Here is a 72,089-nt window from a genome sequence, read left to right as displayed (position 1 = left end):
TATCCAGAAAAGGCGATTTATGTTCAGTTTTAAAATGCATCACCGTTAACGCTAAAGGACTGGTAAAATGACTCGATGTTTGTCATTTTTAAAATAAACACTAAAACAAGGCCCTTAACATATATAATGTTTGAATATAAATTGAATGCATATAAATACAAAGTGGGAGTGGCTGGCTGGCTGGCTGGCTGGCTGGCTGGCTGGCTGGCTGGCTGGCTGGCTGGCTGGCTGGCTGGCTGCCTGCCTGCCTGCCTGCCTGCCTGCCTGCCTGCCTGCCTGCCTGCCTGCCTGGCTGCCTGGCTGCCTGCCTGCCTGCCTGCCTGCCTGCCTGCCTGCCTGCCTGCCTGCCTGCCTGCCTGCCTGCCTGCCTGCCTGCCTGCCTGTCTGGCTGCCTGGCTGCCTGGCTGCCTGCCTGCCTGCCTGCCTGCCTTGCCTTGCCTTGCCTTGCCTTGCCTTGCCTTGCCTTGCCTTGCCTTGCCTTGCCTTGCCCTGCCCTGCCTTGGCTGCAGCTGGCTGGCTGGCTGGCTGGCTGGCTGGCCGTAAATCAACTCTTAACAACACCACACCACACCACACCATCACTCATCACCCATCACCCACCACCGGCCCCAGTCTCCCAGCCTCTCTTATATACCCGAGCAGGCCCTTTAAATTATTTGAATTGTTGCACTTCGGCCAATGGCAGGCACGATCGCTGCTGCTCAAACATATTCTGGTTCACAAGTATTAATATATATATATATATATATATATATATATATATATATATATATATATATATATATATATATATATATATATATATATATATATATTCATGAAACACATTAAAACCTTGATCATTTATTCATTCATTACGTCTAGTGAAGAATTGCTTTTGTTCATTTGTATGATTAAAAATGGATAGAATATGAATTCCTCGCTTAAAGTAAAATATAAAATATATATTGGATTTATATGATTGGTTAATATTCCAAGTGATGCTGAATATCCCCTATAATTTTGTTTTGTTTGTTTGTTATGTACACATTCCAAATGAAATCAATATAAATGTTATTATTAATGTTTGAAAGTTGATTGTCTACTTGAATCTCTCTATTAAAGTGTGTGTGGCTCCGGATGGAGCCTGGTTATGGTATTTGTCGCGGTGGGTGGCAGAAGTGCTTACTTCTTCTCTGTCTTCTTTGGCAAAAGAACTGCCTGAATGTTTGGAAGAACACCTCCCTGTGCAATGGTTACGCCAGACAGAAGTTTGTTGAGTTCTTCGTCGTTGCGGATGGCCAACTGCAAGTGACGTGGGATGATACGGGTCTTCTTGTTGTCACGTGCGGCGTTACCGGCGAGCTCGAGAACTTCGGCAGCGAGGTATTCCATGACGGCTGCCAGGTAGACAGGAGCGCCAGCACCGACGCGTTCGGCGTAGTTGCCCTTACGCAGCAGACGGTGAATTCTGCCCACGGGGAACTGAAGTCCGGCCCTGCTGGAGCGAGACTTTGACTTGCCCTTCACTTTGCCTCCCTTGCCGCGTCCTGACATTGCTGCTGCTGTTGTGGGTTTGTGGTGTTTTAATGCCGGCCCGCAGATCGAGCTTCGTGTTATATACCCCGCTCAGGATCAAGGGAGTCCGCCACTGACCAATCAGCGCGCTCCGCCACGCGACCCGCTCTGAGCTGAGTCGCGAGCGGGATATAAAAGGAAAGCTCGACTCGCGCAAAAGTTCATTATTGTATCGCAACGCCAGCCAGCACGAGCATCATCATGCCACCCAAGGCATCTGGAAAGGCTGCCAAGAAGGCCGGAAAGGCCCAGAAGGCCATTGCCAAGGGCGATAAGAAAAAGAAGCGCAGGAGGAAGGAGAGCTACAGCATCTACATCTACAAAGTGCTGAAGCAGGTCCACCCCGACACTGGTATCTCTTCCAAAGCCATGTCGATCATGAACTCGTTCGTGAACGACATCTTCGAGCGCATCGCCGCCGAGGCTTCTCGCCTGGCCCACTACAACAAGCGTTCCACCATTACCAGTCGGGAGATCCAGACGGCTGTAAGGCTCCTGTTGCCCGGAGAACTGGCCAAGCACGCCGTCTCTGAGGGCACTAAGGCCGTCACCAAGTACACCTCCTCCAAGTAAACGGCTTACTTACTGCCCTGTGGTGGTGGCTTGGCCTCAAACCAACAAACTCGGCTCCATTGGAGCCACACTTTAATTTCTAAAGAGATTGTGAGTGTTAGACACCAATACTATTATAACAAAAACCTCTGTCACTGAAAGCAAATAGCTATAAAATGAGAATATTTATGAAACTGTCTGTGTGTGTTTCTCTCTCTCAGTCTCTGTCTGTCTGTCTGTCTGTCTGTCTGTCTGTCTGTCTGTCTGTCTGTCTGTCTGTCTGTCTGTCTGTCTGTCTGTCTGTCTGTCTGTGTCTCTCTCTCTCTCTCTCTCTCTCTCTCTCTCTCTCTCTCTCTCTCTCTCTCTCTCTCTCTCTCTCTCTCTCTCTCTCTCTCTCTCTCTCTCTCTCTCAACACATATAAGCACTCGGTATCTTTTTTCTAGAGATTAGAGATTCATTGTTATGTTCCACATTAGGATTACTATGCAGGCCACCCTCTTAGGTTTGAAAATGTCAAGAAAACGGTTAATTTAAAATGTCATCTCCTAACTTAACAGATTAAGCCAGAGGACCGAAAACAGAATAAAACAGGACTGGACAGTATGTCACTTATACAAGCTGCTTTTATTTCTAGTACAGTATGACAATTTTTATTTTGGGGGGGTGGGGGGGGTGGGTGATCCTTGACAGTGCATAAGAGCGAAAAGCGACGGCGTTTTGTTTGTAAGAGAACAGGTTGTACTACAAATGACTTGATTTATTGATATCACGTGTATGTATGACACCTAAATTAGTGTATTTGTTTATTTATTTATTTATTTATTTATTATATGTGTAGATGAAGGTTAATTCATATGACTGATGCTAGGAATGTCTGAAATCTCCTTAGAAGGATATTTTGGCCCTGAGAAGGGCCGAGTTTGGTGTATACTAGGGTGGTCGATTTAGCTTATGCACGCTCTCCACGGATACGGCGAGCAAGCTGAATGTCCTTTGGCATGATGGTGACACGCTTGGCGTGGATGGCACAGAGGTTAGTGTCCTCGAAGAGACCGACCAGGTAAGCCTCGGATGCCTCCTGTAAAGCCATGACGGCAGACGACTGGAAGCGAAGATCGGTCTTGAAGTCCTGGGCAATCTCGCGCACCAGACGCTGGAAGGGAAGTTTCCTGATGAGCAACTCGGTGCTCTTCTGGTAACGACGGATCTCACGCAGGGCGACCGTTCCGGGCCTGTAACGGTGAGGCTTCTTCACACCCCCTGTGGCAGGAGCAGACTTGCGTGCTGCCTTGGTGGCCAGCTGCTTACGAGGAGCCTTGCCTCCCGTGGACTTGCGAGCAGTCTGCTTGGTGCGAGCCATGGTGAACAACTGTGGTTTGTGATGGCCGGCGCCGAAAAATTTTTGCTTATATACGCCGTCTCGAGGCGCTTGCTCGAGCGCCATTGGCTGCTCGACTCGCCTACGTCACCCCGTTGCCCCTCCCCTCCTTCCTCTGGCTGCAGCCAACAGGCGGCTCACCTCAATCACTATTATCGCTGATTTTGCTCTATTTTTTGGATTTGTGCAAAAGTCATTTCACAGGGACGTGAAACAGACGAGTAGGCAACTGCAGTTTTGAAAGCGTTGTGAGAAAGCCGTGTCTACTCGACCACAAGCGTAAAGTAAGGGCAGGCAGGAGTTGCAATGCTACTAGTACGTCCGCTTGATGGGATATAGTCGGGAAATCGTGCGGGCATTCGTCATCTTTTCATTGGCAACGGAAGCAGCAGCACGTCGCGCTCGCAGTGAGATCTAGGCGATACGCTGTTTGAGCGCCCCCGCACCTGCAACCACCTGCCTCTGCATTATTGCAGTTACATGGGACCACCGTTTTGAGGCATCTAACATCACAACCACCACAGTGATCCAACAGCATGGATTCAACAGCCAGAGATGCAGAGCGCTAGTAGCACCTGTTGCTAACTTGCAAGGTCAGGGCCGCTTGGTCGGCCCAGACGAGCATACTCTCGTGGTAACCCTACCTGGGGCCACATCCTTATCACAGCCATCTTCCATCCAAGGCAACACCCAGGCAAACTGGCACACACCTCTTTTTCAGGCAACGACGGCTCTTCCTCTCGGCGTGTTCACGGTTTATGTTACAGCTCTATCAGTGATATAACGTGCAAAGATACATTACCCTAGTGGGCCAACCCGTACTGCCACCCTGAATAAAACCAGGGACAGCTGGATGGCCTAACTTACGTAATGTGTATTGCCGTATATAGCACTCTTTCTCTCCTCTGCTAAACATTTCTTCCTCTTCAGGCCGGGACCTACCCCCTGTGCGGTGAAAGTGCAGTGGGGTATTCGTCCTTTCCTCCCAGGTGGGGCCACAGCACGTGCTTGCGCCCTGTGTCTCCCTGCCTGGCTTGTTTGCTATGCCGATCCACTGCTAGAACCTCGTGATAGTGCGAGTCAACTAGCAGTGGGGGTTGCCCTTGAGTAACACCTTCAGGACTCACGAATACTTTGTATTTGTGCCGAACCGGGTTCAATTAGCCTGCTAAGAACCCGGAATTACGCCTCTGACAACCGAGCTCCAACCCACAGCTCACGAGCCTAAGATCCACAGCTCCACGGAGATCGCAGCTACCCAGCTGAGTCAACCCACCACCACCTCCTCCACCAGACCACTACCTCACCTAAAATGCACTGCCTTCGCCTCCTCTATGCTCTTGATCCTCCCCTTGACCCTGACGGAATAGGACAGAAAATCTACATGATCACCCAGACTCCTTACACCTCCATCACCCCCATTGACAAAGGAATAAAGCTCTTTCTACCCTCTGAATCTGACCTCTATGCTTGCCTCACCCCCAAAGCCCGAACAGGACTACAGACACTTGGACTCACCCCTGCACTGACACTGGAACAGAAACATAATTGCACTGCTGTTGCCTTCAACGTAGACACCACCCTCCTCTCCACGATTACAACTTTAGACAAACAACGTACTGCCGACATCGGAAAAGCCAACAACATCATCATAGAAGATCTCTTCCACCCACCAAACACAAAGATCCTCAGAATCCGTTGCTCCTCCCCCACTGAAGCTGAATCCCTCCTCACACATGGCTTTAAAGCAGACCACATTTCCATCCCACATTATAACTTCAAGATGAGCACATACCAGTCCATTACACAATGCTTCAGGTGCTATGGATTCAACCATACCACCAGGCAATGCAAGGAAAAGGAACAAGCCTGCTCCTTATGCGCCAACAAAGGTCATTTCTGGAAAGATTGCACAGAAGGAACACGATGCTGTATAAACTGTGGTGAAAACCATCCTGCCACCCACCACAATTGCAAAATCAGGGTGCAACTCATCAAGGCAATGAGGAATAAGACCCAAAACACACTACCCCAATATCATGCCCAGACAGCACGCCAGCTTTATCCCCAAAACCTCACTAACCAGCTTCACCGCCCCAACACACTTCCCCAAAATGCTCAAACAATACCCATCAACCCTCAAGGTAGAGGTGCCCTGCTCCCCACCCCCCCAGGTTTCCCACCTCTCCAAACCCACACCACCAGCGGACACCATCTCGCAAACCACCATACTCAGGCCCCCCCTCCCCCCCCTCACCCAACAACAGACGACACCCCGAGAATAGTGGCAGCTATCATAATAGCACAGATATCAGCACAAGGAGACACGAGGAAGGCAATTTCCAACATCCAACAAATCCTACTAGCAAACAACCTCCCTCCAATAGTCATCCCTCCCAGCTTGGCGTCACAACCAGTACAACCCCTAACACCTCCCCCCATCACCCCACAAGGCACTTACACCACCACCACCCCTTATTACTCCCCAGACACCAAACCCAGTATCACCCCCACCCCTTATCACACTCCAGGCATCAAACCCAGTACCACTCTCACCCCTCACCACCTCCCAGACAAAAAACCCAGCACCACCCACACCCTCTTCCCCACCTTCTATCACACCCCAGGCAACAAACCCAGTACAACCCCCACCTCTCATCACCTCCCAGACAGAAAACCCAGCACCACCCCTACTCTCTTCCCCCCCCACCCCCCATCACCCCCCAGGCATCAAACCCAGTACCACCCCTACTCTCGCCCCCACCCCTCACCACCTCACAGACAACAAACCCAACACCACCCCCTCCCCCCATCACCCCCCAAACACCAAACACAGAACCATCTACACCCTCCCCTGACACCCAGGCCTCTAACTGCTTCTCACAGACCATGCTCCCCATGACAGCTACCCCTCTTCAGTCAAAAAGATCAAGTTCACCAAAACACAAAACAACTCTTCAAGTGAAAAGAACAAACTCACCTAAACAAAACAAAAAATTTCTGCATGCAAGACGAACAACCCCAATACACAAGAAAACCAACCCATCAATTAAAAAGAAATCAGATACCAAGAAACATGTAACCTCCCTCACCCTAGCCCACACGCCCAACACGTCAACTCACCTCACGCCCAACACGCTAGCCAACCTCACGCCCCTAACCCAATACCACACAGGTACAAAGCCCAAAATCCCACAAAATTTGCCCCAAAACGTGTCTTTCTCAGCCAAGAGGACTAACACCTCCCCAGACCACTCCCTCACCCCTACACCAAAACTTCCTAAATTCATACCAGACACCATGCAAAACGGACGCCATACATATCTCCTACCCAAATCTATAATTACCAAATCTGTCTACACAACGAATCAATCCACAAAGGAGAACCCCTCCGGTTCAAATGCCACAAACACTCCCCCAACAAGTCAATAAATATGAAAATCACACAATTTAACGTTAGAGCATATTACAACATCAGACACCTAATTGCTAACTTTGTGGAGAATGAAAGACCGGATGTGCTGCTACTAAACAGCACATGCGTGACGAACTCTCACAAAATTAGACATTTTGGCTTCACAACATACCAATCTCCTGATGAAGCTTACGAAGGGGTTGCTATTCTAATAAAGAACACCTATAAACATGACCTCCTCACTACCAACTGGCAACACAAACACTTCCTAGCAGTCCGCATTCACACTCAACACGGGCAGATGATCATTGGTACCACATACATTCGTCCAAACTTGGGTCTCCCCCTCCAGGACCTAAACACTCTCTTCAACCACACACACATACCAGTCTTCCTCCTAGCAGACCTAAATGCAAAACACCAAACATTCAACCATCGCCAACACAACATGCACGGTCAACAACTACACCAACTCCACCAAAACAAACACCTCACCTTCCTTGGCCCTGACTTCCAAACAACCTACACACACAATGGAACTGGGAGACCAGATCTAATCCTCACCAACAGAGCAGGCACCTCACCTACAACACTACATCACACCCGGACCCCTCACTGGCTCAGATCACATACCCATATCACTCACACTCTCCAGCAACCCCATACTCATCCCAGCCACCCCACAATATGACTATCAAAATGCAGACTGGGAAGCCTTCAAACAACACCTAACTGCCAGCACACAGCCCTACAACTTCCAAGACAAACCACACACAGACATAGATTCCCAAGTCCTCACCATCCAGAATAACATCATACAAGCAGCTGATGCTACCATTCCAAAAACAACCCACAAAACCTAGATACTCCTTTTTTCCTTCGATCAGAACAAAAAGGCTACTCTCCTGCTATCACAACAGATTCACCCACAACCTTCACAGATACAATCAAGTAAACACAGACCTCACTATACTCAAAAACCACATACTCAACAGCCTTGACCAAGACCATGCTAACAACTGGGAGAAACTCATACATAAAGCTGAAATACAAAGAAAAACAACTCCACAACAATTCTGGAACTTCATAAAGAGGATCAGAGGAAACTCCTCCTCTTCTGCCTTTACATACATCACTCACAACAATCAAAACTACACCGATCCCTCAGAAGTAATAGGCATATTCAAACAACACTGGCAGGACATCTTCAATCCCCACCCCCCACAACCAACAGCAATACAAAACATAAACAGAGTAGAAACATGGATACGACACAACCCTCATGCCATCACACACTACCCTACCATTGACCTCACGACACTAGACGACTTAGAAAGTGACCTCACAGAATCAATACTACCTGAAGAAGTTAAACTCATGCTCAAGAACACCAGACGTAAAGCCCCAGGAGCCTCTGGCATTGGCCAAGCTCTCCTCAAGCAACTTCCAGACCCCCTAATCTTTGCACTCACAGACGTCTACAACGCCTCACTAGCATCAGGATATTTCCCAAGCCCATTCAAAGAAGCCACAGCAATCCTCATTCCAAAACCCCAAAAATCCCCGACAGACCCTAAGAACTACAGACCGATCAGCTTACTAGAGACATTAGGAAAAGTATACGAAAAACTCATTAATCATAAACTCAGGAATCACCTAGAACACAAAAACATATTGACAGACAAACAATTTGGCTTCAGACAACACCGCTCAACACAAGACGCACTGAACATAATAACAAACTACCTCTCCATAAATAAACACCAAAGGGCCAAGACGGCCCTCATTGCAAAGGACGTCGAAAAAGCTTTTGACACCTGTATGGCACGACGGCCTACGTTACAAACTCTGCACTCTGTTTCAACTATCTGATAACATGCAGAGGCTACTTTGCAGCTTTCTAACAAATAGAAAGATGCAGATCAAGTTCCTCAGCAAGCTGTCAGGGTTATTTCAACCTAAATGCAGGTGTCCCTCAGGGCTCAGTTCTTTCACCAACCTTATACATACTCTATATAAACGACATCCCTGACCCAGTATACTGGACATCAATGACCCTTTGCTACGCTGACGACGTAACCCAACTGATCACAGACTATACGATTAACGCCCTCACACGGAAAGCACAACAAGAAATAGACAAAGTCACCCTCTGGGAACACGACTGGCGAATAAAAACAAACCCCAACAAGTCAAAAATAACATACTTTTTCTACAACAAACGACGTAACCCTGACCCAGTAAAACTCTACTCTCAATCACCAGATGCAACACAGATCCCAAGAGTCAACAAAACCACAGTACTTGGACTCACACTAGACTTTAACCTTCGCTTTCACACACACATAACACCCAAGAAAGCTATAGCCTCAAACGCCCTATCAAAACTCTACCCACTTAAACATGCCTCCCAAGCCACCAAGCTCTACTTATACAAAACACTTATTCTCCCACTCCTAACATATGCACCGATCCCACTCACACTTGCAGCACCAACAAATAGGAAGAAACTCCAGCGTACCCAGAACAGGGCTCTGAGATGGGTGTTCGATACCCATTGGCAGGACTTCACCACCAGTGAGGCCCTGCATGAGAGGGCGAACATCCCACCTCTGAACATAACCTGGGATACTATGGGGAAGAAACAGATTGACAGAATTCTCACCTATCATGACAACTACGACACGTTCCTCAGAAACGTCCTAAGCAGACCCAGACATACGCACAACCTCTTTAACCTGATCGACGATCCACCTCCTGCTCCGTCCTTTACATAACCCCTCTCCTATAATATCACTACTCAAATCACCAAACTTCCAACTATAACCTCCTAACTCTTCTCCCCCCTCTTTAGGGGGGGACCAACTAGCTCCCGTTTTCTGGTGCCTTGGGTGGGCCGCGATGCTGATTGACAGATCAAAGACCACATCTGGTGTGAGCCTCCAGGGCACACCCAGCTGAGGACTGCTGTCTCCGTGGGTGCTCAGAAAAGACGAGATGTTGTCACAGATCCGATTCCTTGCCTTCACTGCCTAGTCTGGTCATAACGATTTCAATGCCATGCAGCTGGGTCTAGCCCTGGCACTTTACCTCATACTGAAAACCCTTCCTCTCACCCCCACTAATTCTTCCCCTATCCCCACTTCCACGCTCACCCATTAGGGTATCTTGACCTATATTTAAATGAATGAATGAATGGCATTCGTCAATTCGATTCACACAACTACAACACCATGACTGGACGCGGCAAGGGAGGCAAGGGACTCGGAAAGGGTGGCGCCAAGCGTCATCGTAAGGTGCTACGTGACAACATCCAGGGCATCACCAAGCCCGCTATTCGTCGCTTAGCTCGTCGTGGCGGCGTCAAGCGTATTTCGGGTCTCATCTACGAAGAGACCCGTGGCGTCCTGAAGGTGTTCCTCGAGAACGTCATCCGTGATGCTGTAACCTACACGGAACACGCCAAGAGGAAGACCGTCACTGCCATGGACGTGGTGTACGCTCTGAAGCGCCAGGGTCGTACCCTCTACGGATTCGGCGGATAAGAGCTTGGCTAATCCATCGATTCCACCCACCACCACCTCAAAACGGGACCTAATTAGGTCCCTATACTTTTTTACTGAAGGGCTTAATAGACGATAACATAAATTGTTTTGATATCAGCTAGCACATTGGGTCTTATGAAATCTATTTTTTATCCTCGCATGCTTAAAGGGACTCTGATTGGGGGGGGGGGGGGGGGGGAAGGTTTGTTACGTTATATACTAGCAGAGCAGGATCATTGGTGGGGGGGGGGGGGGGTGTGAGGGGGAGAGAGAGAGAGAGAGATCTTTCCCAACTCTTCCTTTTTACATGAGTGAGCTACCCGTTTTATTCATTTTATCCTTCTCAGAGCTGTTTTGATAGTATCCAAATGATGGTAAATGAAAAGGGAGGACACGAATATCTACCCAGAATTCAGGACTGGCAATCGATATGCATGTTTGAGTGAGAATCTTTTTCTCTCTCAACTTAGGTATACGTTTATGTCGTACCTAAAAGCGAGAACCACACTATTGGGACAAGTATGCAAGGCCCAATTTTCCTAACAAGCACAGTTAATTTTGTTATTTTCGAACATTTCTTTCCAAATTGGTTTATCCAATTAACAGTATTATATTAAGATCATGAATTGCTGGGTTAGGTTAGGTTAGCTTAGCTTAGGTTAGGTTAGGTTAGCTTAGCTTAGCTTGGGTTAGCTTAGGTTAGGTTAGGTTAGCTTAGCTTGGGTTAGCATAGGTTAGGTTAGGTTTGATTACATTTCTATGTTAGATTTAACTCAAATTCAAAACAATTGCCAGTCATTCGGCTTGTTAGTCAACTTGCCTCTAATAGGGGCAATTTGTCTAACAAGACTATTTAGTTTTGTGTGTATATATATATATATATATATATATATATATATATATATATATATATATATATATATATATATATATATATATATATATATATTATTATTATTATAGCTTCAAGACTCTGAACCAATATAGAAGCATCAAGAGGAAGTGCTTGTGTTATGGGCCAATAGGCCTTCTGCAGTTACTTCCATTCTTATGTTTTTATTCCCATTGGTTCGTGTTTTATCTTGTGTAAATGTCAATCACCTTACCCAAAACTTTGGTACCATATCACCTCACCCATGTATATATATATATATATATATATATATATATATATATATATATATATATATATATATATATATATATATATATATATATATATATATATATATATATATATATATATATATATATATATATATATATATATATATATATATATATAATATAGATGTATATTATATATATATATATATATATATATATATATATATATATATATATATATATATATATATATATATATATATATATAATATACAGAGTAAATCTACCCCAAAAGTAATGATTTATTTGTCTACAAAACTAAACTCTTTTTTGGAATCATATGAGGCCCCTCCACTGAGGGGGGAGGCCTGGATGTTTATTGTCATGTGTATTCATGCTGCTTGCATGTCGTCGTTTATTTTGCCTTTGTTGTTTTTTTGACAGCTTTCTTTGCCTTGGGTGGTTTGGGAGATTTTGAAGCTCTCTTTATTTTGGGCTTTTTGTTCCCAACAACAAGCTGCTGCTGCTGCTGCTGCTTCTTTTTCAAGGCTGTAGGTGGTTTGTTGCTTGTGGCGGCTTTCTTGGGAGTTACCACGGCCTTCTTTGCTGCTGTAGATGGTTTCTTGGTTGTGGTGGCTTTCTTGGGAGTTAGAACGGCCCTCTTCTCTGCTACGGCCAGCTTGAATGATCCACTAGCTCCACTTCCCTTGGTCTGAACAAGAATGCCGTCAGCCACTGCTTTCTTGAGAAATCTTCGGATGTAAATGGCGATCTTGGCAGCCTCGACTTTGTTGTTGGCAACAACGTACTTCTTGATTGCTTGTAGAGACGAGCCCTTACGGTCTTTGAGTGCTGCGACCGCGGCTAGAACCATTTGACTAGTTTTCGGGTGAGCAACCTGGACGCGAGGTTTCCTGGTGGTGGCCACCACAGCAGCAGCAGCCGCAGCCTTCTTGGTAGGCTTTGCTTCTACCATGATGATGATGAACCAACCAAGGTGATGAGAGACGCTCAGACAGTCACGGGGGAATGATGCTGCCGCCGCTTGAGCCGAACCTATTTATGTGCCGGCACGGTACAGAAGCTGCAACCTGGCAACTCGTCCACCAATCACGACGGTTGGTTTTACGGCTCCGAAACCTGGATCCCATATCTTCTCTAAAATAGAAGCATTTGTTCATGTTCTTTGTAAAAGTATCATAAAGCAGGACAGATGAGACAAATATCATAAAAACTGAAGAGCAGATGAGCACACACATGTTTGTATTACAAAAGAAAATCCACAAATTCATTAGAAATTGGCAGGGCAGGCTGAGGAAGTAGGTAGATGTAAAATGTCTGTAAATGGCGAAAGAACATAAACCCAAGACTGAATAAACGATGTTAAATATCCATGCCAAGGAGACAAAAATATGTTAGGATACAATTACCATTAAGACACCACAAGCAGGTCCGTATCCTGCCGCGATGACTTAAAAGAGTTGGTTATTAGCCACAATGTGTAGGCAGTCTCATGCCAACGGCCATACCACGTTGAGAACACCGCTTCTCGTCCGATCAGCGAAGTTAAGCAACGTTGGGTTTGGTTAGTACTTGGATGGGTGACCGCCTGGGAACACCAAATGCTGTTGGCAATAATGTTTTTTGTTTTGTTTTGTTTTGTTTCGTTTGTTTTTGTTTGAATGGCTGGCTCCACGGGAAATTCACGGAGTTGTGTGGAATAAGGCCTGGTAAAATGAATTAATATGTATGTCATGTTTAAAACAAACTCGCTTAATATAGATATTGTGTGAGGCTTTATACAAAAACAAACAACCAAAACAAAACATGTTGTATATATATATATATATATAGCTTAATCCGGGTTTGAACTCGCAACTCCAAGAATACGCATCACTTATATACACTTTACCACTGGACCACTGCTGCAGGACACTAGCTTGATGCTGAGGTATCAATTTAATGACGTAAATGCCATTTCCACAAATAAATGATAATTAAAAAGTATTTGTATGTACAAATCTTTTCTGTTTAAAAGGCTACAATATCAGTTACTGATATAATTTGTGTTAATGTTTCTATACCCACAAGAAGGCATATTTTTGCTTATATGTAAAGGGTACGGAGAAGGAATCCACAGACCATCATTCCCCTCCCCTTCCCTCCCCCCCCCCCCCCCCCACCCCCAACTCCCACCTACTACCACCACCACCACCACCACCACCACCAATCACCACCAATCACCACCAATCACCACCACCAATCACCACCACCACATCTAACCGAAAACCCCCTAACACATCAACCCTCCCCCCAATCAACAGGCGAAATAATAACCCTCAAATGCCTGCCTGCCTGCCTGCCTGCAAGCCAATACTAACGGTCTTCTCAGAAAGAAAATCTCTTTGTATCTGTATTACTTGATGAAATGTATGATTCTAATAATGAAAATAAATTTTGATGTCGGTTGTATGAGCATAATGACCAATATGCACATGATATGAATGAATTAAATAGTGTAGTTTTAAGTAATTAGGTTGTAGACACATTAAGCGGATATGATATTTGACGCGTCCAGAACTGGTGATTTTTGGTTTAGTTTTAAATGCACCACCACCACCACCACCACCACCACCATTGCTTCCCCAGAGCCTAATTAAGGACCGGTAAAAGGAGTCAATATGTATGTCATCTATAAAACCAAAGAATGAATAAAAAAACACACACAAACCTACATAATAGTATTAGGAAGATTGTATGGCAAAAAAAAAAAAGTATTATTCCCATTGGGTCGTTTGAACTCGCGACTTCCAAAACACCAGCCACACACCTTACAACCCAGCCACCATAGAGTTGGTATAATTGTGCAACTTTAGTTATAAAAGTAAAGTTTTCTCACATTGTATTGATAACTTAAAGGATTTTTTTTTTTTTTTGCATGTACAAATCTTATTGTCTGTTCTATGAAAAGGCTTGATGTAAATTATGTATTTTTTGAATGATTGAATTGTAGGCACATTAAGCGGATTCGATATTTGATATATCCAGAAAAGGCGATTTATGTTCAGTTTTAAAATGCATCACCGTTAACGCTAAAGGACTGGTAAAATGACTCGATGTTTGTCATTTTTAAAATAAACACTAAAACAAGGCCCTTAACATATATAATGTTTGAATATAAATTGAATGCATATAAATACAAAGTGGGAGTGGCTGGCTGGCTGGCTGGCTGGCTGGCTGGCTGGCTGGCTGGCTGGCTGGCTGGCTGGCTGGCTGGCTGGCTGGCTGCCTGCCTGCCTGCCTGCCTGCCTGCCTGCCTGCCTGCCTGCCTGCCTGCCTGGCTGCCTGCCTGCCTGCCTGCCTGCCTGCCTGCCTGCCTGCCTGCCTGCCTGCCTGCCTGCCTGCCTGCCTGCCTGTCTGGCTGCCTGGCTGCCTGGCTGCCTGCCTGCCTGCCTGCCTGCCTTGCCTTGCCTTGCCTTGCCTTGCCTTGCCTTGCCTTGCCTTGCCTTGCCTTGCCTTGCCCTGCCCTGCCTTGGCTGCAGCTGGCTGGCTGGCTGGCTGGCTGGCTGGCCGTAAATCAACTCTTAACAACACCACACCACACCACACCATCACTCATCACCCATCACCCACCACCGGCCCCAGTCTCCCAGCCTCTCTTATATACCCGAGCAGGCCCTTTAAATTATTTGAATTGTTGCACTTCGGCCAATGGCAGGCACGATCGCTGCTGCTCAAACATATTCTGGTTCACAAGTATTAATATATATATATATATATATATATATATATATATATATATATATATATATATATATATATATATATATATATATATATATATATATATATATATATATATATATTCATGAAACACATTAAAACCTTGATCATTTATTCATTCATTACGTCTAGTGAAGAATTGCTTTTGTTCATTTGTATGATTAAAAATGGATAGAATATGAATTCCTCGCTTAAAGTAAAATATAAAATATATATTGGATTTATATGATTGGTTAATATTCCAAGTGATGCTGAATATCCCCTATAATTTTGTTTTGTTTGTTTGTTATGTACACATTCCAAATGAAATCAATATAAATGTTATTATTAATGTTTGAAAGTTGATTGTCTACTTGAATCTCTCTATTAAAGTGTGTGTGGCTCCGGATGGAGCCTGGTTATGGTATTTGTCGCGGTGGGTGGCAGAAGTGCTTACTTCTTCTCTGTCTTCTTTGGCAAAAGAACTGCCTGAATGTTTGGAAGAACACCTCCCTGTGCAATGGTTACGCCAGACAGAAGTTTGTTGAGTTCTTCGTCGTTGCGGATGGCCAACTGCAAGTGACGTGGGATGATACGGGTCTTCTTGTTGTCACGTGCGGCGTTACCGGCGAGCTCGAGAACTTCGGCAGCGAGGTATTCCATGACGGCTGCCAGGTAGACAGGAGCGCCAGCACCGACGCGTTCGGCGTAGTTGCCCTTACGCAGCAGACGGTGAATTCTGCCCACGGGGAACTGAAGTCCGGCCCTGCTGGAGCGAGACTTTGACTTGCCCTTCACTTTGCCTCCCTTGCCGCGTCCTGACATTGCTGCTGCTGTTGTGGGTTTGTGGTGTTTTAATGCCGGCCCGCAGATCGAGCTTCGTGTTATATACCCCGCTCAGGATCAAGGGAGTCCGCCACTGACCAATCAGCGCGCTCCGCCACGCGACCCGCTCTGAGCTGAGTCGCGAGCGGGATATAAAAGGAAAGCTCGACTCGCGCAAAAGTTCATTATTGTATCGCAACGCCAGCCAGCACGAGCATCATCATGCCACCCAAGGCATCTGGAAAGGCTGCCAAGAAGGCCGGAAAGGCCCAGAAGGCCATTGCCAAGGGCGATAAGAAAAAGAAGCGCAGGAGGAAGGAGAGCTACAGCATCTACATCTACAAAGTGCTGAAGCAGGTCCACCCCGACACTGGTATCTCTTCCAAAGCCATGTCGATCATGAACTCGTTCGTGAACGACATCTTCGAGCGCATCGCCGCCGAGGCTTCTCGCCTGGCCCACTACAACAAGCGTTCCACCATTACCAGTCGGGAGATCCAGACGGCTGTAAGGCTCCTGTTGCCCGGAGAACTGGCCAAGCACGCCGTCTCTGAGGGCACTAAGGCCGTCACCAAGTACACCTCCTCCAAGTAAACGGCTTACTTACTGCCCTGTGGTGGTGGCTTGGCCTCAAACCAACAAACTCGGCTCCATTGGAGCCACACTTTAATTTCTAAAGAGATTGTGAGTGTTAGACACCAATACTATTATAACAAAAACCTCTGTCACTGAAAGCAAATAGCTATAAAATGAGAATATTTATGAAACTGTCTGTGTGTGTTTCTCTCTCTCAGTCTCTGTCTGTCTGTCTGTCTGTCTGTCTGTCTGTCTGTCTGTCTGTCTGTCTGTCTTGTCTGTCTGTCTGTCTGTCTGTCTGTCTGTCTGTCTGTGTCTCTCTCTCTCTCTCTCTCTCTCTCTCTCTCTCTCTCTCTCTCTCTCTCTCTCTCTCTCTCTCTCTCTCTCTCTCTCTCTCTCTCTCTCTCTCTCTCTCTCTCAACACATATAAGCACTCGGTATCTTTTTTCTAGAGATTAGAGATTCATTGTTATGTTCCACATTAGGATTACTATGCAGGCCACCCTCTTAGGTTTGAAAATGTCAAGAAAACGGTTAATTTAAAATGTCATCTCCTAACTTAACAGATTAAGCCAGAGGACCGAAAACAGAATAAAACAGGACTGGACAGTATGTCACTTATACAAGCTGCTTTTATTTCTAGTACAGTATGACAATTTTTATTTTGGGGGGGTGGGGGGGGTGGGTGATCCTTGACAGTGCATAAGAGCGAAAAGCGACGGCGTTTTGTTTGTAAGAGAACAGGTTGTACTACAAATGACTTGATTTATTGATATCACGTGTATGTATGACACCTAAATTAGTGTATTTGTTTATTTATTTATTTATTTATTTATTATATGTGTAGATGAAGGTTAATTCATATGACTGATGCTAGGAATGTCTGAAATCTCCTTAGAAGGATATTTTGGCCCTGAGAAGGGCCGAGTTTGGTGTATACTAGGGTGGTCGATTTAGCTTATGCACGCTCTCCACGGATACGGCGAGCAAGCTGAATGTCCTTTGGCATGATGGTGACACGCTTGGCGTGGATGGCACAGAGGTTAGTGTCCTCGAAGAGACCGACCAGGTAAGCCTCGGATGCCTCCTGTAAAGCCATGACGGCAGACGACTGGAAGCGAAGATCGGTCTTGAAGTCCTGGGCAATCTCGCGCACCAGACGCTGGAAGGGAAGTTTCCTGATGAGCAACTCGGTGCTCTTCTGGTAACGACGGATCTCACGCAGGGCGACCGTTCCGGGCCTGTAACGGTGAGGCTTCTTCACACCCCCTGTGGCAGGAGCAGACTTGCGTGCTGCCTTGGTGGCCAGCTGCTTACGAGGAGCCTTGCCTCCCGTGGACTTGCGAGCAGTCTGCTTGGTGCGAGCCATGGTGAACAACTGTGGTTTGTGATGGCCGGCGCCGAAAAATTTTTGCTTATATACGCCGTCTCGAGGCGCTTGCTCGAGCGCCATTGGCTGCTCGACTCGCCTACGTCACCCCGTTGCCCCTCCCCTCCTTCCTCTGGCTGCAGCCAACAGGCGGCTCACCTCAATCACTATTATCGCTGATTTTGCTCTATTTTTTGGATTTGTGCAAAAGTCATTTCACAGGGACGTGAAACAGACGAGTAGGCAACTGCAGTTTTGAAAGCGTTGTGAGAAAGCCGTGTCTATTCGACCACAAGCGTAAAGTAAGGGCAGGCAGGAGTTGCAATGCTACTAGTACGTCCGCTTGATGGGATATAGTCGGGAAATCGTGCGGGCATTCGTCATTACGTCGTTGGCAACGGAAGCAGCAGCACGTCGCGCTCGCAGTGAGATCTAGGCGATACGCTGTTTGAGCGCCCCCGCACCTGCAACCACCTGCCTCTGCATTATTGCAGTTACATGGGACCACCGTTTTGAGGCATCTAACATCACAACCACCACAGTGATCCAACATGGATTCAACAGCCAGAGATGCAGAGCGCTAGTAGCACCTGTTGCTAACTTGCAAGGTCAGGGCCGCTTGGTCGGCCCAGACGAGCATACTCTCGTGGTAACCCTACCTGGGGCCACATCCTTATCACAGCCATCTTCCATCCAAGGCAACACCCAGGCAAACTGGCACACACCTCTTTTTCAGGCAACGACGGCTCTTCCTCTCGGCGTGTTCACGGTTTATGTTACAGCTCTATCAGTGATATAACGTGCAAAGATACATTACCCTAGTGGGCCAACCCGTACTGCCACCCTGAATAAAACCAGGGACAGCTGGATGGCCTAACTTACGTAATGTGTATTGCCGTATATAGCACTCTTTCTCTCCTCTGCTAAACATTTCTTCCTCTTCAGGCCGGGACCTACCCCCTGTGCGGTGAAAGTGCAGTGGGGTATTCGTCCTTTCCTCCCAGGTGGGGCCACAGCACGTGCTTGCGCCCTGTGTCTCCCTGCCTGGCTTGTTTGCTATGCCGATCCACTGCTAGAACCTCGTGATAGTGCGAGTCAACTAGCAGTGGGGGTTGCCCTTGAGTAACACCTTCAGGACTCACGAATACTTTGTATTTGTGCCGAACCGGGTTCAATTAGCCTGCTAAGAACCCGGAATTACGCCTCTGACAACCGAGCTCCAACCCACAGCTCACGAGCCTAAGATCCACAGCTCCACGGAGATCGCAGCTACCCAGCTGAGTCAACCCACCACCACCTCCTCCACCAGACCACTACCTCACCTAAAATGCACTGCCTTCGCCTCCTCTATGCTCTTGATCCTCCCCTTGACCCTGACGGAATAGGACAGAAAATCTACATGATCACCCAGACTCCTTACACCTCCATCACCCCCATTGACAAAGGAATAAAGCTCTTTCTACCCTCTGAATCTGACCTCTATGCTTGCCTCACCCCCAAAGCCCGAACAGGACTACAGACACTTGGACTCACCCCTGCACTGACACTGGAACAGAAACATAATTGCACTGCTGTTGCCTTCAACGTAGACACCACCCTCCTCTCCACGATTACAACTTTAGACAAACAACGTACTGCCGACATCGGAAAAGCCAACAACATCATCATAGAAGATCTCTTCCACCCACCAAACACAAAGATCCTCAGAATCCGTTGCTCCTCCCCCACTGAAGCTGAATCCCTCCTCACACATGGCTTTAAAGCAGACCACATTTCCATCCCACATTATAACTTCAAGATGAGCACATACCAGTCCATTACACAATGCTTCAGGTGCTATGGATTCAACCATACCACCAGGCAATGCAAGGAAAAGGAACAAGCCTGCTCCTTATGCGCCAACAAAGGTCATTTCTGGAAAGATTGCACAGAAGGAACACGATGCTGTATAAACTGTGGTGAAAACCATCCTGCCACCCACCACAATTGCAAAATCAGGGTGCAACTCATCAAGGCAATGAGGAATAAGACCCAAAACACACTACCCCAATATCATGCCCAGACAGCACGCCAGCTTTATCCCCAAAACCTCACTAACCAGCTTCACCGCCCCAACACACTTCCCCAAAATACTCAAACAATACCCATCAACCCTCAAGGTAGAGGTGCCCTGCTCCCCACCCCCCCAGGTTTCCCACCTCTCCAAACCCACACCACCAGCGGACACCATCTCGCAAACCACCATACTCAGGCCCCCCCTCCCCCCCCTCACCCACCAACAGACGACACCCCGAGAATAGTGGCAGCTATCATAATAGCACAGATATCAGCACAAGGAGACACGAGGAAGGCAATCTCCAACATCCAACAAATCCTACTAGCAAACAACTTCCCTCCAATAGTCATCCCTCCCAGCTTGGCGTCACAACCAGTACAACCCCTAACACCTCCCCCCATCACCCCACAAGCACTTACACCACCACCACCACCACCCCTTATTACTCCCCAGACACCAAACCCAGTATCACCCCCACCCCCTATCACACTCCAGGCATCAAACACAGTGCCACCCCTACCCCTCATCACCTCCCAGACAAAAAACCCAGCACCACCCCCACCCCCTTCCCCACCCCATATCACAACCCAGGCAACAAACCCAGTACAACCCCCACCTCTCATCACCTCCCAGACAAAAAACCCAGCACCCCCACTCTCTTCCCCACCCCCCACCACCCCCCAGGCATCAAACCCAGTACCACCCCTACACTCGCCCCCACCCCTCACCACCTCCCAGACAACAAACCCAACCACCTCCCAGACAACAAACCCAACACCACCCCCTCCCCCCATCACCCCCCAAACACCAAACCCAGAACCATCTACACCCTCCCCTGACACCCAGGCCTCTAACTGCTTCTCACAGACCATGCTCCCCATGACAGCTACCCCTCTTCAGTCAAAAAGATCAAGCTCACCAAAACACAAAACAACTCTTCAAGTGAAAAGAACAAACTCACCTAAACAAAACAAAAAATTTCTGCATGCAAGACGAACAACCCCAATACACAAGAAAACCAACCCATCAATAAAAAGGACATCAGATACCAAGAAACATGTAACCTCCCTCACCTTAGCCCACACGCCCAACACGTCAACTCACCTCACGCCCAACACGCTAGCCAACCTCACGCCCCTAACCCAATACCACACAGGTACAAAGCCCAAAATCCCACAAAATTTGCCCCAAAACGTGTCTTTCTCAGCCAAGAGGACTAACACCTCCCCAGACCACTCCCTCACCCCTACACCAAAACTTCCTAAATTCATACCAGAAACCATGCAAAACGGACGCCATACATATCTCCTACCCAAATCTATAATTACCAAATCTGTCTACACAACGAATCAATCCACAAAGGAGAACCCCTCCGGTTCAAATGCCACAAACACTCCCCCAACAAGTCAATAAATATGAAAATCACACAATTTAACGTTAGAGCATATTACAACATCAGACACCTAATTGCTAACTTTGTGGAGAATGAAAGACCGGATGTGCTGCTACTAAACAGCACATGCGTGACGAACTCTCACAAAATTAGACATTTTGGCTTCACAACATACCAATCTCCTGATGAAGCTTACGAAGGGGTTGCTATTCTAATAAAGAACACCTATAAACATGACCTCCTCACTACCAACTGGCAACACAAACACTTCCTAGCAGTCCGCATTCACACTCAACACGGGCAGATGATCATTGGTACCACATACATTCGTCCAAACTTGGGTCTCCCCCTCCAGGACCTAAACACTCTCTTCAACCACACACACATACCAGTCTTCCTCCTAGCAGACCTAAATGCAAAACACCAAACATTCAACCATCGCCAACACAACATGCACGGTCAACAACTACACCAACTCCACCAAAACAAACACCTCACCTTCCTTGGCCCTGACTTCCAAACAACCTACACACACAATGGAACTGGGAGACCAGATCTAATCCTCACCAACAGAGCAGGCACCCACCTACAACACTACATCACACCCGGACCCCTCACTGGCTCAGATCACATACCCATATCACTCACACTCTCCAGCAACCCCATACTCATCCCAGCCACCCCACAATATGACTATCAAAATGCAGACTGGGAAGCCTTCAAACAACACCTAACTGCCAGCACACAGCCCTACAACTTCCAAGACAAACCACACACAGACATAGATTCCCAAGTCCTCACCATCCAGAATAACATCATACAAGCAGCTGATGCTACCATTCCAAAAACAACCCACAAAACCAGATACTCCTTTTTTCCTTCGATCAGAACAAAAAGGCTACTCTCCTGCTATCACAACAGATTCACCCACAACCTTCACAGATACAATCAAGTAAACACAGACCTCACTATACTCAAAAACCACATACTCAACAGCCTTGACCAAGACCATGCTAACAACTGGGAGAAACTCATACATAAAGCTGAAATACAAAGAAAAACAACTCCACAACAATTCTGGAACTTCATAAAGAGGATCAGAGGAAACTCCTCCTCTTCTGCCTTTACATACATCACTCACAACAATCAAAACTACACCGATCCCTCAGAAGTAATAGGCATATTCAAACAACACTGGCAGGACATCTTCAATCCCCACCCCCCACAACCAACAGCAATACAAAACATAAACAGAGTAGAAACATGGATACGACACAACCCTCATGCCATCACACACTACCCTACCATTGACCTCACGACACTAGACGACTTAGAAAGTGACCTCACAGAATCAATACTACCTGAAGAAGTTAAACTCATGCTCAAGAACACCAGACGTAAAGCCCCAGGAGCCTCTGGCATTGGCCAAGCTCTCCTCAAGCAACTTCCAGACCCCCTAATCCTTGCACTCACAGACGTCTACAACGCCTCACTAGCATCAGGATATTTCCCAAGCCCATTCAAAGAAGCCACAGCAATCCTCATTCCAAAACCCCAAAAATCCCCGACAGACCCTAAGAACTACAGACCGATCAGCTTACTAGAGACATTAGGGAAAGTATACGAAAAACTCATTAATCATAAACTCAGGAATCACCTAGAACACAAAAACATATTGACAGACAAACAATTTGGCTTCAGACAACACCGCTCAACACAAGACGCACTGAACATAATAACAAACTACCTCTCCATAAATAAACACCAGAGGGCCAAGTCGGCCCTCATTGCAAAGGACGTCGAAAAGGCTTTTGACACTGTATGGCACGACGGCCTACGTTACAAACTCTGCACTCTGTTTCAACTATCTGACAACATGCAGAGGCTACTCTGCAGCTTTCTAACAAATAGAAAGATGCAGATCAAATTCCTCAGCAAGCTGTCAGGTTATTTCAACCTAAATGCAGGTGTCCCTCAGGGCTCAGTTCTTTCACCAACCTTATACATACTCTATATAAACGACATCCCTGACCCAATATACTGGACATCAATGACCCTTTGCTACGCTGACGACGTAACCCAACTGATCACAGACTATACGATTAACGCCCTCACACGGAAAGCACAACAAGAAATAGACAAAGTCACCTTATGGGAACACGACTGGCGAATAAAAACAAACCCCAACAAGTCAAAAATTACATACTTTTTCTACAACAAACGACGTAACCCTGACCCAGTAAAACTCTACTCTCAATCACCAGATGCAACCCAGATCCCAAGAGTCAACAAAACCACAGTACTTGGACTCACACTAGACTTCAACCTTCGCTTTCACACACACATAACACCCAAGAAAGCTATAGCCTCAAACGCTCTATCAAAACTCTTACCCACTCAAACATGCCTCCCAAGCCACCAAGCTCTATTTATACAAAACACTTATTCTCCCACTCCTAACATATGCACCGATCCCACTCACACTTGCAGCACCAACAAATAGGAAGAAACTCCAGCGTACCCAGAACAGGGCTCTGAGATGGGTGTTCAATACCCACTGGCAGGACTTCACCACCAGTGAGGCCCTGCATGAGTGGGCGAACATCCCACCTCTGAACATAACCTGGGATACTATGGGGAAGAAACAGATTGACAGAATTCTCACCTATCATGACAACTACGACACGTTCCTCAGAAACGTCCTAAGCAGACCCAGACATACGCACAACCTCTTTAACCTGATCGACGATCCACCTCCTGCTCCGTCCTTTACATAACCCCTCTCCTATAATATCACTACTCAAATAACCAAACTTCCAACTATAGCCTCCTAACTCTTCTCCCCCCTCTTTAGGGGGGGACCAACTAGCTCCCGTTTTCTGGTGCCTTGGGTGGGGCGCGATGCTGATTAGCAGATCTAAGACCACATCTGGAGTGAGCCCCCAGGGCACACCCAGCTGAGGGCTGCTGTCTCCGTGGGTGCTCAGAAAAGACGAAATGTTGTCACAGAGATCCGATTCCTTGCCTTCACTGCCTAGTCTGGTCATAACGATTTCAATGCCATGCAGCTGGGTCTAGCCCTGGCACTTTACCTCATACTGAAAACCCTTCCTCTCACCCCCACTAATTCTTCCCCTATCCCCACTTCCACGCTCACCCATCAGGGTATCTTGACCTATATTTAAATGAATGAATGAATGGCATTCGTCAATTCGATTCACACAACTACAACACCATGACTGGACGCGGCAAGGGAGGCAAGGGACTCGGAAAGGGTGGCGCCAAGCGTCATCGTAAGGTGCTACGTGACAACATCCAGGGCATCACCAAGCCCGCTATTCGTCGCTTAGCTCGTCGTGGCGGCGTCAAGCGTATTTCGGGTCTCATCTACGAAGAGACCCGTGGCGTCCTGAAGGTGTTCCTCGAGAACGTCATCCGTGATGCTGTAACCTACACGGAACACGCCAAGAGGAAGACCGTCACTGCCATGGACGTGGTGTACGCTCTGAAGCGCCAGGGTCGTACCCTCTACGGATTCGGCGGATAAGAGCTTGGCTAATCCATCGATTCCACCCACCACCACCTCAAAACGGGACCTAATTAGGTCCCTATACTTTTTTACTGAAGGGCTTAATAGACGATAACATAAATTGTTTTGATATCAGCTAGCACATTGGGTCTTATGAAATCTATTTTTTATCCTCGCATGCTTAAAGGGACTCTGATTGGGGGGGGGGGGGGGAAGGTTTGTTACGTTATATACTAGCAGAGCAGGATCATTGGTGGGGGGGGGGGGGGGTGTGAGGGGGAGAGAGAGAGAGAGAGATCTTTCCCAACTCTTCCTTTTTACATGAGTGAGCTACCCGTTTTATTCATTTTATCCTTCTCAGAGCTGTTTTGATAGTATCCAAATGATGGTAAATGAAAAGGGAGGACACGAATATCTACCCAGAATTCAGGACTGGCAATCGATATGCATGTTTGAGTGAGAATCTTTTTCTCTCTCAACTTAGGTATACGTTTATGTCGTACCTAAAAGCGAGAACCACACTATTGGGACAAGTATGCAAGGCCCAATTTTCCTAACAAGCACAGTTAATTTTGTTATTTTCGAACATTTCTTTCCAAATTGGTTTATCCAATTAACAGTATTATATTAAGATCATGAATTGCTGGGTTAGGTTAGGTTAGCTTAGCTTAGGTTAGGTTAGGTTAGCTTAGCTTAGCTTGGGTTAGCTTAGGTTAGGTTAGGTTAGCTTAGCTTGGGTTAGCATAGGTTAGGTTAGGTTTGATTACATTTCTATGTTAGATTTAACTCAAATTCAAAACAATTGCCAGTCATTCGGCTTGTTAGTCAACTTGCCTCTAATAGGGGCAATTTGTCTAACAAGACTATTTAGTTTTGTGTGTATATATATATATATATATATATATATATATATATATATATATATATATATATATATATATATATATATATATATATATTATTATTATTATAGCTTCAAGACTCTGAACCAATATAGAAGCATCAAGAGGAAGTGCTTGTGTTATGGGCCAATAGGCCTTCTGCAGTTACTTCCATTCTTATGTTTTTATTCCCATTGGTTCGTGTTTTATCTTGTGTAAATGTCAATCACCTTACCCAAAACTTTGGTACCATATCACCTCACCCATGTATATATATATATATATATATATATATATATATATATATATATATATATATATATATATATATGTATATTATATATATATATATAATATAGATGTATATTATATATATATATATATATATATATATATATATATATATATATATATATATATATATATATATATATATATATATATAATATAGATGTATATTATATATATATATATATATATATATATATATATATATATATATATATATATATATATATATATATATATATATATATAATATACAGAGTAAATCTACCCCAAAAGTAATGATTTATTTGTCTACAAAACTAAACTCTTTTTTGGAATCATATGAGGCCCCTCCACTGAGGGGGGAGGCCTGGATGTTTATTGTCATGTGTATTCATGCTGCTTGCATGTCGTCGTTTATTTTGCCTTTGTTGTTTTTTTGACAGCTTTCTTTGCCTTGGGTGGTTTGGGAGATTTTGAAGCTCTCTTTATTTTGGGCTTTTTGTTCCCAACAACAAGCTGCTGCTGCTGCTGCTGCTTCTTTTTCAAGGCTGTAGGTGGTTTGTTGCTTGTGGCGGCTTTCTTGGGAGTTACCACGGCCTTCTTTGCTGCTGTAGATGGTTTCTTGGTTGTGGTGGCTTTCTTGGGAGTTAGAACGGCCCTCTTCTCTGCTACGGCCAGCTTGAATGATCCACTAGCTCCACTTCCCTTGGTCTGAACAAGAATGCCGTCAGCCACTGCTTTCTTGAGAAATCTTCGGATGTAAATGGCGATCTTGGCAGCCTCGACTTTGTTGTTGGCAACAACGTACTTCTTGATTGCTTGTAGAGACGAGCCCTTACGGTCTTTGAGTGCTGCGACCGCGGCTAGAACCATTTGACTAGTTTTCGGGTGAGCAACCTGGACGCGAGGTTTCCTGGTGGTGGCCACCACAGCAGCAGCAGCCGCAGCCTTCTTGGTAGGCTTTGCTTCTACCATGATGATGATGAACCAACCAAGGTGATGAGAGACGCTCAGACAGTCACGGGGGAATGATGCTGCCGCCGCTTGAGCCGAACCTATTTATGTGCCGGCACGGTACAGAAGCTGCAACCTGGCAACTCGTCCACCAATCACGACGGTTGGTTTTACGGCTCCGAAACCTGGATCCCATATCTTCTCTAAAATAGAAGCATTTGTTCATGTTCTTTGTAAAAGTATCATAAAGCAGGACAGATGAGACAAATATCATAAAAACTGAAGAGCAGATGAGCACACACATGTTTGTATTACAAAAGAAAATCCACAAATTCATTAGAAATTGGCAGGGCAGGCTGAGGAAGTAGGTAGATGTAAAATGTCTGTAAATGGCGAAAGAACATAAACCCAAGACTGAATAAACGATGTTAAATATCCATGCCAAGGAGACAAAAATATGTTAGGATACAATTACCATTAAGACACCACAAGCAGGTCCGTATCCTGCCGCGATGACTTAAAAGAGTTGGTTATTAGCCACAATGTGTAGGCAGTCTCATGCCAACGGCCATACCACGTTGAGAACACCGCTTCTCGTCCGATCAGCGAAGTTAAGCAACGTTGGGTTTGGTTAGTACTTGGATGGGTGACCGCCTGGGAACACCAAATGCTGTTGGCAATAATGTTTTTTGTTTTGTTTTGTTTTGTTTCGTTTGTTTTTGTTTGAATGGCTGGCTCCACGGGAAATTCACGGAGTTGTGTGGAATAAGGCCTGGTAAAATGAATTAATATGTATGTCATGTTTAAAACAAACTCGCTTAATATAGATATTGTGTGAGGCTTTATACAAAAACAAACAACCAAAACAAAACATGTTGTATATATATATATATATATAGCTTAATCCGGGTTTGAACTCGCAACTCCAAGAATACGCATCACTTATATACACTTTACCACTGGACCACTGCTGCAGGACACTAGCTTGATGCTGAGGTATCAATTTAATGACGTAAATGCCATTTCCACAAATAAATGATAATTAAAAAGTATTTGTATGTACAAATCTTTTCTGTTTAAAAGGCTACAATATCAGTTACTGATATAATTTGTGTTAATGTTTCTATACCCACAAGAAGGCATATTTTTGCTTATATGTAAAGGGTACGGAGAAGGAATCCACAGACCATCATTCCCCTCCCCTTCCCTCCCCCCCCCCCCCCCCCCCCCCCCCACCCCCAACTCCCACCTACTACCACCACCACCACCACCACCACCACCAATCACCACCAATCACCACCAATCACCACCACCAATCACCACCACCACATCTAACCGAAAACCCCCTAACACATCAACCCTCCCCCCAATCAACAGGCGAAATAATAACCCTCAAATGCCTGCCTGCCTGCCTGCCTGCAAGCCAATACTAACGGTCTTCTCAGAAAGAAAATCTCTTTGTATCTGTATTACTTGATGAAATGTATGATTCTAATAATGAAAATAAATTTTGATGTCGGTTGTATGAGCATAATGACCAATATGCACATGATATGAATGAATTAAATAGTGTAGTTTTAAGTAATTAGGTTGTAGACACATTAAGCGGATATGATATTTGACGCGTCCAGAACTGGTGATTTTTGGTTTAGTTTTAAATGCACCACCACCACCACCACCACCACCACCATTGCTTCCCCAGAGCCTAATTAAGGACCGGTAAAAGGAGTCAATATGTATGTCATCTATAAAACCAAAGAATGAATAAAAAAACACACACAAACCTACATAATAGTATTAGGAAGATTGTATGGCAAAAAAAAAAAAGTATTATTCCCATTGGGTCGTTTGAACTCGCGACTTCCAAAACACCAGCCACACACCTTACAACCCAGCCACCATAGAGTTGGTATAATTGTGCAACTTTAGTTATAAAAGTAAAGTTTTCTCACATTGTATTGATAACTTAAAGGATTTTTTTTTTTTTTTGCATGTACAAATCTTATTGTCTGTTCTATGAAAAGGCTTGATGTAAATTATGTATTTTTTGAATGATTGAATTGTAGGCACATTAAGCGGATTCGATATTTGATATATCCAGAAAAGGCGATTTATGTTCAGTTTTAAAATGCATCACCGTTAACGCTAAAGGACTGGTAAAATGACTCGATGTTTGTCATTTTTAAAATAAACACTAAAACAAGGCCCTTAACATATATAATGTTTGAATATAAATTGAATGCATATAAATACAAAGTGGGAGTGGCTGGCTGGCTGGCTGGCTGGCTGGCTGGCTGGCTGGCTGGCTGGCTGGCTGGCTGGCTGGCTGGCTGGCTGGCTGGCTGGCTGCCTGCCTGCCTGCCTGCCTGCCTGCCTGCCTGCCTGCCTGCCTGCCTGCCTGGCTGCCTGGCTGCCTGCCTGCCTGCCTGCCTGCCTGCCTGCCTGCCTGCCTGCCTGCCTGCCTGCCTGCCTGCCTGCCTGCCTGCCTGTCTGGCTGCCTGGCTGCCTGGCTGCCTGCCTGCCTGCCTGCCTGCCTTGCCTTGCCTTGCCTTGCCTTGCCTTGCCTTGCCTTGCCTTGCCTTGCCTTGCCCTGCCCTGCCTTGGCTGCAGCTGGCTGGCTGGCTGGCTGGCTGGCTGGCCGTAAATCAACTCTTAACAACACCACACCACACCACACCATCACTCATCACCCATCACCCACCACCGGCCCCAGTCTCCCAGCCTCTCTTATATACCCGAGCAGGCCCTTTAAATTATTTGAATTGTTGCACTTCGGCCAATGGCAGGCACGATCGCTGCTGCTCAAACATATTCTGGTTCACAAGTATTAATATATATATATATATATATATATATATATATATATATATATATATATATATATATATATATATATATATATATATATATATATATATATATATATATATATATATATATATATATATATATATATATATATATATATATATATTCATGAAACACATTAAAACCTTGATCATTTATTCATTCATTACGTCTAGTGAAGAATTGCTTTTGTTCATTTGTATGATTAAAAATGGATAGAATATGAATTCCTCGCTTAAAGTAAAATATAAAATATATATTGGATTTATATGATTGGTTAATATTCCAAGTGATGCTGAATATCCCCTATAATTTTGTTTTGTTTGTTTGTTATGTACACATTCCAAATGAAATCAATATAAATGTTATTATTAATGTTTGAAAGTTGATTGTCTACTTGAATCTCTCTATTAAAGTGTGTGTGGCTCCGGATGGAGCCTGGTTATGGTATTTGTCGCGGTGGGTGGCAGAAGTGCTTACTTCTTCTCTGTCTTCTTTGGCAAAAGAACTGCCTGAATGTTTGGAAGAACACCTCCCTGTGCAATGGTTACGCCAGACAGAAGTTTGTTGAGTTCTTCGTCGTTGCGGATGGCCAACTGCAAGTGACGTGGGATGATACGGGTCTTCTTGTTGTCACGTGCGGCGTTACCGGCGAGCTCGAGAACTTCGGCAGCGAGGTATTCCATGACGGCTGCCAGGTAGACAGGAGCGCCAGCACCGACGCGTTCGGCGTAGTTGCCCTTACGCAGCAGACGGTGAATTCTGCCCACGGGGAACTGAAGTCCGGCCCTGCTGGAGCGAGACTTTGACTTGCCCTTCACTTTGCCTCCCTTGCCGCGTCCTGACATTGCTGCTGCTGTTGTGGGTTTGTGGTGTTTTAATGCCGGCCCGCAGATCGAGCTTCGTGTTATATACCCCGCTCAGGATCAAGGGAGTCCGCCACTGACCAATCAGCGCGCTCCGCCACGCGACCCGCTCTGAGCTGAGTCGCGAGCGGGATATAAAAGGAAAGCTCGACTCGCGCAAAAGTTCATTATTGTATCGCAACGCCAGCCAGCACGAGCATCATCATGCCACCCAAGGCATCTGGAAAGGCTGCCAAGAAGGCCGGAAAGGCCCAGAAGGCCATTGCCAAGGGCGATAAGAAAAAGAAGCGCAGGAGGAAGGAGAGCTACAGCATCTACATCTACAAAGTGCTGAAGCAGGTCCACCCCGACACTGGTATCTCTTCCAAAGCCATGTCGATCATGAACTCGTTCGTGAACGACATCTTCGAGCGCATCGCCGCCGAGGCTTCTCGCCTGGCCCACTACAACAAGCGTTCCACCATTACCAGTCGGGAGATCCAGACGGCTGTAAGGCTCCTGTTGCCCGGAGAACTGGCCAAGCACGCCGTCTCTGAGGGCACTAAGGCCGTCACCAAGTACACCTCCTCCAAGTAAACGGCTTACTTACTGCCCTGTGGTGGTGGCTTGGCCTCAAACCAACAAACTCGGCTCCATTGGAGCCACACTTTAATTTCTAAAGAGATTGTGAGTGTTAGACACCAATACTATTATAACAAAAACCTCTGTCACTGAAAGCAAATAGCTATAAAATGAGAATATTTATGAAACTGTCTGTGTGTGTTTCTCTCTCTCAGTCTCTGTCTGTCTGTCTGTCTGTCTGTCTGTCTGTCTGTCTGTCTGTCTGTCTGTCTTGTCTGTCTGTCTGTCTGTCTGTCTGTCTGTCTGTCTGTGTCTCTCTCTCTCTCTCTCTCTCTCTCTCTCTCTCTCTCTCTCTCTCTCTCTCTCTCTCTCTCTCTCTCTCTCTCTCTCTCTCTCTCTCTCTCTCTCAACACATATAAGCACTCGGTATCTTTTTTCTAGAGATTAGAGATTCATTGTTATGTTCCACATTAGGATTACTATGCAGGCCACCCTCTTAGGTTTGAAAATGTCAAGAAAACGGTTAATTTAAAATGTCATCTCCTAACTTAACAGATTAAGCCAGAGGACCGAAAACAGAATAAAACAGGACTGGACAGTATGTCACTTATACAAGCTGCTTTTATTTCTAGTACAGTATGACAATTTTTATTTTGGGGGGGTGGGGGGGGTGGGTGATCCTTGACAGTGCATAAGAGCGAAAAGCGACGGCGTTTTGTTTGTAAGAGAACAGGTTGTACTACAAATGACTTGATTTATTGATATCACGTGTATGTATGACACCTAAATTAGTGTATTTGTTTATTTATTTATTTATTTATTTATTATATGTGTAGATGAAGGTTAATTCATATGACTGATGCTAGGAATGTCTGAAATCTCCTTAGAAGGATATTTTGGCCCTGAGAAGGGCCGAGTTTGGTGTATACTAGGGTGGTCGATTTAGCTTATGCACGCTCTCCACGGATACGGCGAGCAAGCTGAATGTCCTTTGGCATGATGGTGACACGCTTGGCGTGGATGGCACAGAGGTTAGTGTCCTCGAAGAGACCGACCAGGTAAGCCTCGGATGCCTCCTGTAAAGCCATGACGGCAGACGACTGGAAGCGAAGATCGGTCTTGAAGTCCTGGGCAATCTCGCGCACCAGACGCTGGAAGGGAAGTTTCCTGATGAGCAACTCGGTGCTCTTCTGGTAACGACGGATCTCACGCAGGGCGACCGTTCCGGGCCTGTAACGGTGAGGCTTCTTCACACCCCCTGTGGCAGGAGCAGACTTGCGTGCTGCCTTGGTGGCCAGCTGCTTACGAGGAGCCTTGCCTCCCGTGGACTTGCGAGCAGTCTGCTTGGTGCGAGCCATGGTGAACAACTGTGGTTTGTGATGGCCGGCGCCGAAAAATTTTTGCTTATATACGCCGTCTCGAGGCGCTTGCTCGAGCGCCATTGGCTGCTCGACTCGCCTACGTCACCCCGTTGCCCCTCCCCTCCTTCCTCTGGCTGCAGCCAACAGGCGGCTCACCTCAATCACTATTATCGCTGATTTTGCTCTATTTTTTGGATTTGTGCAAAAGTCATTTCACAGGGACGTGAAACAGACGAGTAGGCAACTGCAGTTTTGAAAGCGTTGTGAGAAAGCCGTGTCTATTCGACCACAAGCGTAAAGTAAGGGCAGGCAGGAGTTGCAATGCTACTAGTACGTCCGCTTGATGGGATATAGTCGGGAAATCGTGCGGGCATTCGTCAATTCGATTCACACAACTACAACACCATGACTGGACGCGGCAAGGGAGGCAAGGGACTCGGAAAGGGTGGCGCCAAGCGTCATCGTAAGGTGCTACGTGACAACATCCAGGGCATCACCAAGCCCGCTATTCGTCGCTTAGCTCGTCGTGGCGGCGTCAAGCGTATTTCGGGTCTCATCTACGAAGAGACCCGTGGCGTCCTGAAGGTGTTCCTCGAGAACGTCATCCGTGATGCTGTAACCTACACGGAACACGCCAAGAGGAAGACCGTCACTGCCATGGACGTGGTGTACGCTCTGAAGCGCCAGGGTCGTACCCTCTACGGATTCGGCGGATAAGAGCTTGGCTAATCCATCGATTCCACCCACCACCACCTCAAAACGGGACCTAATTAGGTCCCTATACTTTTTTACTGAAGGGCTTAATAGACGATAACATAAATTGTTTTGATATCAGCTAGCACATTGGGTCTTATGAAATCTATTTTTTATCCTCGCATGCTTAAAGGGACTCTGATTGGGGGGGGGGGGGGGGGAAGGTTTGTTACGTTATATACTAGCAGAGCAGGATCATTGGTGGGGGGGGGGGGGGGGGTGTGAGGGGGAGAGAGAGAGAGAGAGATCTTTCCCAACTCTTCCTTTTTACATGAGTGAGCTACCCGTTTTATTCATTTTATCCTTCTCAGAGCTGTTTTGATAGTATCCAAATGATGGTAAATGAAAAGGGAGGACACGAATATCTACCCAGAATTCAGGACTGGCAATCGATATGCATGTTTGAGTGAGAATCTTTTTCTCTCTCAACTTAGGTATACGTTTATGTCGTACCTAAAAGCGAGAACCACACTATTGGGACAAGTATGCAAGGCCCAATTTTCCTAACAAGCACAGTTAATTTTGTTATTTTCGAACATTTCTTTCCAAATTGGTTTATCCAATTAACAGTATTATATTAAGATCATGAATTGCTGGGTTAGGTTAGGTTAGCTTAGCTTAGGTTAGGTTAGGTTAGCTTAGCTTAGCTTGGGTTAGCTTAGGTTAGGTTAGGTTAGCTTAGCTTGGGTTAGCATAGGTTAGGTTAGGTTTGATTACATTTCTATGTTAGATTTAACTCAAATTCAAAACAATTGCCAGTCATTCGGCTTGTTAGTCAACTTGCCTCTAATAGGGGCAATTTGTCTAACAAGACTATTTAGTTTTGTGTGTATATATATATATATATATATATATATATATATATATATATATATATATATATATATATATATATATATATATATATATATATTATTATTATTATAGCTTCAAGACTCTGAACCAATATAGAAGCATCAAGAGGAAGTGCTTGTGTTATGGGCCAATAGGCCTTCTGCAGTTACTTCCATTCTTATGTTTTTATTCCCATTGGTTCGTGTTTTATCTTGTGTAAATGTCAATCACCTTACCCAAAACTTTGGTACCATATCACCTCACCCATGTATATATATATATATATATATATATATATATATATATATATATATATATATGTATATTATATATATATATATAATATAGATGTATATTATATATATATATATATATATATATATATATATATATATATATATATATATATATATATATATATAATATAGATGTATATTATATATATATATATATATATATATATATATATATATATATATATATATATATATATATATATATATAATATACAGAGTAAATCTACCCCAAAAGTAATGATTTATTTGTCTACAAAACTAAACTCTTTTTTGGAATCATATGAGGCCCCTCCACTGAGGGGGGAGGCCTGGATGTTTATTGTCATGTGTATTCATGCTGCTTGCATGTCGTCGTTTATTTTGCCTTTGTTGTTTTTTTGACAGCTTTCTTTGCCTTGGGTGGTTTGGGAGATTTTGAAGCTCTCTTTATTTTGGGCTTTTTGTTCCCAACAACAAGCTGCTGCTGCTGCTGCTGCTTCTTTTTCAAGGCTGTAGGTGGTTTGTTGCTTGTGGCGGCTTTCTTGGGAGTTACCACGGCCTTCTTTGCTGCTGTAGATGGTTTCTTGGTTGTGGTGGCTTTCTTGGGAGTTAGAACGGCCCTCTTCTCTGCTACGGCCAGCTTGAATGATCCACTAGCTCCACTTCCCTTGGTCTGAACAAGAATGCCGTCAGCCACTGCTTTCTTGAGAAATCTTCGGATGTAAATGGCGATCTTGGCAGCCTCGACTTTGTTGTTGGCAACAACGTACTTCTTGATTGCTTGTAGAGACGAGCCCTTACGGTCTTTGAGTGCTGCGACCGCGGCTAGAACCATTTGACTAGTTTTCGGGTGAGCAACCTGGACGCGAGGTTTCCTGGTGGTGGCCACCACAGCAGCAGCAGCCGCAGCCTTCTTGGTAGGCTTTGCTTCTACCATGATGATGATGAACCAACCAAGGTGATGAGAGACGCTCAGACAGTCACGGGGGAATGATGCTGCCGCCGCTTGAGCCGAACCTATTTATGTGCCGGCACGGTACAGAAGCTGCAACCTGGCAACTCGTCCACCAATCACGACGGTTGGTTTTACGGCTCCGAAACCTGGATCCCATATCTTCTCTAAAATAGAAGCATTTGTTCATGTTCTTTGTAAAAGTATCATAAAGCAGGACAGATGAGACAAATATCATAAAAACTGAAGAGCAGATGAGCACACACATGTTTGTATTACAAAAGAAAATCCACAAATTCATTAGAAATTGGCAGGGCAGGCTGAGGAAGTAGGTAGATGTAAAATGTCTGTAAATGGCGAAAGAACATAAACCCAAGACTGAATAAACGATGTTAAATATCCATGCCAAGGAGACAAAAATATGTTAGGATACAATTACCATTAAGACACCACAAGCAGGTCCGTATCCTGCCGCGATGACTTAAAAGAGTTGGTTATTAGCCACAATGTGTAGGCAGTCTCATGCCAACGGCCATACCACGTTGAGAACACCGCTTCTCGTCCGATCAGCGAAGTTAAGCAACGTTGGGTTTGGTTAGTACTTGGATGGGTGACCGCCTGGGAACACCAAATGCTGTTGGCAATAATGTTTTTTGTTTTGTTTTGTTTTGTTTCGTTTGTTTTTGTTTGAATGGCTGGCTCCACGGGAAATTCACGGAGTTGTGTGGAATAAGGCCTGGTAAAATGAATTAATATGTATGTCATGTTTAAAACAAACTCGCTTAATATAGATATTGTGTGAGGCTTTATACAAAAACAAACAACCAAAACAAAACATGTTGTATATATATATATATATATAGCTTAATCCGGGTTTGAACTCGCAACTCCAAGAATACGCATCACTTATATACACTTTACCACTGGACCACTGCTGCAGGACACTAGCTTGATGCTGAGGTATCAATTTAATGACGTAAATGCCATTTCCACAAATAAATGATAATTAAAAAGTATTTGTATGTACAAATCTTTTCTGTTTAAAAGGCTACAATATCAGTTACTGATATAATTTGTGTTAATGTTTCTATACCCACAAGAAGGCATATTTTTGCTTATATGTAAAGGGTACGGAGAAGGAATCCACAGACCATCATTCCCCTCCCCTTCCCTCCCCCCCCCCCCCCCCCCCACCCCCAACTCCCACCTACTACCACCACCACCACCACCACCACCACCAATCACCACCAATCACCACCAATCACCACCACCAATCACCACCACCACATCTAACCGAAAACCCCCTAACACATCAACCCTCCCCCCAATCAACAGGCGAAATAATAACCCTCAAATGCCTGCCTGCCTGCCTGCCTGCAAGCCAATACTAACGGTCTTCTCAGAAAGAAAATCTCTTTGTATCTGTATTACTTGATGAAATGTATGATTCTAATAATGAAAATAAATTTTGATGTCGGTTGTATGAGCATAATGACCAATATGCACATGATATGAATGAATTAAATAGTGTAGTTTTAAGTAATTAGGTTGTAGACACATTAAGCGGATATGATATTTGACGCGTCCAGAACTGGTGATTTTTGGTTTAGTTTTAAATGCACCACCACCACCACCACCACCACCACCATTGCTTCCCCAGAGCCTAATTAAGGACCGGTAAAAGGAGTCAATATGTATGTCATCTATAAAACCAAAGAATGAATAAAAAAACACACACAAACCTACATAATAGTATTAGGAAGATTGTATGGCAAAAAAAAAAAAGTATTATTCCCATTGGGTCGTTTGAACTCGCGACTTCCAAAACACCAGCCACACACCTTACAACCCAGCCACCATAGAGTTGGTATAATTGTGCAACTTTAGTTATAAAAGTAAAGTTTTCTCACATTGTATTGATAACTTAAAGGATTTTTTTTTTTTTTTGCATGTACAAATCTTATTGTCTGTTCTATGAAAAGGCTTGATGTAAATTATGTATTTTTTGAATGATTGAATTGTAGGCACATTAAGCGGATTCGATATTTGATATATCCAGAAAAGGCGATTTATGTTCAGTTTTAAAATGCATCACCGTTAACGCTAAAGGACTGGTAAAATGACTCGATGTTTGTCATTTTTAAAATAAACACTAAAACAAGGCCCTTAACATATATAATGTTTGAATATAAATTGAATGCATATAAATACAAAGTGGGAGTGGCTGGCTGGCTGGCTGGCTGGCTGGCTGGCTGGCTGGCTGGCTGGCTGGCTGGCTGGCTGGCTGGCTGCCTGCCTGCCTGCCTGCCTGCCTGCCTGCCTGCCTGCCTGCCTGCCTGCCTGGCTGCCTGGCTGCCTGCCTGCCTGCCTGCCTGCCTGCCTGCCTGCCTGCCTGCCTGCCTGCCTGCCTGCCTGCCTGCCTGCCTGCCTGCCTGTCTGGCTGCCTGGCTGCCTGGCTGCCTGCCTGCCTGCCTGCCTGCCTTGCCTTGCCTTGCCTTGCCTTGCCTTGCCTTGCCTTGCCTTGCCTTGCCTTGCCTTGCCCTGCCCTGCCTTGGCTGCAGCTGGCTGGCTGGCTGGCTGGCTGGCTGGCCGTAAATCAACTCTTAACAACACCACACCACACCACACCATCACTCATCACCCATCACCCACCACCGGCCCCAGTCTCCCAGCCTCTCTTATATACCCGAGCAGGCCCTTTAAATTATTTGAATTGTTGCACTTCGGCCAATGGCAGGCACGATCGCTGCTGCTCAAACATATTCTGGTTCACAAGTATTAATATATATATATATATATATATATATATATATATATATATATATATATATATATATATATATATATATATATATATATATATATATTCATGAAACACATTAAAACCTTGATCATTTATTCATTCATTACGTCTAGTGAAGAATTGCTTTTGTTCATTTGTATGATTAAAAATGGATAGAATATGAATTCCTCGCTTAAAGTAAAATATAAAATATATATTGGATTTATATGATTGGTTAATATTCCAAGTGATGCTGAATATCCCCTATAATTTTGTTTTGTTTGTTTGTTATGTACACATTCCAAATGAAATCAATATAAATGTTATTATTAATGTTTGAAAGTTGATTGTCTACTTGAATCTCTCTATTAAAGTGTGTGTGGCTCCGGATGGAGCCTGGTTATGGTATTTGTCGCGGTGGGTGGCAGAAGTGCTTACTTCTTCTCTGTCTTCTTTGGCAAAAGAACTGCCTGAATGTTTGGAAGAACACCTCCCTGTGCAATGGTTACGCCAGACAGAAGTTTGTTGAGTTCTTCGTCGTTGCGGATGGCCAACTGCAAGTGACGTGGGATGATACGGGTCTTCTTGTTGTCACGTGCGGCGTTACCGGCGAGCTCGAGAACTTCGGCAGCGAGGTATTCCATGACGGCTGCCAGGTAGACAGGAGCGCCAGCACCGACGCGTTCGGCGTAGTTGCCCTTACGCAGCAGACGGTGAATTCTGCCCACGGGGAACTGAAGTCCGGCCCTGCTGGAGCGAGACTTTGACTTGCCCTTCACTTTGCCTCCCTTGCCGCGTCCTGACATTGCTGCTGCTGTTGTGGGTTTGTGGTGTTTTAATGCCGGCCCGCAGATCGAGCTTCGTGTTATATACCCCGCTCAGGATCAAGGGAGTCCGCCACTGACCAATCAGCGCGCTCCGCCACGCGACCCGCTCTGAGCTGAGTCGCGAGCGGGATATAAAAGGAAAGCTCGACTCGCGCAAAAGTTCATTATTGTATCGCAACGCCAGCCAGCACGAGCATCATCATGCCACCCAAGGCATCTGGAAAGGCTGCCAAGAAGGCCGGAAAGGCCCAGAAGGCCATTGCCAAGGGCGATAAGAAAAAGAAGCGCAGGAGGAAGGAGAGCTACAGCATCTACATCTACAAAGTGCTGAAGCAGGTCCACCCCGACACTGGTATCTCTTCCAAAGCCATGTCGATCATGAACTCGTTCGTGAACGACATCTTCGAGCGCATCGCCGCCGAGGCTTCTCGCCTGGCCCACTACAACAAGCGTTCCACCATTACCAGTCGGGAGATCCAGACGGCTGTAAGGCTCCTGTTGCCCGGAGAACTGGCCAAGCACGCCGTCTCTGAGGGCACTAAGGCCGTCACCAAGTACACCTCCTCCAAGTAAACGGCTTACTTACTGCCCTGTGGTGGTGGCTTGGCCTCAAACCAACAAACTCGGCTCCATTGGAGCCACACTTTAATTTCTAAAGAGATTGTGAGTGTTAGACACCAATACTATTATAACAAAAACCTCTGTCACTGAAAGCAAATAGCTATAAAATGAGAATATTTATGAAACTGTCTGTGTGTGTTTCTCTCTCTCAGTCTCTGTCTGTCTGTCTGTCTGTCTGTCTGTCTGTCTGTCTGTCTGTCTGTCTGTCTGTCTGTCTGTCTGTCTGTCTGTCTGTCTGTCTGTCTGTCTGTGTCTCTCTCTCTCTCTCTCTCTCTCTCTCTCTCTCTCTCTCTCTCTCTCTCTCTCTCTCTCTCTCTCTCTCTCTCTCTCTCTCTCTCTCTCTCAACACATATAAGCACTCGGTATCTTTTTTCTAGAGATTAGAGATTCATTGTTATGTTCCACATTAGGATTACTATGCAGGCCACCCTCTTAGGTTTGAAAATGTCAAGAAAACGGTTAATTTAAAATGTCATCTCCTAACTTAACAGATTAAGCCAGAGGACCGAAAACAGAATAAAACAGGACTGGACAGTATGTCACTTATACAAGCTGCTTTTATTTCTAGTACAGTATGACAATTTTTATTTTGGGGGGGTGGGGGGGGTGGGTGATCCTTGACAGTGCATAAGAGCGAAAAGCGACGGCGTTTTGTTTGTAAGAGAACAGGTTGTACTACAAATGACTTGATTTATTGATATCACGTGTATGTATGACACCTAAATTAGTGTATTTGTTTATTTATTTATTTATTTATTTATTATATGTGTAGATGAAGGTTAATTCATATGACTGATGCTAGGAATGTCTGAAATCTCCTTAGAAGGATATTTTGGCCCTGAGAAGGGCCGAGTTTGGTGTATACTAGGGTGGTCGATTTAGCTTATGCACGCTCTCCACGGATACGGCGAGCAAGCTGAATGTCCTTTGGCATGATGGTGACACGCTTGGCGTGGATGGCACAGAGGTTAGTGTCCTCGAAGAGACCGACCAGGTAAGCCTCGGATGCCTCCTGTAAAGCCATGACGGCAGACGACTGGAAGCGAAGATCGGTCTTGAAGTCCTGGGCAATCTCGCGCACCAGACGCTGGAAGGGAAGTTTCCTGATGAGCAACTCGGTGCTCTTCTGGTAACGACGGATCTCACGCAGGGCGACCGTTCCGGGCCTGTAACGGTGAGGCTTCTTCACACCCCCTGTGGCAGGAGCAGACTTGCGTGCTGCCTTGGTGGCCAGCTGCTTACGAGGAGCCTTGCCTCCCGTGGACTTGCGAGCAGTCTGCTTGGTGCGAGCCATGGTGAACAACTGTGGTTTGTGATGGCCGGCGCCGAAAAATTTTTGCTTATATACGCCGTCTCGAGGCGCTTGCTCGAGCGCCATTGGCTGCTCGACTCGCCTACGTCACCCCGTTGCCCCTCCCCTCCTTCCTCTGGCTGCAGCCAACAGGCGGCTCACCTCAATCACTATTATCGCTGATTTTGCTCTATTTTTTGGATTTGTGCAAAAGTCATTTCACAGGGACGTGAAACAGACGAGTAGGCAACTGCAGTTTTGAAAGCGTTGTGAGAAAGCCGTGTCTATTCGACCACAAGCGTAAAGTAAGGGCAGGCAGGAGTTGCAATGCTACTAGTACGTCCGCTTGATGGGATATAGTCGGGAAATCGTGCGGGCATTCGTCGTCATCTTTTCATTGGCAACGGAAGCAGCAGCACGTCGCGCTCGCAGTGAGATCTAGGCGATACGCTGTTTGAGCGCCCCCGCACCTGCAACCACCTGCCTCTGCATTATTGCAGTTACATGGGACCACCGTTTTGAGGCATCTAACATCACAACCACCACAGTGATCCAACATGGATTCAACAGCCAGAGATGCAGAGCGCTAGTAGCACCTGTTGCTAACTTGCAAGGTCAGGGCCGCTTGGTCGGCCCAGACGAGCATACTCTCGTGGTAACCCTACCTGGGGCCACATCCTTATCACAGCCATCTTCCATCCAAGGCAACACCCAGGCAAACTGGCACTACACCTCTTTTTCAGGCAACGACGGCTCTTCCTCTCGGCGTGTTCACGGTTTATGTTACAGCTCTATCAGTGATATAACGTGCAAAGATACATTACCCTAGTGGGCCAACCCGTACTGCCACCCTGAATAAAACCAGGGACAGCTGGATGGCCTAACTTACGTAATGTGTATTGCCGTATATAGCACTCTTTCTCTCCTCTGCTAAACATTTCTTCCTCTTCAGGCCGGGACCTACCCCCTGTGCGGTGAAAGTGCAGTGGGGTATTCGTCCTTTCCTCCCAGGTAGGGCCACAGCACGTGCTTGCGCCCTGTGTCTCCCTGCCTGGCTTGTTTGCTATGCCGATCCACTGCTAGAACCTCGTGATAGTGCGAGTCAACTAGCAGTGGGGGTTGCCCTTGAGTAACACCTTCAGGACTCACGAATACTTTGTATTTGTGCCGAACCGGGTTCAATTAGCCTGCTAAGAACCCAGGAATTACGCCTCTGACAACCGAGCTCCAACCCACAGCTCACGAGCCTAAGATCCACAGCTCCACGGAGATCGCAGCTACCCAGCTGAGTCAACCCACCACCACCTCCTCCACCAGACCACTACCTCACCTAAAATGCACTGCCTTCGCCTCCTCTATGCTCTTGATCCTCCCCTTGACCCTGACGGAATAGGACAGAAAATCTACATGATCACCCAGACTCCTTACACCTCCATCACCCCCATTGACAAAGGAATAAAGCTCTTTCTACCCTCTGAATCTGACCTCTATGCTTGCCTCACCCCCAAAGCCCGAACAGGACTACAGACACTTGGACTCACCCCTGCACTGACACTGGAACAGAAACATAATTGCACTGCTGTTGCCTTCAACGTAGACACCACCCTCCTCTCCACGATTACAACTTTAGACAAACAACGTACTGCCGACATCGGAAAAGCCAACAACATCATCATAGAAGATCTCTTCCACCCACCAAACACAAAGATCCTCAGAATCCGTTGCTCCTCCCCCACTGAAGCTGAATCCCTCCTCACACATGGCTTTAAAGCAGACCACATTTCCATCCCACATTATAACTTCAAGATGAGCACATACCAGTCCATTACACAATGCTTCAGGTGCTATGGATTCAACCATACCACCAGGCAATGCAAGGAAAAGGAACAAGCCTGCTCCTTATGCGCCAACAAAGGTCATTTCTGGAAAGATTGCACAGAAGGAACACGATGCTGCATAAACTGTGGTGAAAACCATCCTGCCACCCACCACAATTGCAAAATCAGGGTGCAACTCATCAAGGCAATGAGGAATAAGACCCAAAACACACTACCCCAATATCATGCCCAGACAGCACGCCAGCTTTATCCCCAAAACCTCACTAACCAGCTTCACCGCCCCAACACACTTCCCCAAAATACTCAAACAATACCCATCAACCCTCAAGGCAGAGGTGCCCTGCTCCCCACACCCCCAGGTTTCCCACCTCTCCAAACCCACACCACCAGCGGACACCATCTCGCAAACCACCATACTCAGGCCCCCCCTCCCCCCCCTCACCCACCAACAGACGACACCCCGAGAATAGTGGCAGCTATCATAATAGCACAGATATCAGCACAAGGAGACACGAGGAAGGCAATCTCCAACATCCAACAAATCCTACTAGCAAACAACTTCCCTCCAATAGTCATCCCTCCCAGCTTGGCGTCACAACCAGTACAACCCCTAACACCTCCCCTCATCACCCCACAAGCACTTACACCACCACCACCACCCCTTATTACTCCCCAGACACAAAACCCAGGATCACCCCAACCCCCTATCACACTCCAGGCATCAAACCCAGTACCACCCCCACCCCTCATCTCCTCCCAGACAAAAAACCCAGCACCACCCCCACCCCACCCCCTTCCCCACCCCCTATCACAACCCAGGCAGCAAACCCAGTACAACCCCCACCTCTCATCACCTCCCAGACAAAAAACCCAGCACCACCCCCACTCTCTTCCCCACCCCCCACCACCCCCCAGGCATCAAACCCACTCTCTTCCCCACCCCCCACCACCCCCCAGGCATCAAACCCAGTACCACCCCTACACTCGCCCCCACCCCTCACCACCTCCCAGACAACAAACCCAACCACCTCCCAGACAACAAACCCAACACCACCCCCTCCCCCCATCACCCCCCAAACACCAAACCCAGAACCATCTACACCCTCCCCTGACACCCAGGCCTCTAACTGCTTCTCACAGACCATGCTCCCCATGACAGCTACCCCTCTTCAGTCAAAAAGATCAAGCTCACCAAAACACAAAACAACTCTTCAAGTGAAAAGAACAAACTCACCTAAACAAAACAAAAAATTTCTGCATGCAAGACGAACAACCCCAATACACAAGAAAACCAACCCATCAATAAAAAGGACATCAGATACCAAGAAACATGTAACCTCCCTCACCTTAGCCCACACGCCCAACACGTCAACTCACCTCACGCCCAACACGCTAGCCAACCTCACGCCCCTAACCCAATACCACACAGGTACAAAGCCCAAAATCCCACAAAATTTGCCCCAAAACGTGTCTTTCTCAGCCAAGAGGACTAACACCTCCCCAGACCACTCCCTCACCCCTACACCAAAACTTCCTAAATTCATACCAGAAACCATGCAAAACGGTCGCCATACATATCTCCTACCCAAATCTATAATTACCAAATCTGTCTACACAACGAATCAATCCACAAAGGAGAACCCCTCCGGTTCAAATGCCACAAACACTCCCCCAACAAGTCAATAAATATGAAAATCACACAATTTAACGTTAGAGCATATTACAACATCAGACACCTAATTGCTAACTTTGTGGAGAATGAAAGACCGGATGTGCTGCTACTAAACAGCACATGCGTGACGAACTCTCACAAAATTAGACATTTTGGCTTCACAACATACCAATCTCCTGATGAAGCTTACGAAGGGGCTGCTATTCTAATAAAGAACACCTATAAACATGACCTCCTCACTACCAACTGGCAACACAAACACTTCCTAGCAGTCCGCATTCACACTCAACACGGGCAGATGATCATTGGTACCACATACATTCGTCCAAACTTGGGTCTCCCCCTCCAGGACCTAAACACTCTCTTCAACCACACACACATACCAGTCTTCCTCCTAGCAGACCTAAATGCAAAACACCAAACATTCAACCATCGCCAACACAACATGCACGGTCAACAACTACACCAACTCCACCAAAACAAACACCTCACCTTCCTTGGCCCTGACTTCCAAACAACCTACACACACAATGGAACTGGGAGACCAGATCTAATCCTCACCAACAGAGCAGGCACCCACCTACAACACTACATCACACCCGGACCCCTCACTGGCTCAGATCACATACCCATATCACTCACACTCTCCAGCAACCCCATACTCATCCCAGCCACCCCACAATATGACTATCAAAATGCAGACTGGGAAGCCTTCAAACAACACCTAACTGCCAGCACACAGCCCTACAACTTCCAAGACAAACCACACACAGACATAGATTCCCAAGTCCTCACCATCCAGAATAACATCATACAAGCAGCTGATGCTACCATTCCAAAAACAACCCACAAAACCAGATACTCCTTTTTTCCTTCGATCAGAACAAAAAGGCTACTCTCCTGCTATCACAACAGATTCACCCACAACCTTCACAGATACAATCAAGTAAACACAGACCTCACTATACTCAAAAACCACATACTCAACAGCCTTGACCAAGACCATGCTAACAACTGGGAGAAACTCATACATAAAGCTGAAATACAAAGAAAAACAACTCCACAACAATTCTGGAACTTCATAAAGAGGATCAGAGGAAACTCCTCCTCTTCTGCCTTTACATACATCACTCACAACAATCAAAACTACACCGATCCCTCAGAAGTAATAGGCATATTCAAACAACACTGGCAGGACATCTTCAATCCCCACCCCCCACAACCAACAGCAATACAAAACATAAACAGAGTAGAAACATGGATACGACACAACCCTCATGCCATCACACACTACCCTACCATTGACCTCACGACACTAGACGACTTAGAAAGTGACCTCACAGAATCAATACTACCTGAAGAAGTTAAACTCATGCTCAAGAACACCAGACGTAAAGCCCCAGGAGCCTCTGGCATTGGCCAAGCTCTCCTCAAGCAACTTCCAGACCCCCTAATCCTTGCACTCACAGACGTCTACAACGCCTCACTAGCATCAGGATATTTCCCAAGCCCATTCAAAGAAGCCACAGCAATCCTCATTCCAAAACCCCAAAAATCCCCGACAGACCCTAAGAACTACAGACCGATCAGCTTACTAGAGACATTAGGGAAAGTATACGAAAAACTCATTAATCATAAACTCAGGAATCACCTAGAACACAAAAACATATTGACAGACAAACAATTTGGCTTCAGACAACACCGCTCAACACAAGACGCACTGAACATAATAACAAACTACCTCTCCATAAATAAACACCAGAGGGCCAAGTCGGCCCTCATTGCAAAGGACGTCGAAAAGGCTTTTGACACTGTATGGCACGACGGCCTACGTTACAAACTCTGCACTCTGTTTCAACTATCTGACAACATGCAGAGGCTACTCTGCAGCTTTCTAACAAATAGAAAGATGCAGATCAAATTCCTCAGCAAGCTGTCAGGTTATTTCAACCTAAATGCAGGTGTCCCTCAGGGCTCAGTTCTTTCACCAACCTTATACATACTCTATATAAACGACATCCCTGACCCAATATACTGGACATCAATGACCCTTTGCTACGCTGACGACGTAACCCAACTGATCACAGACTATACGATTAACGCCCTCACACGGAAAGCACAACAAGAAATAGACAAAGTCACCTTATGGGAACACGACTGGCGAATAAAAACAAACCCCAACAAGTCAAAAATTACATACTTTTTCTACAACAAACGACGTAACCCTGACCCAGTAAAACTCTACTCTCAATCACCAGATGCAACCCAGATCCCAAGAGTCAACAAAACCACAGTACTTGGACTCACACTAGACTTCAACCTTCGCTTTCACACACACATAACACCCAAGAAAGCTATAGCCTCAAACGCTCTATCAAAACTCTACCCACTCAAACATGCCTCCCAAGCCACCAAGCTCTATTTATACAAAACACTTATTCTCCCACTCCTAACATATGCACCGATCCCACTCACACTTGCAGCACCAACAAATAGGAAGAAACTCCAGCGTACCCAGAACAGGGCTCTGAGATGGGTGTTCAATACCCACTGGCAGGACTTCACCACCAGTGAGGCCCTGCATGAGTGGGCGAACATCCCACCTCTGAACATAACCTGGGATACTATGGGGAAGAAACAGATTGACAGAATTCTCACCTATCATGACAACTACGACACGTTCCTCAGAAACGTCCTAAGCAGACCCAGACATACGCACAACCTCTTTAACCTGATCGACGATCCACCTCCTGCTCCGTCCTTTACATAACCCCTCTCCTATAATATCACTACTCAAATAACCAAACTTCCAACTATAGCCTCCTAACTCTTCTCCCCCCTCTTTAGGGGGGGACCAACTAGCTCCCGTTTTCTGGTGCCTTGGGTGGGGCGCGATGCTGATTAGCAGATCTAAGACCACATCTGGAGTGAGCCCCCAGGGCACACCCAGCTGAGGGCTGCTGTCTCCGTGGGTGCTCAGAAAAGACGAAATGTTGTCACAGAGATCCGATTCCTTGCCTTCACTGCCTAGTCTGGTCATAACGATTTCAATGCCATGCAGCTGGGTCTAGCCCTGGCACTTTACCTCATACTGAAAACCCTTCCTCTCACCCCCACTAATTCTTCCCCTATCCCCACTTCCACGCTCACCCATCAGGGTATCTTGACCTATATTTAAATGAATGAATGAATGGCATTCGTCAATTCGATTCACACAACTACAACACCATGACTGGACGCGGCAAGGGAGGCAAGGGACTCGGAAAGGGTGGCGCCAAGCGTCATCGTAAGGTGCTACGTGACAACATCCAGGGCATCACCAAGCCCGCTATTCGTCGCTTAGCTCGTCGTGGCGGCGTCAAGCGTATTTCGGGTCTCATCTACGAAGAGACCCGTGGCGTCCTGAAGGTGTTCCTCGAGAACGTCATCCGTGATGCTGTAACCTACACGGAACACGCCAAGAGGAAGACCGTCACTGCCATGGACGTGGTGTACGCTCTGAAGCGCCAGGGTCGTACCCTCTACGGATTCGGCGGATAAGAGCTTGGCTAATCCATCGATTCCACCCACCACCACCTCAAAACGGGACCTAATTAGGTCCCTATACTTTTTTACTGAAGGGCTTAATAGACGATAACATAAATTGTTTTGATATCAGCTAGCACATTGGGTCTTATGAAATCTATTTTTTATCCTCGCATGCTTAAAGGGACTCTGATTGGGGGGGGGGGGGGGAAGGTTTGTTACGTTATATACTAGCAGAGCAGGATCATTGGTGGGGGGGGGGGGGGGGTGTGAGGGGGAGAGAGAGAGAGAGAGATCTTTCCCAACTCTTCCTTTTTACATGAGTGAGCTACCCGTTTTATTCATTTTATCCTTCTCAGAGCTGTTTTGATAGTATCCAAATGATGGTAAATGAAAAGGGAGGACACGAATATCTACCCAGAATTCAGGACTGGCAATCGATATGCATGTTTGAGTGAGAATCTTTTTCTCTCTCAACTTAGGTATACGTTTATGTCGTACCTAAAAGCGAGAACCACACTATTGGGACAAGTATGCAAGGCCCAATTTTCCTAACAAGCACAGTTAATTTTGTTATTTTCGAACATTTCTTTCCAAATTGGTTTATCCAATTAACAGTATTATATTAAGATCATGAATTGCTGGGTTAGGTTAGGTTAGCTTAGCTTAGGTTAGGTTAGGTTAGCTTAGCTTAGCTTGGGTTAGCTTAGGTTAGGTTAGGTTAGCTTAGCTTGGGTTAGCATAGGTTAGGTTAGGTTTGATTACATTTCTATGTTAGATTTAACTCAAATTCAAAACAATTGCCAGTCATTCGGCTTGTTAGTCAACTTGCCTCTAATAGGGGCAATTTGTCTAACAAGACTATTTAGTTTTGTGTGTATATATATATATATATATATATATATATATATATATATATATATATATATATATATATATATATATATATATATATTATTATTATTATAGCTTCAAGACTCTGAACCAATATAGAAGCATCAAGAGGAAGTGCTTGTGTTATGGGCCAATAGGCCTTCTGCAGTTACTTCCATTCTTATGTTTTTATTCCCATTGGTTCGTGTTTTATCTTGTGTAAATGTCAATCACCTTACCCAAAACTTTGGTACCATATCACCTCACCCATGTATATATATATATATATATATATATATATATATATATATATATATATATATATGTATATTATATATATATATATAATATAGATGTATATTATATATATATATATATATATATATATATATATATATATATATATATATATATATATATATATATATATATATATATATAATATAGATGTATATTATATATATATATATATATATATATATATATATATATATATATATATATATATATATATATATATATATATATAATATACAGAGTAAATCTACCCCAAAAGTAATGATTTATTTGTCTACAAAACTAAACTCTTTTTTGGAATCATATGAGGCCCCTCCACTGAGGGGGGAGGCCTGGATGTTTATTGTCATGTGTATTCATGCTGCTTGCATGTCGTCGTTTATTTTGCCTTTGTTGTTTTTTTGACAGCTTTCTTTGCCTTGGGTGGTTTGGGAGATTTTGAAGCTCTCTTTATTTTGGGCTTTTTGTTCCCAACAACAAGCTGCTGCTGCTGCTGCTGCTTCTTTTTCAAGGCTGTAGGTGGTTTGTTGCTTGTGGCGGCTTTCTTGGGAGTTACCACGGCCTTCTTTGCTGCTGTAGATGGTTTCTTGGTTGTGGTGGCTTTCTTGGGAGTTAGAACGGCCCTCTTCTCTGCTACGGCCAGCTTGAATGATCCACTAGCTCCACTTCCCTTGGTCTGAACAAGAATGCCGTCAGCCACTGCTTTCTTGAGAAATCTTCGGATGTAAATGGCGATCTTGGCAGCCTCGACTTTGTTGTTGGCAACAACGTACTTCTTGATTGCTTGTAGAGACGAGCCCTTACGGTCTTTGAGTGCTGCGACCGCGGCTAGAACCATTTGACTAGTTTTCGGGTGAGCAACCTGGACGCGAGGTTTCCTGGTGGTGGCCACCACAGCAGCAGCAGCCGCAGCCTTCTTGGTAGGCTTTGCTTCTACCATGATGATGATGAACCAACCAAGGTGATGAGAGACGCTCAGACAGTCACGGGGGAATGATGCTGCCGCCGCTTGAGCCGAACCTATTTATGTGCCGGCACGGTACAGAAGCTGCAACCTGGCAACTCGTCCACCAATCACGACGGTTGGTTTTACGGCTCCGAAACCTGGATCCCATATCTTCTCTAAAATAGAAGCATTTGTTCATGTTCTTTGTAAAAGTATCATAAAGCAGGACAGATGAGACAAATATCATAAAAACTGAAGAGCAGATGAGCACACACATGTTTGTATTACAAAAGAAAATCCACAAATTCATTAGAAATTGGCAGGGCAGGCTGAGGAAGTAGGTAGATGTAAAATGTCTGTAAATGGCGAAAGAACATAAACCCAAGACTGAATAAACGATGTTAAATATCCATGCCAAGGAGACAAAAATATGTTAGGATACAATTACCATTAAGACACCACAAGCAGGTCCGTATCCTGCCGCGATGACTTAAAAGAGTTGGTTATTAGCCACAATGTGTAGGCAGTCTCATGCCAACGGCCATACCACGTTGAGAACACCGCTTCTCGTCCGATCAGCGAAGTTAAGCAACGTTGGGTTTGGTTAGTACTTGGATGGGTGACCGCCTGGGAACACCAAATGCTGTTGGCAATAATGTTTTTTGTTTTGTTTTGTTTTGTTTCGTTTGTTTTTGTTTGAATGGCTGGCTCCACGGGAAATTCACGGAGTTGTGTGGAATAAGGCCTGGTAAAATGAATTAATATGTATGTCATGTTTAAAACAAACTCGCTTAATATAGATATTGTGTGAGGCTTTATACAAAAACAAACAACCAAAACAAAACATGTTGTATATATATATATATATAGCTTAATCCGGGTTTGAACTCGCAACTCCAAGAATACGCATCACTTATATACACTTTACCACTGGACCACTGCTGCAGGACACTAGCTTGATGCTGAGGTATCAATTTAATGACGTAAATGCCATTTCCACAAATAAATGATAATTAAAAAGTATTTGTATGTACAAATCTTTTCTGTTTAAAAGGCTACAATATCAGTTACTGATATAATTTGTGTTAATGTTTCTATACCCACAAGAAGGCATATTTTTGCTTATATGTAAAGGGTACGGAGAAGGAATCCACAGACCATCATTCCCCTCCCCTTCCCTCCCCCCCCCCCCCCCCCCACCCCCAACTCCCACCTACTACCACCACCACCACCACCACCACCACCAATCACCACCAATCACCACCAATCACCACCACCAATCACCACCACCACATCTAACCGAAAACCCCCTAACACATCAACCCTCCCCCCAATCAACAGGCGAAATAATAACCCTCAAATGCCTGCCTGCCTGCCTGCCTGCAAGCCAATACTAACGGTCTTCTCAGAAAGAAAATCTCTTTGTATCTGTATTACTTGATGAAATGTATGATTCTAATAATGAAAATAAATTTTGATGTCGGTTGTATGAGCATAATGACCAATATGCACATGATATGAATGAATTAAATAGTGTAGTTTTAAGTAATTAGGTTGTAGACACATTAAGCGGATATGATATTTGACGCGTCCAGAACTGGTGATTTTTGGTTTAGTTTTAAATGCACCACCACCACCACCACCACCACCACCATTGCTTCCCCAGAGCCTAATTAAGGACCGGTAAAAGGAGTCAATATGTATGTCATCTATAAAACCAAAGAATGAATAAAAAAACACACACAAACCTACATAATAGTATTAGGAAGATTGTATGGCAAAAAAAAAAAAGTATTATTCCCATTGGGTCGTTTGAACTCGCGACTTCCAAAACACCAGCCACACACCTTACAACCCAGCCACCATAGAGTTGGTATAATTGTGCAACTTTAGTTATAAAAGTAAAGTTTTCTCACATTGTATTGATAACTTAAAGGATTTTTTTTTTTTTTTGCATGTACAAATCTTATTGTCTGTTCTATGAAAAGGCTTGATGTAAATTATGTATTTTTTGAATGATTGAATTGTAGGCACATTAAGCGGATTCGATATTTGATATATCCAGAAAAGGCGATTTATGTTCAGTTTTAAAATGCATCACCGTTAACGCTAAAGGACTGGTAAAATGACTCGATGTTTGTCATTTTTAAAATAAACACTAAAACAAGGCCCTTAACATATATAATGTTTGAATATAAATTGAATGCATATAAATACAAAGTGGGAGTGGCTGGCTGGCTGGCTGGCTGGCTGGCTGGCTGGCTGGCTGGCTGGCTGGCTGGCTGGCTGGCTGGCTGGCTGGCTGGCTGGCTGCTGCCTGCCTGCCTGCCTGCCTGCCTGCCTGCCTGCCTGCCTGCCTGCCTGCCTGGCTGCCTGGCTGCCTGCCTGCCTGCCTGCCTGCCTGCCTGCCTGCCTGCCTGCCTGCCTGCCTGCCTGCCTGCCTGCCTGCCTGCCTGCCTGTCTGGCTGCCTGGCTGCCTGGCTGCCTGCCTGCCTGCCTGCCTGCCTTGCCTTGCCTTGCCTTGCCTTGCCTTGCCTTGCCTTGCCTTGCCTTGCCTTGCCTTGCCTTGCCCTGCCCTGCCTTGGCTGCAGCTGGCTGGCTGGCTGGCTGGCTGGCTGGCCGTAAATCAACTCTTAACAACACCACACCACACCACACCATCACTCATCACCCATCACCCACCACCGGCCCCAGTCTCCCAGCCTCTCTTATATACCCGAGCAGGCCCTTTAAATTATTTGAATTGTTGCACTTCGGCCAATGGCAGGCACGATCGCTGCTGCTCAAACATATTCTGGTTCACAAGTATTAATATATATATATATATATATATATATATATATATATATATATATATATATATATATATATATATATATATATATATATATATATATATATATATTCATGAAACACATTAAAACCTTGATCATTTATTCATTCATTACGTCTAGTGAAGAATTGCTTTTGTTCATTTGTATGATTAAAAATGGATAGAATATGAATTCCTCGCTTAAAGTAAAATATAAAATATATATTGGATTTATATGATTGGTTAATATTCCAAGTGATGCTGAATATCCCCTATAATTTTGTTTTGTTTGTTTGTTATGTACACATTCCAAATGAAATCAATATAAATGTTATTATTAATGTTTGAAAGTTGATTGTCTACTTGAATCTCTCTATTAAAGTGTGTGTGGCTCCGGATGGAGCCTGGTTATGGTATTTGTCGCGGTGGGTGGCAGAAGTGCTTACTTCTTCTCTGTCTTCTTTGGCAAAAGAACTGCCTGAATGTTTGGAAGAACACCTCCCTGTGCAATGGTTACGCCAGACAGAAGTTTGTTGAGTTCTTCGTCGTTGCGGATGGCCAACTGCAAGTGACGTGGGATGATACGGGTCTTCTTGTTGTCACGTGCGGCGTTACCGGCGAGCTCGAGAACTTCGGCAGCGAGGTATTCCATGACGGCTGCCAGGTAGACAGGAGCGCCAGCACCGACGCGTTCGGCGTAGTTGCCCTTACGCAGCAGACGGTGAATTCTGCCCACGGGGAACTGAAGTCCGGCCCTGCTGGAGCGAGACTTTGACTTGCCCTTCACTTTGCCTCCCTTGCCGCGTCCTGACATTGCTGCTGCTGTTGTGGGTTTGTGGTGTTTTAATGCCGGCCCGCAGATCGAGCTTCGTGTTATATACCCCGCTCAGGATCAAGGGAGTCCGCCACTGACCAATCAGCGCGCTCCGCCACGCGACCCGCTCTGAGCTGAGTCGCGAGCGGGATATAAAAGGAAAGCTCGACTCGCGCAAAAGTTCATTATTGTATCGCAACGCCAGCCAGCACGAGCATCATCATGCCACCCAAGGCATCTGGAAAGGCTGCCAAGAAGGCCGGAAAGGCCCAGAAGGCCATTGCCAAGGGCGATAAGAAAAAGAAGCGCAGGAGGAAGGAGAGCTACAGCATCTACATCTACAAAGTGCTGAAGCAGGTCCACCCCGACACTGGTATCTCTTCCAAAGCCATGTCGATCATGAACTCGTTCGTGAACGACATCTTCGAGCGCATCGCCGCCGAGGCTTCTCGCCTGGCCCACTACAACAAGCGTTCCACCATTACCAGTCGGGAGATCCAGACGGCTGTAAGGCTCCTGTTGCCCGGAGAACTGGCCAAGCACGCCGTCTCTGAGGGCACTAAGGCCGTCACCAAGTACACCTCCTCCAAGTAAACGGCTTACTTACTGCCCTGTGGTGGTGGCTTGGCCTCAAACCAACAAACTCGGCTCCATTGGAGCCACACTTTAATTTCTAAAGAGATTGTGAGTGTTAGACACCAATACTATTATAACAAAAACCTCTGTCACTGAAAGCAAATAGCTATAAAATGAGAATATTTATGAAACTGTCTGTGTGTGTTTCTCTCTCTCAGTCTCTGTCTGTCTGTCTGTCTGTCTGTCTGTCTGTCTGTCTGTCTGTCTGTCTGTCTTGTCTGTCTGTCTGTCTGTCTGTCTGTCTGTCTGTCTGTGTCTCTCTCTCTCTCTCTCTCTCTCTCTCTCTCTCTCTCTCTCTCTCTCTCTCTCTCTCTCTCTCTCTCTCTCTCTCTCTCTCTCTCAACACATATAAGCACTCGGTATCTTTTTTCTAGAGATTAGAGATTCATTGTTATGTTCCACATTAGGATTACTATGCAGGCCACCCTCTTAGGTTTGAAAATGTCAAGAAAACGGTTAATTTAAAATGTCATCTCCTAACTTAACAGATTAAGCCAGAGGACCGAAAACAGAATAAAACAGGACTGGACAGTATGTCACTTATACAAGCTGCTTTTATTTCTAGTACAGTATGACAATTTTTATTTTGGGGGGGTGGGGGGGGTGGGTGATCCTTGACAGTGCATAAGAGCGAAAAGCGACGGCGTTTTGTTTGTAAGAGAACAGGTTGTACTACAAATGACTTGATTTATTGATATCACGTGTATGTATGACACCTAAATTAGTGTATTTGTTTATTTATTTATTTATTTATTTATTATATGTGTAGATGAAGGTTAATTCATATGACTGATGCTAGGAATGTCTGAAATCTCCTTAGAAGGATATTTTGGCCCTGAGAAGGGCCGAGTTTGGTGTATACTAGGGTGGTCGATTTAGCTTATGCACGCTCTCCACGGATACGGCGAGCAAGCTGAATGTCCTTTGGCATGATGGTGACACGCTTGGCGTGGATGGCACAGAGGTTAGTGTCCTCGAAGAGACCGACCAGGTAAGCCTCGGATGCCTCCTGTAAAGCCATGACGGCAGACGACTGGAAGCGAAGATCGGTCTTGAAGTCCTGGGCAATCTCGCGCACCAGACGCTGGAAGGGAAGTTTCCTGATGAGCAACTCGGTGCTCTTCTGGTAACGACGGATCTCACGCAGGGCGACCGTTCCGGGCCTGTAACGGTGAGGCTTCTTCACACCCCCTGTGGCAGGAGCAGACTTGCGTGCTGCCTTGGTGGCCAGCTGCTTACGAGGAGCCTTGCCTCCCGTGGACTTGCGAGCAGTCTGCTTGGTGCGAGCCATGGTGAACAACTGTGGTTTGTGATGGCCGGCGCCGAAAAATTTTTGCTTATATACGCCGTCTCGAGGCGCTTGCTCGAGCGCCATTGGCTGCTCGACTCGCCTACGTCACCCCGTTGCCCCTCCCCTCCTTCCTCTGGCTGCAGCCAACAGGCGGCTCACCTCAATCACTATTATCGCTGATTTTGCTCTATTTTTTGGATTTGTGCAAAAGTCATTTCACAGGGACGTGAAACAGACGAGTAGGCAACTGCAGTTTTGAAAGCGTTGTGAGAAAGCCGTGTCTATTCGACCACAAGCGTAAAGTAAGGGCAGGCAGGAGTTGCAATGCTACTAGTACGTCCGCTTGATGGGATATAGTCGGGAAATCGTGCGGACAAAAGACGAAATGTTGTCACAGAGATCCGATTCCTTGCCTTCACTGCCTAGTCTGGTCATAACGATTTCAATGCCATGCAGCTGGGTCTAGCCCTGGCACTTTACCTCATACTGAAAACCCTTCCTCTCACCCCCACTAATTCTTCCCCTATCCCCACTTCCACGCTCACCCATCAGGGTATCTTGACCTATATTTAAATGAATGAATGAATGGCATTCGTCAATTCGATTCACACAACTACAACACCATGACTGGACGCGGCAAGGGAGGCAAGGGACTCGGAAAGGGTGGCGCCAAGCGTCATCGTAAGGTGCTACGTGACAACATCCAGGGCATCACCAAGCCCGCTATTCGTCGCTTAGCTGGGCATTAAGATAAAGAAAGACTCGCCAGCCAGCAGCCGCCGTGAGCAGACGTGCTCCCAGGAGCTCCCGCCACCTACAGGAGAATCTGAGCGTTGGCTCCGCCCACCTCACTCAGGATTGGTGCGCCAGCGAGCCAATCACAGCCGGCCGGCCGCGTAGCAGCCAGCCTCACCCACTGCCAGTCGACTACAAGCTCTCTCGGCGTCAAGACACGCCGGGGCACCTGTACTGTGTCTCAACCTAGCTCTACTGACGCTTACAGCAGTATGATGTCCTAATAAAATAACTACCCATCCTCATCCTTCATCCCACACCCCCTCCCCCCCCATTCCCCACCCTCTCCTCCCCATTCTCTCCCTGCCTGTACCAAGACACACCACACACACACTCACACAATACACAATGCATAACCTACTAATCATAGAATTAAGGAGTGAATAAGGCTGTCTTTCTAAACTGTTTCTACCTCTTGTATTTCGCCATTCCAAACGATCATTCCCGAGCGGTAGCCAAAACCGGGTTCTTGAAATTCTTGCGAAGGTTTGATCGGGCATCTAACAGCCTTGTAGCAGGCTTAGGCTATCGATAGGTTCAATTACCACCTTGTCTAGTAGCTCTAGTTGCCTAGCAACTAGAAGTTAGAGGCCTCGGCCTAACTAACACCCACCATCCACTTAGTCTACCTGGACACTTCACAGCACCCACCATAGTATAGATTAGATTAGGCTGCCTGGCCCACCAAGCTATGGCGACCAAAGTCAGATTCACAGACGAATCTGGCCGGGGTCGTACCCCAGCCCAACTACTTGAGGTGATCTACGAGGTCACCCAGATTACCTACAAAAATGTGTACAAAATAACGAATGGAGCCATCTTGTTGGTACCCAATGCAAACCTCCCAGACCTCCTTTCGTCAGACACCATGAACAAACTAAGGGAGAAGAATATCACTGTCTACCCCCCTGCCGAATTCCAAGCCCAGCGCACCATCTTTGTACATAGGATCCATGACATCATCATGGACCACTCAAATGATGAAATAATTGCAGAAATAGAGAGGAAAAACAGGGATGTCAAAATACTTCAGGCCCACAGATTCACAACCCAACGCAACAACCAAGTACTGAAACTTACTCTGGCTTCACCGGAGCAAGCAACGCAAGTCTGCACACAAGGCCTTTCTGCATTTGGCATCATGGCTGAACCTGACAAAATCCACCCACAGAGGTTTTACAAGCTCAAGCAATGCTTCAAATGCTTTCAGTATGACCACTATTCCAATGCATGTAACAATGGAACCCCCAAGTGCAGCAGGTGCACAGGGGAACACAGCTACAGGGAATGCACAAACCCAACACCCAAATGTGCTCTATGCAATGGTCCACACATTGCAATCTCGCATCTTTGTCCCCGCAGGCAAGAGGCAATCAAGCAATTGCATGAAACAGAGACAGCAGCCCGCCAACAGGCAGCTATTACCATCCCTGCCCCTCCTCCACCAGTAAATGCCTGGGGCATCCCTAACCAACAACAGGCCCAGTCGGTGGCCCAAGTGGGCCACCAAAGCACCCAACACCCCCATAACCCCACGGTTATACCAGAGCAAACCCAGAATCAAACACAACAGGCCCCAACACCTAACCCTCTTGCACCAAACCCCGATCCCAAGCCCAGCTTAGGGGCCGAACTCCTAACATTTGCTCAAATCCAATTTCCAGACAACCCAGTGAAGCTCCTAGGTTTCTGGAACTCACTTAGGAAAGACAATGGCCTACCCCCTGTCCATATGTCCGAGGACTCGCTTGCCTACTTGACTCCTAACATCACAACAACCGCCGGCCAGGCCCAAGCACAACCCAACAACCCCAACCCTAGTACTCCTCGCCCCCTGGCTTCAACCAACGCCCAGGAGACTCCAAACTCCCTGAACAACCCCGGCCCCTCCACCCCGACATCCTGGGAAACACCTATGTCCACCCTTCCTGAAACAATCCCACATCAGATCCTCCTCCAAGCTATCACAAACTCCCTTGCCATACGGAACCCCACCCGCCCTAGGAAATTTCGCTTCAAACATCGCAGCCCCACAACAATATATTCCACACAACGCGGTGCCAAGAGGCCTAGGACCAACACTTACAGCCGAACCCCATCCCCTGTGGACGGAGCAAGGGCAAGCAGCCCCCACAACTCTCCACCAGAGAGCGACTCTAGCACCACGGATGTCGACATCATGAACAGCAGTGACACCGAAGACCCCTCAATGGCACAGCAACGTATGGAAAACTCCAACTCCAACCAATCCCCGACCGGAACCAGGAACAAGATACCTGGCTCAACAGCTTTACCCCCCTCCTCCACAAACAGAAGCGACCAAACCGTATGTAATAACATTGGCACTACAGCCAAACAAACACTTCCGTCTCATAGCCAATAATGGGGATCACAATCCTTCAGGTGAACATCAGACATTACTTCAACAACAGATACCTACTCACTCTGGAGGTAGCCAGACTTAACCCAGATGTTGTCTTACTCAATGAAACAGCGGCCAGACAAGACCAGCACATCTCCATCTGGGGATATTCCACCAGGGAAGTCAACAGGGGTAGGTACAGTGGGGTGGCAATACTAATAAGAAGAGGGCTCTCCTACCGCCCCATTCTCATAGAAGACGACAACTTTCTTGCAATAGAACTCACCACTTCACACGGCCCCCTCATTGTCTGCACCGCATATCTACCACCTAGACTGGCCTACCTCCCCTCCATCCCTCTGAACAAGCTGCTCGACAGGAACCTCCCCACTATCATCGCAGGAGACCTGAATGCCCACCATCAGGCCTTATTCAACGCCCCTGACAGGCCAGACCTCAAGGGCAGGCAGCTCTTCAATCTAATGCAAAACCGGGACCTCTCCTTCCAAGGCCCCCACTTTAAGACGTTCTTTGCGGGCAACCATAGGGGCACCCCTGACATAGTGCTGACCAACAGAGATTGTGACCTGTTCCACTGCAGAGTAACCCCAGGCAAGAACGTGGGGTCGGATCACATCCCTGTGGTCACATCCCTCCAAGCAACCCCCTTCAGATATGTGGCACCATCCAGGCCCAGATTGGAAACCATACGTGCCCGTGACTATGACACCTTCCTTGCTGGCGACCCCATCCTTGAGTTCGACAACCTCCCAACCCAAACAATCGACCAAGCAGTAAACACCATCCACAACCGGATCCAGCTTGCAACCGAGGCCACCTGTGAAATATCCACCACTAGGACTTACCACCAATATAAGCCGACCCGAGAAATCAGAGGCAAAATGAATGTGTACCAGCGAGCCTGCCAAAGCCACTACCAAACAGGCCAGCCACCAGCGTTGACCCTACAAACACTCAGAAGGGAAACCATAGACCTTACGCTGACCCACAAGAGCCACATTTGGAGAACCCTAGTGAGACAGGCCAACCAATACAAAAGGGAGCCGGGAACTTTCTGGCGCAAGATCAGACAGCTCCTGGGATCGGTTAACCCCAGCCTCACCCACCTTGTACACACATTCCTTGACGAAGATGAAGAGGAGCAACAAGAAAAAATAGAAGACCCGCAGGATCAGGCTGACCTCATGGGCGCAGTTTGGAAAAAGACACTCACAGCTTCAAACAGCAGAGCCTTCAACAACACTCACTTTGAACGTGTCAACCAATGGACAACAGAAAATGCCGCCTCCCTTAACAGCACCCCTCTGATTGACCTGACAACCCTAGAAGACGACCACCCTTTAACAAGACCCATAACTATGCTAGAGATGAGAGGAGTCATCAAAAACACCAGAGATAAGGCCCCAGGACCATCAGGGATCAAAGCGCTGCAGATCAAACTTCTACCAGGCAATCTTATGCAATCCATACTCAACCTATTCAACGCTATGCTGGCATCGGGTCACATTCCTGTAGCATTCAAGTCAGCCAAGATGATATTCATTCCCAAACCCAAGAAAGACCCCCACCAACCTGGCAACTACCGACCAATCTCACTCTTAGACTCAATAGGCAAGTGCTTTGAAAAAATCATGTCAAACCGCCTTAACTACTACATGGAGTACAACAACCTCTTCACAGAAAAGCAGTTTGGCTTTCGAGCACATAGATCAACCCAGCACGCAATTAACATCATCTACGACGCCTTAAGCTCAATTCGCAAGCAAAAACAGGTAGCCTTGATTGCGACGAGGGACGTACACAAGGCCTTCGACAGCCTGTGGCACGATGGTCTGGTGTACAAATTAGCAGACTTACCAGCGCAAAACTGGACCCTCCTCAGGCTGATCAGTAATTTCCTTAAGAATAGGCAAGTTACCCCCAGCTTCAAGGCAAACGAGGCCGCAGCCTTCACCCCAACAGCTGGAGTCCCCCAAGGATCATGCTTGAGCCCGGTTCTCTTCAACATCTTTGTAAATGACCTACCCCAACCAGAGTATAGGGACACCATTATCGTGCAATTTGCGGACGACGTAACACACGTAATAACATCTAACCCTAGCAGCCAAGCGGCCAAACACGCAACTGCAACCCGTAAGGCAAACGTAGAACTAGCAAGGACTGCTAACTGGGAAAGGAAATGGAGGATCACCACTAACCCAGAAAAGATTCAATTAAGCACTGTCGGCTGTATGGCCTTCTCAATTGAAAATGAGGGGGGAATAAGAATCAGGGGTGAACCCATAGCCATCTCAAACTCCAACACAGTGCTCGGTTACAACTTCAACAGGCTACTCAACTCCTCCCAGTACGTATCCCAGAAGACAGCGATGGCCCGGGGCTCACTGGCGAGGCTCTTCCGTTTCAACCAAGCCCCATCCCACATCAAGCTCCACCTGTACAGAATGATCATAAGGCCTAGCTTGGAATACCCATACGTTCCCCTGAACCTCACCAACAAATCCAACATGTTGAAGATACAACGAGTACAAAACAAAGCACTTCGCTTTGCAGAGGGCCTGACTCTGAGGGACAGGGTGAGAACCGACCTGATCCATGAGACGCTCAACATGAAGCCAATGAACATTAGGCTCAGCTACCTGGCCAGAAGACAGCTGTACCGTATGAAGAACATGTATGTCCCAGACCCAGAAGATCCCTTCGTAGCAGAAAACACCACCAGCGACTACGAGATCCACGAACCACCACACAGAACCAGAAGAATCACTCTCCAACAAAAAGTGATCAGACATATCCATGATGAGGCCTTCCCAAGCCCTCAGATACTAAGCGGTCTGCCAGACGATCCAGATGAGTGGCCCATCCCGGACCCAATCTACACCATATGAAGAATAAAGAAAGAAAGAAAAAAAAAATAAATATAAAAAAAAAAAAAAAAAAAAAAAAATAAATAAAAAAAAAAAAAAAAAAAAAAAAAAAAAAAAAAAAAAAAAATATATATATATAAATAAAACACCTACAAAAAAAAATATAAAACCAAAAAACCATTTGTCGTGGCGTCAGAAGTGTAACTACCCTGATGTTTCTAAGATTAGCCTCCTTCAGCCAACTCCATCGGCTCTAGTGCTTTAGGACACCAACAAGGTCACAAACACTAGCCCCCCCAGCCAATGTACTGACAACCCAACATAACACACACGCAAACAAACAACACATACAAAAATGTCAACCCATGGTGGACAGGCCACCGAACTTTCAAACCTCCTCTCTCTCTACACCCGCATCCTCTTCCTGAATTTCATCTCCCCATCCCTCTACCTCCCCCCATCCTTTCCATTCCCTATGGACATCAAAGCAAAGTCGCTTAGCTCGTCGTGGCGGCGTCAAGCGTATTTCGGGTCTCATCTACGAAGAGACCCGTGGCGTCCTGAAGGTGTTCCTCGAGAACGTCATCCGTGATGCTGTAACCTACACGGAACACGCCAAGAGGAAGACCGTCACTGCCATGGACGTGGTGTACGCTCTGAAGCGCCAGGGTCGTACCCTCTACGGATTCGGCGGATAAGAGCTTGGCTAATCCATCGATTCCACCCACCACCACCTCAAAACGGGACCTAATTAGGTCCCTATACTTTTTTACTGAAGGGCTTAATAGACGATAACATAAATTGTTTTGATATCAGCTAGCACATTGGGTCTTATGAAATCTATTTTTTATCCTCGCATGCTTAAAGGGACTCTGATTGGGGGGGGGGGGGGGGGAAGGTTTGTTACGTTATATACTAGCAGAGCAGGATCATTGGTGGGGGGGGGGGGGGTGTGAGGGGGAGAGAGAGAGAGAGAGATCTTTCCCAACTCTTCCTTTTTACATGAGTGAGCTACCCGTTTTATTCATTTTATCCTTCTCAGAGCTGTTTTGATAGTATCCAAATGATGGTAAATGAAAAGGGAGGACACGAATATCTACCCAGAATTCAGGACTGGCAATCGATATGCATGTTTGAGTGAGAATCTTTTTCTCTCTCAACTTAGGTATACGTTTATGTCGTACCTAAAAGCGAGAACCACACTATTGGGACAAGTATGCAAGGCCCAATTTTCCTAACAAGCACAGTTAATTTTGTTATTTTCGAACATTTCTTTCCAAATTGGTTTATCCAATTAACAGTATTATATTAAGATCATGAATTGCTGGGTTAGGTTAGGTTAGCTTAGCTTAGGTTAGGTTAGGTTAGCTTAGCTTAGCTTGGGTTAGCTTAGGTTAGGTTAGGTTAGCTTAGCTTGGGTTAGCATAGGTTAGGTTAGGTTTGATTACATTTCTATGTTAGATTTAACTCAAATTCAAAACAATTGCCAGTCATTCGGCTTGTTAGTCAACTTGCCTCTAATAGGGGCAATTTGTCTAACAAGACTATTTAGTTTTGTGTGTATATATATATATATATATATATATATATATATATATATATATATATATATATATATATATATATATATTATTATTATTATAGCTTCAAGACTCTGAACCAATATAGAAGCATCAAGAGGAAGTGCTTGTGTTATGGGCCAATAGGCCTTCTGCAGTTACTTCCATTCTTATGTTTTTATTCCCATTGGTTCGTGTTTTATCTTGTGTAAATGTCAATCACCTTACCCAAAACTTTGGTACCATATCACCTCACCCATGTATATATATATATATATATATATATATATATATATATATATATATATATATATATATATATATATGTATATTATATATATATATATAATATAGATGTATATTATATATATATATATATATATATATATATATATATATATATATATATATATATATAATATAGATGTATATTATATATATATATATATATATATATATATATATATATATATATATATATATATATATATATATATATATAATATACAGAGTAAATCTACCCCAAAAGTAATGATTTATTTGTCTACAAAACTAAACTCTTTTTTGGAATCATATGAGGCCCCTCCACTGAGGGGGGAGGCCTGGATGTTTATTGTCATGTGTATTCATGCTGCTTGCATGTCGTCGTTTATTTTGCCTTTGTTGTTTTTTTGACAGCTTTCTTTGCCTTGGGTGGTTTGGGAGATTTTGAAGCTCTCTTTATTTTGGGCTTTTTGTTCCCAACAACAAGCTGCTGCTGCTGCTGCTGCTTCTTTTTCAAGGCTGTAGGTGGTTTGTTGCTTGTGGCGGCTTTCTTGGGAGTTACCACGGCCTTCTTTGCTGCTGTAGATGGTTTCTTGGTTGTGGTGGCTTTCTTGGGAGTTAGAACGGCCCTCTTCTCTGCTACGGCCAGCTTGAATGATCCACTAGCTCCACTTCCCTTGGTCTGAACAAGAATGCCGTCAGCCACTGCTTTCTTGAGAAATCTTCGGATGTAAATGGCGATCTTGGCAGCCTCGACTTTGTTGTTGGCAACAACGTACTTCTTGATTGCTTGTAGAGACGAGCCCTTACGGTCTTTGAGTGCTGCGACCGCGGCTAGAACCATTTGACTAGTTTTCGGGTGAGCAACCTGGACGCGAGGTTTCCTGGTGGTGGCCACCACAGCAGCAGCAGCCGCAGCCTTCTTGGTAGGCTTTGCTTCTACCATGATGATGATGAACCAACCAAGGTGATGAGAGACGCTCAGACAGTCACGGGGGAATGATGCTGCCGCCGCTTGAGCCGAACCTATTTATGTGCCGGCACGGTACAGAAGCTGCAACCTGGCAACTCGTCCACCAATCACGACGGTTGGTTTTACGGCTCCGAAACCTGGATCCCATATCTTCTCTAAAATAGAAGCATTTGTTCATGTTCTTTGTAAAAGTATCATAAAGCAGGACAGATGAGACAAATATCATAAAAACTGAAGAGCAGATGAGCACACACATGTTTGTATTACAAAAGAAAATCCACAAATTCATTAGAAATTGGCAGGGCAGGCTGAGGAAGTAGGTAGATGTAAAATGTCTGTAAATGGCGAAAGAACATAAACCCAAGACTGAATAAACGATGTTAAATATCCATGCCAAGGAGACAAAAATATGTTAGGATACAATTACCATTAAGACACCACAAGCAGGTCCGTATCCTGCCGCGATGACTTAAAAGAGTTGGTTATTAGCCACAATGTGTAGGCAGTCTCATGCCAACGGCCATACCACGTTGAGAACACCGCTTCTCGTCCGATCAGCGAAGTTAAGCAACGTTGGGTTTGGTTAGTACTTGGATGGGTGACCGCCTGGGAACACCAAATGCTGTTGGCAATAATGTTTTTTGTTTTGTTTTGTTTTGTTTCGTTTGTTTTTGTTTGAATGGCTGGCTCCACGGGAAATTCACGGAGTTGTGTGGAATAAGGCCTGGTAAAATGAATTAATATGTATGTCATGTTTAAAACAAACTCGCTTAATATAGATATTGTGTGAGGCTTTATACAAAAACAAACAACCAAAACAAAACATGTTGTATATATATATATATATATAGCTTAATCCGGGTTTGAACTCGCAACTCCAAGAATACGCATCACTTATATACACTTTACCACTGGACCACTGCTGCAGGACACTAGCTTGATGCTGAGGTATCAATTTAATGACGTAAATGCCATTTCCACAAATAAATGATAATTAAAAAGTATTTGTATGTACAAATCTTTTCTGTTTAAAAGGCTACAATATCAGTTACTGATATAATTTGTGTTAATGTTTCTATACCCACAAGAAGGCATATTTTTGCTTATATGTAAAGGGTACGGAGAAGGAATCCACAGACCATCATTCCCCTCCCCTTCCCTCCCCCCCCCCCCCCCCCACCCCCAACTCCCACCTACTACCACCACCACCACCACCACCACCACCAATCACCACCAATCACCACCAATCACCACCACCAATCACCACCACCACATCTAACCGAAAACCCCCTAACACATCAACCCTCCCCCCAATCAACAGGCGAAATAATAACCCTCAAATGCCTGCCTGCCTGCCTGCCTGCAAGCCAATACTAACGGTCTTCTCAGAAAGAAAATCTCTTTGTATCTGTATTACTTGATGAAATGTATGATTCTAATAATGAAAATAAATTTTGATGTCGGTTGTATGAGCATAATGACCAATATGCACATGATATGAATGAATTAAATAGTGTAGTTTTAAGTAATTAGGTTGTAGACACATTAAGCGGATATGATATTTGACGCGTCCAGAACTGGTGATTTTTGGTTTAGTTTTAAATGCACCACCACCACCACCACCACCACCACCATTGCTTCCCCAGAGCCTAATTAAGGACCGGTAAAAGGAGTCAATATGTATGTCATCTATAAAACCAAAGAATGAATAAAAAAACACACACAAACCTACATAATAGTATTAGGAAGATTGTATGGCAAAAAAAAAAAAGTATTATTCCCATTGGGTCGTTTGAACTCGCGACTTCCAAAACACCAGCCACACACCTTACAACCCAGCCACCATAGAGTTGGTATAATTGTGCAACTTTAGTTATAAAAGTAAAGTTTTCTCACATTGTATTGATAACTTAAAGGATTTTTTTTTTTTTTTGCATGTACAAATCTTATTGTCTGTTCTATGAAAAGGCTTGATGTAAATTATGTATTTTTTGAATGATTGAATTGTAGGCACATTAAGCGGATTCGATATTTGATATATCCAGAAAAGGCGATTTATGTTCAGTTTTAAAATGCATCACCGTTAACGCTAAAGGACTGGTAAAATGACTCGATGTTTGTCATTTTTAAAATAAACACTAAAACAAGGCCCTTAACATATATAATGTTTGAATATAAATTGAATGCATATAAATACAAAGTGGGAGTGGCTGGCTGGCTGGCTGGCTGGCTGGCTGGCTGGCTGGCTGGCTGGCTGGCTGGCTGGCTGGCTGGCTGGCTGGCTGGCTGGCTGCCTGCCTGCCTGCCTGCCTGCCTGCCTGCCTGCCTGCCTGCCTGCCTGCCTGGCTGCCTGGCTGCCTGCCTGCCTGCCTGCCTGCCTGCCTGCCTGCCTGCCTGCCTGCCTGCCTGCCTGCCTGCCTGCCTGCCTGCCTGTCTGGCTGCCTGGCTGCCTGGCTGCCTGCCTGCCTGCCTGCCTGCCTTGCCTTGCCTTGCCTTGCCTTGCCTTGCCTTGCCTTGCCTTGCCTTGCCTTGCCTTGCCTTGCCCTGCCCTGCCTTGGCTGCAGCTGGCTGGCTGGCTGGCTGGCTGGCTGGCCGTAAATCAACTCTTAACAACACCACACCACACCACACCATCACTCATCACCCATCACCCACCACCGGCCCCAGTCTCCCAGCCTCTCTTATATACCCGAGCAGGCCCTTTAAATTATTTGAATTGTTGCACTTCGGCCAATGGCAGGCACGATCGCTGCTGCTCAAACATATTCTGGTTCACAAGTATTAATATATATATATATATATATATATATATATATATATATATATATATATATATATATATATATATATATATATATATATATATATATATATATATATATATATATATATATATATATATATATATATATTCATGAAACACATTAAAACCTTGATCATTTATTCATTCATTACGTCTAGTGAAGAATTGCTTTTGTTCATTTGTATGATTAAAAATGGATAGAATATGAATTCCTCGCTTAAAGTAAAATATAAAATATATATTGGATTTATATGATTGGTTAATATTCCAAGTGATGCTGAATATCCCCTATAATTTTGTTTTGTTTGTTTGTTATGTACACATTCCAAATGAAATCAATATAAATGTTATTATTAATGTTTGAAAGTTGATTGTCTACTTGAATCTCTCTATTAAAGTGTGTGTGGCTCCGGATGGAGCCTGGTTATGGTATTTGTCGCGGTGGGTGGCAGAAGTGCTTACTTCTTCTCTGTCTTCTTTGGCAAAAGAACTGCCTGAATGTTTGGAAGAACACCTCCCTGTGCAATGGTTACGCCAGACAGAAGTTTGTTGAGTTCTTCGTCGTTGCGGATGGCCAACTGCAAGTGACGTGGGATGATACGGGTCTTCTTGTTGTCACGTGCGGCGTTACCGGCGAGCTCGAGAACTTCGGCAGCGAGGTATTCCATGACGGCTGCCAGGTAGACAGGAGCGCCAGCACCGACGCGTTCGGCGTAGTTGCCCTTACGCAGCAGACGGTGAATTCTGCCCACGGGGAACTGAAGTCCGGCCCTGCTGGAGCGAGACTTTGACTTGCCCTTCACTTTGCCTCCCTTGCCGCGTCCTGACATTGCTGCTGCTGTTGTGGGTTTGTGGTGTTTTAATGCCGGCCCGCAGATCGAGCTTCGTGTTATATACCCCGCTCAGGATCAAGGGAGTCCGCCACTGACCAATCAGCGCGCTCCGCCACGCGACCCGCTCTGAGCTGAGTCGCGAGCGGGATATAAAAGGAAAGCTCGACTCGCGCAAAAGTTCATTATTGTATCGCAACGCCAGCCAGCACGAGCATCATCATGCCACCCAAGGCATCTGGAAAGGCTGCCAAGAAGGCCGGAAAGGCCCAGAAGGCCATTGCCAAGGGCGATAAGAAAAAGAAGCGCAGGAGGAAGGAGAGCTACAGCATCTACATCTACAAAGTGCTGAAGCAGGTCCACCCCGACACTGGTATCTCTTCCAAAGCCATGTCGATCATGAACTCGTTCGTGAACGACATCTTCGAGCGCATCGCCGCCGAGGCTTCTCGCCTGGCCCACTACAACAAGCGTTCCACCATTACCAGTCGGGAGATCCAGACGGCTGTAAGGCTCCTGTTGCCCGGAGAACTGGCCAAGCACGCCGTCTCTGAGGGCACTAAGGCCGTCACCAAGTACACCTCCTCCAAGTAAACGGCTTACTTACTGCCCTGTGGTGGTGGCTTGGCCTCAAACCAACAAACTCGGCTCCATTGGAGCCACACTTTAATTTCTAAAGAGATTGTGAGTGTTAGACACCAATACTATTATAACAAAAACCTCTGTCACTGAAAGCAAATAGCTATAAAATGAGAATATTTATGAAACTGTCTGTGTGTGTTTCTCTCTCTCAGTCTCTGTCTGTCTGTCTGTCTGTCTGTCTGTCTGTCTGTCTGTCTGTCTGTCTGTCTGTCTTGTCTGTCTGTCTGTCTGTCTGTCTGTCTGTCTGTCTGTGTCTCTCTCTCTCTCTCTCTCTCTCTCTCTCTCTCTCTCTCTCTCTCTCTCTCTCTCTCTCTCTCTCTCTCTCTCTCTCTCTCTCTCTCTCTCTCTCTCTCTCTCAACACATATAAGCACTCGGTATCTTTTTTCTAGAGATTAGAGATTCATTGTTATGTTCCACATTAGGATTACTATGCAGGCCACCCTCTTAGGTTTGAAAATGTCAAGAAAACGGTTAATTTAAAATGTCATCTCCTAACTTAACAGATTAAGCCAGAGGACCGAAAACAGAATAAAACAGGACTGGACAGTATGTCACTTATACAAGCTGCTTTTATTTCTAGTACAGTATGACAATTTTTATTTTGGGGGGGTGGGGGGGGTGGGTGATCCTTGACAGTGCATAAGAGCGAAAAGCGACGGCGTTTTGTTTGTAAGAGAACAGGTTGTACTACAAATGACTTGATTTATTGATATCACGTGTATGTATGACACCTAAATTAGTGTATTTGTTTATTTATTTATTTATTTATTTATTATATGTGTAGATGAAGGTTAATTCATATGACTGATGCTAGGAATGTCTGAAATCTCCTTAGAAGGATATTTTGGCCCTGAGAAGGGCCGAGTTTGGTGTATACTAGGGTGGTCGATTTAGCTTATGCACGCTCTCCACGGATACGGCGAGCAAGCTGAATGTCCTTTGGCATGATGGTGACACGCTTGGCGTGGATGGCACAGAGGTTAGTGTCCTCGAAGAGACCGACCAGGTAAGCCTCGGATGCCTCCTGTAAAGCCATGACGGCAGACGACTGGAAGCGAAGATCGGTCTTGAAGTCCTGGGCAATCTCGCGCACCAGACGCTGGAAGGGAAGTTTCCTGATGAGCAACTCGGTGCTCTTCTGGTAACGACGGATCTCACGCAGGGCGACCGTTCCGGGCCTGTAACGGTGAGGCTTCTTCACACCCCCTGTGGCAGGAGCAGACTTGCGTGCTGCCTTGGTGGCCAGCTGCTTACGAGGAGCCTTGCCTCCCGTGGACTTGCGAGCAGTCTGCTTGGTGCGAGCCATGGTGAACAACTGTGGTTTGTGATGGCCGGCGCCGAAAAATTTTTGCTTATATACGCCGTCTCGAGGCGCTTGCTCGAGCGCCATTGGCTGCTCGACTCGCCTACGTCACCCCGTTGCCCCTCCCCTCCTTCCTCTGGCTGCAGCCAACAGGCGGCTCACCTCAATCACTATTATCGCTGATTTTGCTCTATTTTTTGGATTTGTGCAAAAGTCATTTCACAGGGACGTGAAACAGACGAGTAGGCAACTGCAGTTTTGAAAGCGTTGTGAGAAAGCCGTGTCTATTCGACCACAAGCGTAAAGTAAGGGCAGGCAGGAGTTGCAATGCTACTAGTACGTCCGCTTGATGGGATATAGTCGGGAAATCGTGCGGGCATTCGTCGTCATCTTTTCATTGGCAACGGAAGCAGCAGCACGTCGCGCTCGCAGTGAGATCTAGGCGATACGCTGTTTGAGCGCCCCCGCACCTGCAACCACCTGCCTCTGCATTATTGCAGTTACATGGGACCACCGTTTTGAGGCATCTAACATCACAACCACCACAGTGATCCAACATGGATTCAACAGCCAGAGATGCAGAGCGCTAGTAGCACCTGTTGCTAACTTGCAAGGTCAGGGCCGCTTGGTCGGCCCAGACGAGCATACTCTCGTGGTAACCCTACCTGGGGCCACATCCTTATCACAGCCATCTTCCATCCAAGGCAACACCCAGGCAAACTGGCACTCACCTCTTTTTCAGGCAACGACGGCTCTTCCTCTCGGCGTGTTCACGGTTTATGTTACAGCTCTATCAGTGATATAACGTGCAAAGATACATTACCCTAGTGGGCCAACCCGTACTGCCACCCTGAATAAAACCAGGGACAGCTGGATGGCCTAACTTACGTAATGTGTATTGCCGTATATAGCACTCTTTCTCTCCTCTGCTAAACATTTCTTCCTCTTCAGGCCGGGACCTACCCCCTGTGCGGTGAAAGTGCAGTGGGGTATTCGTCCTTTCCTCCCAGGTAGGGCCACAGCACGTGCTTGCGCCCTGTGTCTCCCTGCCTGGCTTGTTTGCTATGCCGATCCACTGCTAGAACCTCGTGATAGTGCGAGTCAACTAGCAGTGGGGGTTGCCCTTGAGTAACACCTTCAGGACTCACGAATACTTTGTATTTGTGCCGAACCGGGTTCAATTAGCCTGCTAAGAACCCAGAATTACGCCTCTGACAACCGAGCTCCAACCCACAGCTCACGAGCCTAAGATCCACAGCTCCACGGAGATCGCAGCTACCCAGCTGAGTCAACCCACCACCACCTCCTCCACCAGACCACTACCTCACCTAAAATGCACTGCCTTCGCCTCCTCTATGCTCTTGATCCTCCCCTTGACCCTGACGGAATAGGACAGAAAATCTACATGATCACCCAGACTCCTTACACCTCCATCACCCCCATTGACAAAGGAATAAAGCTCTTTCTACCCTCTGAATCTGACCTCTATGCTTGCCTCACCCCCAAAGCCCGAACAGGACTACAGACACTTGGACTCACCCCTGCACTGACACTGGAACAGAAACATAATTGCACTGCTGTTGCCTTCAACGTAGACACCACCCTCCTCTCCACGATTACAACTTTAGACAAACAACGTACTGCCGACATCGGAAAAGCCAACAACATCATCATAGAAGATCTCTTCCACCCACCAAACACAAAGATCCTCAGAATCCGTTGCTCCTCCCCCACTGAAGCTGAATCCCTCCTCACACATGGCTTTAAAGCAGACCACATTTCCATCCCACATTATAACTTCAAGATGAGCACATACCAGTCCATT

General features: G+C 45.8%; 5 non-coding genes across 5 annotated transcripts; all 5 read left to right on the top strand.

Moving 5' to 3' along the window:
• Positions 1 to 13,070: 13,070 nt before the first annotated feature.
• LOC138361683 (5S ribosomal RNA) lies at positions 13,071 to 13,189 on the top strand. The gene has a single exon (XR_011227103.1). It is a non-coding gene; the product is annotated as a 5S ribosomal RNA (ribosomal RNA).
• Positions 13,190 to 27,730: 14,541 nt separating this feature from the next.
• LOC138361682 (5S ribosomal RNA) lies at positions 27,731 to 27,849 on the top strand. The gene has a single exon (XR_011227102.1). It is a non-coding gene; the product is annotated as a 5S ribosomal RNA (ribosomal RNA).
• An 8,294-nt stretch (positions 27,850 to 36,143) lies between these two features.
• On the top strand, positions 36,144 to 36,262 carry LOC138361681 (5S ribosomal RNA). Its single transcript, XR_011227101.1, has one exon. It is a non-coding gene; the product is annotated as a 5S ribosomal RNA (ribosomal RNA).
• Positions 36,263 to 50,824: 14,562 nt separating this feature from the next.
• LOC138361680 (5S ribosomal RNA) lies at positions 50,825 to 50,943 on the top strand. The gene has a single exon (XR_011227100.1). It is a non-coding gene; the product is annotated as a 5S ribosomal RNA (ribosomal RNA).
• Positions 50,944 to 65,197: 14,254 nt separating this feature from the next.
• LOC138361689 (5S ribosomal RNA) lies at positions 65,198 to 65,316 on the top strand. Its single transcript, XR_011227109.1, has one exon. It is a non-coding gene; the product is annotated as a 5S ribosomal RNA (ribosomal RNA).
• Positions 65,317 to 72,089: the final 6,773 nt, after the last annotated feature.

Source organism: Procambarus clarkii, unplaced genomic scaffold, assembly GCF_040958095.1.
Source record: "Procambarus clarkii isolate CNS0578487 unplaced genomic scaffold, FALCON_Pclarkii_2.0 HiC_scaffold_605, whole genome shotgun sequence".
In the NCBI taxonomy this organism is placed as follows: domain Eukaryota; kingdom Metazoa; phylum Arthropoda; class Malacostraca; order Decapoda; family Cambaridae; genus Procambarus; species Procambarus clarkii.
The sequence above is the reverse complement of the archived record's forward strand: the minus strand, read 5'-3'. Positions and strand labels throughout refer to the sequence as shown.